The sequence below is a fragment of the Ornithodoros turicata genome, unplaced genomic scaffold (genome assembly GCF_037126465.1).
Source record: "Ornithodoros turicata isolate Travis unplaced genomic scaffold, ASM3712646v1 ctg00001392.1, whole genome shotgun sequence".
NCBI classification, from domain to species: Eukaryota; Metazoa; Arthropoda; class Arachnida; order Ixodida; family Argasidae; genus Ornithodoros; species Ornithodoros turicata.
This window is the reverse complement of record NW_026999585.1, coordinates 1-52999: the sequence shown is the minus strand read 5'-3', so window position 1 is coordinate 52999 and position 52999 is coordinate 1. Positions and strand designations below refer to the sequence as shown.

General features: G+C 44.6%; 1 protein-coding gene across 1 annotated transcript; it reads left to right on the top strand.

The window, feature by feature from the left end:
* Window positions 1-903: 903 nt before the first annotated feature.
* Window positions 904-51699, top strand: LOC135376936 (uncharacterized; the record flags this gene model as incomplete). Its single annotated transcript, XM_064609359.1, has 8 exons — window positions 904-957; window positions 1079-1218; window positions 9983-10054; window positions 10312-10442; window positions 14138-14187; window positions 42019-42130; window positions 42521-42658; window positions 51648-51699. Coding segments are annotated over 8 exons (749 nt in total), but the record flags the coding sequence as incomplete, so codon positions are not given.
* Window positions 51700-52999: the final 1300 nt, after the last annotated feature.

Sequence of the window (52999 nt, the reverse complement as noted above, 5' to 3'; positions counted from 1 at the left end):
GTAAGTTAACGGCGACGTTATCAGTGGTCTACTAACACTCTCTAATATTTCAGGTTGAGGCGCTCCAAGCATCACGCTACGGCACCTGAAAACCGTTTCGGTGGGCCGGGATTTGAAAGAAACGACATGCTTGGTTATCGCGCGAGAGCTCGTGAGTCATGACGAATCACGGAATAACGACAGTATAGAGAATCAAGCCCCTGTGTTGTGAACCGAGTGAAGTTCTTCTCCTTGGACACGTGTCTCACCGTAGCGATGTCCGTGCATAGCGAGCCGCGCGAGGGATTATGGTTTGCCGTCTGCTGGCGAGCGCTGTCATGCGACGTCAAGTACATAGATCATGTTCTACACCGGCGCGAAGCGCCCCCAGCGCTGCCAGAGCAGGCTAGCCCACGCGACGCGTTCCCTTGCGTTCATCTACACACGCCAAGCGAGTGGCGTACGCAGTCAGCGTCGTTGCACGCACTCTCCCGTCGGCTTCACTCGGTAGTATAAATGTGTCATAACACATGATCACCATGTTGTGAAGTTATTAAGGTCTGTTAAATGCAGAAGAATGCTGACGGTATTCAGCCGTGACTATTGGTGGTTGGTGATGCAGCTAGTGAATTTGCCGCTTTACATGGGAGGATGCGATTCGACCAGTAAATGCACTTGTATCACATTCACTTAAACGCGGGTACACAGTGGTAGTCGATGGATCAGACAAGGCCAAAATCCAAACTCAAGGCAAAGACTGACTCGCGTCTGAGCGTAGTTTTAGAAGTGACTTGTGCAACAAAGACGGAGAAACGCATAACCATACTCTACTTATCTTTCAACCACTTTCTGAACATTTTTATGTTTATCATGCGCGTATGATATGTTCCGTCAAATTTACCGACCCTTCTCTTCGCTTTTTAGAGCTGAAACACATCAGTGCACGAAACGAGCGAAAAGTACTCAGCGGGGAAGATGGTGAGTGATCTATAGTACTCTTTTTTTATATATACTGCGCTCGGGTGCTCTTGTTGCTGAGAACAGCAGTATTTCAACGCATTTCGTGATCCCTATATCCTACGTTTTGATTTGATTAAAGGCAGTTCTTCTTTTCCTGATGAAATAAACCCCGAACTTCACGTTGTCGGGGATGCCAAGCACGTTCAAGGATTCCGCGATGTCTACAAGAATCAAACTGAGATGGCATACATCGAATACGTGTGCGTTCTTCTAAATGGAGTAAGTCAGTCAGAAAGTTAGTTTGAACATTGTAGTTTTCATATAACTGCGATGTTTGTCATGGATGTAAGAAACTAAGGAGATGCCCTAAGCGCATCTCCCAATGCAAGCGGCCGTGCTGTGACCCGCGCATGGCATTGTAGTTAGTTGCCTACACACGTGACCCATAAACGTCACGGCAATACGTCATAAAACATGGCATCCTCCATGCCCGCGGCGTATCTTACCTGAATAGAGAGACGAGCTGCGGCCGAATAACTTCTTTCTATTTTCATAACACCTTTGGAGTTAGAAGTTACCATACCCGTTGAAACACAAAATGGACAAGCTCTGTGTGGAAGCAATAGATTTTTCTTTTCTTTTTCTTTTTTTAATGGAATAGCATGCCGACTTTGGTCTGGCAGACCTTTCCTTTTAATAAATGCATACCCCCCAATGGATCACCAAATCGCTAGAAGACTTACGTACTTCATCGTGACATTGCCTGGCTTCTCTTCTGTTTTGCTGTGATTTATCATGAGGCAAATGTTGAAACACCCCATAACCTTCAGAGTATTGTGCAAATAGACTCCTTGAAGGTAAGAGGTTTGCTGAAGATGAGGTTTGTTAAACTTCCAAGCCTCCGCGCAGATCGCCATAACACCGAAACATGTGGGGATCACGTGACCAGGCAACTAGATGGGCGTGGTATTGTCAGGAGCGACCACGAGAGGAGTCCCACGGCCCTCCGTGCTTATATCCCTCTCCTTAGTTTCTTACCTCCATGATGTTTGTGCCGAAAAAGGAGTTGGAAGGGGATCCTGCATTTTAGAAATGCAAAACATTCAAAATAAATACACAGCACGTGCGAAAGATAATAAACAACTGCAGCATATCATATAGAAGGTTACAGTTACTTCGTCGCCACCCATTCGGTACTTGCGTCGTGTAAAGGCGTATTAAGGCAAATGTGCTGGTTGTTGCTCTTTCGAACGTTCCTAGAGACACCAAGAACTTAGTGGCGCAATACAAGTTGTCCGTATCGTTCCGTGAGGCATGTTAAATGCGAAGTATCATTTATTGAGATACTAGCGCACGTTAAAGCATCTTTAGGTCAGTAACACCGACTACCAATCGAGTTTCCCGTGCCCTAAGGTGACATTTGGAGCCGGTCAACTTGAAAATAATCCTACGCTACAGTTTGAGATTGGCTTTTTTTTCCTTTTCTTTTTCTTTCTTCTTCTTTATTTTTAGGTGCTGCAGAAGGGCCCCTGGTTGTTGGTACAAAGTTTGCTAACTGCTTGAAATTTTGACAAGCGGATCACCTGAATGCTAATGTTGTACTTACATTGCTGACGTTCATTCAGACTTGTGTGCCTGCATCAGCTTGCTTTATAGAGACCATCTCAGACATAGTAGTAGGTCTTAAAGGGACTATGAAATTTCCCGAACCCCCATACTTTTTTTCGATGGAAACTGTTCTTCCCGCAGAGAAACTAATATGCCACAAATTTTTCCGGACGAAATCGCTCCACTCTGCGAGGAGCGCGCGCTGGAAACGTCTCTTCCGCGTTCCTCCACTCCCGCGCATATTTCCCTGCCGATGGTGTAACTGTACGGACCGCTCTTCGGTTCCCCGTTACGTCACCGGTGTTGCACAATGGCAAGTAATGCCGCGAGCTCGCGCTCTGGCTGCCGCCACTGCCGAAATCTGCCGATCGCGCGAAAGTTGCTGTCATGGAGATTTCCACTCCCGATGAACGCATACGCGGGATCCTACGGCGCATGCTCCTGGCGGGGTTCCTCGGCTCGGCAACACGTCACGATGACGTGTTGCTGAGCCGGCCGTGGTCGCGTCAAGTTACCCGCTGTGTCTCCGCTCGGCAGCTCGTCACGGCGCGGCGCCAGCTGTCCTCCCTTCGCCGCTCTGTTTAAATTCGCTCCCGAGAAATCCGCTCGCGCGACGAAAGTAAAATTTCGGTTCTAGACTCAGAAAAATGTCTTCTTTCGAACGAAACGAAGAAAAAAATCGTTTCATAGTCCCTTTAAGTGAGTGCGCTTCTGCTGTGCCGGAAATACCCTAGGACACAGGAAAATTTGCTGAAAAATCCTAGGCAACATGCAAAAGAGCAATCTCTGAGGAACAAGCATATGACCACCTAATACTTGAGTGATCAGTTTCTAAGTTACATTAAATCTAACTTGTATTACATTTAAATTACATGAAGTTGTCGCGTCTTGCCCCGTGGATGCCATCGGATGCATTAACTTCTCAGTTAAACACCGGACAACCACAGGTTGGTTCTCACTATTCGTTATTATGTAAGAGAAGCAATAACGCATGTTTGCTCCGTTGCCCTCCCCACAAACATGTTTTTATATATTGAACGAGTGTACTAATGTGATTGGTTTGCTACTGTTGTGTTCTGGCGATGGTGAGTCTAACCCTGGCCCTATGACTAAGGATCAGGAAACGCAGTTTAATAACATGATGGAGTCACTACAGAAACTAGATGCCGGTCAAAGCACCTTACTCAGGGAAAAGTCACTACAACAGGAACAACAAGCGCAAAAATCGTCGGTCTCTCAGCTTGGGACAAGAGTTGTTTCTATAGAAACTGACGTATGTACAGTTCAACAGTCACTCACTGACCTTCGCGACTCTCAGAATACGTTGGCTGAGGTCCCAAGTACCATAACCATCCTCAAATCAAAGATAGATAATCTTGAAGGTCGCACGCGCTGTGACAATCTTGTTTTTTTACGGAATACCTGATTCCGGTAATGAATCGTGGGCTGAATCAGAACAGAAAATAATAGAACTCTATTCTGATAAGCTAAGCATTAGTATCAGTTCAGATGCTGTTGAAAGAGCCCACCGGCTAGGACGTTTCCAGGATGGTAAGACCCGTCTGATTATAGCTAAGTTTGCTTCGTTTAAACTAAAAGAGCGTATACTCCCATCTTCATTCAAGTTAAAGGGAACGAATCTGTCTGTATCGGAAGACTTTGCTCCCCTGTACGAAATGCCCGAAAACATTTGCCGACTTTCGGCCGCGCTCATGCTTCTCCCTTCCGGCTTAGGTTCGATAAGTTATTCATCGGTAACAGGTGCTTCGTGTACGATGAGACACATGGCTGTGTTCACGAGCCCTTCGAAGCTAAACGCACACCCACGACTTCCACATCTACTTTACTACCTAGTGCCGCTCCGTCCGGTCCCATATAGCTAAACGAGACTAACATTTTTCAACATTCTGTTAAAGGTACTGTAAAGCAGCACCGATCAAATGTCATTTAGTGTGGCTATTCGGTAGTCCAAGCCACCAGGACAAAACTGCGCAAGTTCATTCCAATCGACGGTGCAATTAATTAGAAAATTGCAATTAAAGATTACGGGCAACACTGTACTAGGTATTCGAAATGAATCCGTACTCCTGCCACATACGGCGGCAACCTCATTGCATATGTAATACACTGGGCCCGACATAACAATCCACCATAAAATCCGCCCCTGCAATCCACACAACGATCCACATCTGAGGATAAACGGATAAGCGAACTGAAATGAAATGCTGAGCCGTTGAAAAAAAATGTGTCAGACGTTCAAGAAGCCAGACAGCGTCGGGACTTGTTTGTTCACAGAGGTTCACAGAGAGAGTTTGTTCGTTCGAAAGAGGCCGCGAACAGAAGGAGCGCGCAGGCGCAGCAGAGAAATAGGGAGAGCCTCCATCGAACAGCGGCCAGCGCTGGGTTACTTCGCAAAAAACACTGTTAACAGGGGTTTCAGAATGCATAGGTAAACAGGGAAACTAATAATATGGTTATTAAAATAACGAAGTTCCGATGTAATGGTGTGTAATACCAATTTTCAGTTTTGCCCGCTGTACAGGGGGTTGTTTGACACCAGGCGTCGCACCGCTCCACTTCGCCGCATTTTTCATGGCAAATTAAAAATATTTATAGCGCGTTGTCGGTCGTATGGTTCCGCGTATGGTATTTAGAAGCAACAAAGTCTCTAGTCATATCACCGGCATACGAAGGTGGTTCCATAAGTTTCCGGCCCGACCAACTTTTAATAGTCATAGAGACGAAACAAGTGTATCACTGTTCGACATAGTCACCCTTAACTTCGATGCACTTTTGACACCTTTCAACCAGCATTTATCCCTTGAAAAAATAGTCCGAAGTTTTGTCCGCAAAATGCTTGAAAACTGCCTCTTGCACCTCACTATCGTTTTGAAATCTCCGTCCTCTGAGATCCCTCTTCAAGTTTGAGAACAGGAAGTAGTCACTCGGTGCCAGGTCTGGACTGTAGGGTGGGTGGTGGATTTCTTCCAAGCCGCACTCCTTCAGTGCTGCCTTGGCAACAGAAGCCGTGTGGACAGGGGCATTGTCCGGGACACCCGGGCAAACGGACACCTCGACTCAACCTGCCGCGCCTCTTTTCCTTGATAGCGTCTCGCAGTCGGTGCAGGAGTGAAGCATAATAAGTCGCATTCACTGTGGTGTTCCTCTCTTTGAAGTCGATGAGGAGGATCCCGTGACAATCCCAAAATATTGTTGCAATTATCTTCTGTGTGGATTGTGTGACCTTGGCTTTTCTTGGGGGTGCTTCTCCTGGTTTGCGCCATTCCATCGACTCCTCTTTCGAAAAGGGGTCATAGTAGAGCACCATAGTCTCATCCCCTGTGACAATTGACTTCAATGTTTCTTCTTCGGTCTCTTGACAGAGCTCCAAAAACTCTTTGGCACAGACGACGCGCTGTTGCTTTTGAACTGACAAGAGAAGTCGTGGCACCCATCTCGCACTGACCTTTTTCATGTGAAGGCCCGCGCCGATTATGCGAAAAACGGTTGTTTTGGAAAGCCCCAGCCTTTCTGAAACTTACTTAATCTTCAGACGCCTGTCGCTCAGCACTTCCTCCTCCACAAGAGACAAATTTTCTTGTGTCATCACTTCCACTGGACGACCATCGCGTGGATCATCTTCAATGGACTCTCGCCCCAGTCGAAACTGCTTAGCCCAGTCTTTTACCGTCGTATACGACGGAGAGGCTTCCCTGTACACGTTGTCCAGTCGCGCTTTAATTTCTCTAGGCGAAAGTCCCTCTTTTTTCAAGAATTTTATCACAGCGCGGTACTCGATTTTTTCCATTTTAACTGAAGAGTGCACCCTGGCTGTTTGAAATGCCGCACTCCAACCGACAAAAGCATGGATAGGGTTGAGAGTGGTGCTCCAACCCTCCAACAGATGGCGCCACGCGTCCTTAATCGCATTTTCAAATTGGCGCGCATTTTCTACCTCGGGCCGGAAACTTATGGAACCACCCTCGTATCATGCTTGTCTACTGCTTTACAGTACCATTAATGTTGTGCCCGCAGACAAGTGCTCGCCTTCAGTCAGGTCTCCTCCAAGCGGAATTTCGTTATTGTTCTCTAACATTCGCAGTATTATTCCCAAACGTGATGACTTGCTCGGGCTGATAAACACTACATCAGCTTATATTGTGATTCTAACTGAAACTTGGTTACCAGCCAGTGTGAAAGACGGTGAACTGATTCCTGGTTTCAAAATATATCGTCGCGATAGGGTAGACCGCCGTGGAGGCGGTGTCTTTACTTAAATAATTCCCTTCCCTCTACACTGATTGAAGTGCATAGTGATATTGAAAATGTTTGGGTGTCTCTTGATAACTCTCAAGATAAGGTGTTACTTGGTGTTCGTTACCGCCCACCAGACTACCAATGTTTTGTACCACAGTTTCATGATTTATTAAGTTGTCTGGTGCGCCGCTTTCCATCATATTCTTTCCACGTTTTTGGTGATTTTAACTTTCCATGTATAGACTGGAGCGATATGTACAACCCAGTTTGCAATTCGTCTGAAAAAACTGCTTTTGTTGACCTCCTTTTAACATTCAATCTTCGACAGATTATTGTTGAACCTACACGTGTCACTGCCACAACAGCTAGTGTCCTTGATCTGATACTCACCACATCGCCTAGTTGCTTTGGCCAGGGATCGCATATTGACGGCTTGAGTGACCACTGCTCCATTCATACTGAACCGCAACCACTCCGCGAATTAACGCAGGACGAAAGGTGATTAGAAACTATGCAGCAATCAATTATGATGCCATGGTTCAAGAACTCCTCTTTTTACTGTACCTTTGAGTCTGAGTTTTCACTTAGGTCAGTTGAGTGCAACTGGACCTTATTCAAAACGAAGCTTAACAGCCTCACAGAAAACTACGTGCCCACAGTTATCATCAAAGGCAGTAAAAGGACTTCGTGGTTCAACCACAGTCTGCTTCGTCTTGGGAATAAAAAGAAACGCTTCTATCGGAAGGCTAGGTTATCTAACGCTCCTAGAGCTTGGGAAGCCTATCGGACTGCCGCTAAAATATACTCCAGGGCTGTAACCAGGTCCAAGCGTTTCCTTTTTAGAACCACATTACCTGCATTACTCTTGAGCAATCCTCGTCAATTCTGGAAAGTCATCAACCCAAAGGAGGAACCTGACACCCATCTCCGTTCCACTTCTGGTGATTTCCTCCCTGACGAATCATGTGCATCAGCATTCAACTCCTCCTTTCTGTCGGTTTTCACCAGGAATTCCTCGTCACGTCCACCAAGCATACCCGTATGTAACATTCCTCCCATGGGAAATATGGGACTGTTCACTCTCGCGGCACTGAAAAGTTGATTGGTGGCTTGAAAACATCCTCATCTTCAGGATTAGACAATGTGAACTAAAAAATCTTGAAAAATACGAAAACGATAAGTAGTTCTTTTCTGACACTAATCTTTACGCAGTCGCTCACACTGGGAGAAATCCCCCATGACTGGCGCATGAGCAAAGTAATCCCCATCCTTTTTAAAGGTGGAGAAAGGTCATCAGTTGAAAACTATCGACCTGTGTCGGTAACATGTATCCCATGTAAGTTACTAGAACACATAATTTTCTCACACTTAATGGCATACCTAGAGTCTAACCCGTTTTTCTCCTCGTCTCAGCACGGCTTCAGGAAACAGCACTCTTGCGAAACACAACTCGCCATCTTTTCTCATGACCTTTTTTGTAACAATGACTCTGGTTACCAGACAGACGCTATCTTCTTAGACTTTTCAAAAGTCTTCGATAAGGTTTCTCGCTCTCTTTTATTAAAAAGTTATCCGCTATAAACATCTGCCCGCAGGTGCTCGACGGGATTCGGAACTTTCTAAATGATCGTCAGCAGTGCGTTTTCTTCAACAACGTCCTATCTGAACTCTCTACTGTGTTATCTGGCGTTCCCCAAGGCTCTGTCCTTGGTCTTCTTCTGTTTCTGATCTATATTAACGGTCTTTCTTCTACCTTAACCCGTAAGACTATTTGCAGACGACTGCGTAATATATCGTAGAATTTTTCGGGGGACGACCATGTATCATTGCAGAACGACCTTAACAAAATAAGCGCCTGGTGTACTACATGGCAAATGTCATTGAACATAGGCAAATGCAAAGTAGTGAATTTCTCTCGTAACCGTGACATAATCACTTTTGCTTACACGTTACATAACATTCCACTATGACAGGTGCCTAACTACAAGTATCTTGAAATTCATCGTCCGACCTTTTATGGACGTGTCATGCACATCACATCATTTCCACTGCCAATCAAGCTCTTGGATGCTTACGTCGTAATTTTAAACATGCTCCATCCGACCTAAAACGGCTATCATACCTAGCGATTGTTCGTTCAAAGTTAGGGTACGCTTCGTCCATCTGGGATCCGCACCAGCAATATCTCAGTAATTCAATTGAAGCCGTTCAGGACCGTGCATCCAGATTCATACTCTCTAACTATGATTATCACGCATCCACATCAAGCATGAAATCTGAGCTTAGTATCCCTAGCCTTTCAGACGGACGTACGGTAGCGCAATTGTGTTTGTTCTACAAATTATTTTTTCTTTGTCCATCACAGCGAGAATTCCTGACGTCTGCAGTACACATCTCATCATGACTAGACCACTGCTTCAAACTAAATCGCCCTCTCTGTCGAACATTAATATATGATACATCCTTTGCTCCCTGCACTATAACACAGTGGAACTGCCTTCCCCAATCCATTGTCTCACAAACTTCCATGACACACTTCAAGCAGGTATTCCTATCTTTCATCAGCACATCGTCAACAAACTAATTTACAATACAATGCTCGCTAATCTGTGCATCAGCAATTTTTTTTTGTTCTGTGTTTCCTTGTCGGGCTGTTGTCTGTGATTTCACACCACGGTCATTTTGTGTTTCGTTGCCGCTATTTACACATGTATTTTGTAAATACTCACTCCGTTCTGTAATGCCCTCAAGTGTGGGCGTTGAATGTATAATAAACAAACAAACAAACAAACCAAGAGTGCCCATATTTTGCATATATCTAGATGAATGAATAAAGAAACAGGATATGCACTTACATTGACAGAATAAGCCTGCGACACGCTGCTGCACAGCTGACAAGAAAAAATACTACAGAAAATCGCGCCTTTTTTGCGGGTCTTTGCATTCCAGGCAGAACTAACCGATTTTGTTTTCTCTTCAACGCAAATACCAATCCGGACAATTCTGACATGCAATAAAGCGGACATGCAGAGCCACCTATGAGTAAAGTTTCAAGCGCATGGGGCAACGCGTTTCTCAGACAGGCGCCGTCGAGCAAAAAATGCCGCGTCTTGCCCCACGTTACCTTTACATCCCTGTTGAACTGACAATATATACCTGATAAAAGCTCTCTTTGCAGGTAAATTTAATCTTCGAAAATATGACTGCACCTAGGATTCAAATCAACCTAGTCAAGGTGACAATGATAACGGTGCGTATACCCGCACGAAGGAGAACGTATAGGTTGATTAGAACTACAGTTATTGCTACATGCACGAAGCAAGTTGCAGATTCAAATCCCACTTCTGGTGCATTTACATCAAGTGTCATTCCTTAATTGAAGTATGCAACTGGACGTTGGGAGGATTAAGTGTTGTGTATCTCCTTATGGATTCCATTGCATCAGTCAGTAGATTACCTACATACCTAGATCTGAGTTACAGCATCGTTATGTTTTATTTTTTCCAGGATAACAGCACGGACATATTGGTCATGAATGCTACTTACGTCAATGGAAGAGAAACATTGGAAACCAAGTTCAGGGTCTTTGTGTTGAACAAGACGCGAAATATTACTGACATGGTGTATCTACTAACTGGGTAATAATCTCGCCAAAAATTTCAGACGACCACGGAAGGCGTTGCGATTTTCAGCGGCAGTTGATAGTGACTTGTGCTGACGCTGACGAAACGTTTGGCATTGCTGCTAAATGTCGCGACACTTTCCGTGACGGTCTGCAAATTTGTTTGTAAAATCTTTGTTATATGTTTACAGAAACGTTCTTCATTGCTGGAAAGGAACTCCGAGACACAGAAGGGGGGGGGGGACGTACACAGGATAACAACGTCTCTTTGTGCGTCTTTTCCCTCTCTCGGAGTTCATTTCCATCATTTACAACCAGCTAACCTGCATCTCTCCTTCAAGATTATTAACGCTGATCACTTAATGTTGTATTTACCTCTACTGTGCACGAGGAGATGGTTTCAGTCATAGATAATAGATACATTTTATGTCGCTTTAAGCTACGTGCTGTGTCATCTATATCAGAAACAGGCTACCCCAAAGCTGTGGTAAGTGGCCCGCGTAGTCCCTTCGCGGCTCTCTGCGGCCCGCAGACACGGCTGGGTTCGGCACTCCTGGTATTGCCCTTTCGACTGTAGTTTTACAGCGTCAACTGTTAAGTGCAGACAGAGTGGCAGATCGCGCTCGCATGGCTGTCCGCAGACAATGCGGGTCATGTGATCCACGAGATGCATTGTATAACGGAAATTTTCATTGGCCAACTGCCATTTCTCGCTCGCTTGTTGCTGTAGAGAGATGAAACTAGGTACGCAGATTTGAAATTCCCCTGACTCTGGTCTCGTCGACCGCCATTGACGTGCTATGTTTATTGTGAAGCGCACGCTGCTTTATGTACCATCCACAAAATATTGGCCGTCAAGCAGCCCACAAACGCGATCTTGCCGTCGAATGATAGAAAATTTATTCCTCTATCATGTATTACAATTTTACGTGCCCATCTCAATTTGCGCGGGAGCCAGCATTCGAAACCTGGAAGCGGCTGACATTTTACAGTGTCACCTTAAAAAGGTGCGTCACATGACCCCTGCAGAGTATTATCCAACCAGCTATGCAAAGCGGTTGAAGGGGCTGTTATTACTCCAACGGCAGAGAGCGTGGTTCGTGCAGCATCGCCCGGCGGCGCTTTCGGCACGCTGCAATGGCTTTCATGTGTTGAAACTTTTCCTTAGTCGCAGCTCGAGTATAAACACTCCGACGGTAGTAAGCGTCGTTGCGCTCGCTCGCTCGCACGCTCGTCAAGGTTACGCCGGAGTACAACCAGCCCCATGCTCATACTCGCGAGATAAAATATTTGAGAAAAGAATAGGTTCATCCATCACACCCAGTGTGCGAAAACATGAGTTGAAAGACCGGAAAGTGATGTAAGATAGGATTAATGGTGCTTAGAGATAGGTAATAGTGGTGCATGATACGCGTTTCTGCTTTCGATACTGTTACCGGTCCCAACTCCGGTAGTATACCGTTCCCTGCTTTAAAGTGCTTTGCAAAGGACATTGTACATTTGTAGTATAGTACTTTGTACAGTACATTGTACAGTACTTAAACTACAACAGGTGCTAGATACGTCACTACATGTACAATTTTGAAGTAGTTTGCCCATCACTTGTGACAATAGAATGTATGATGCGAGGCGTGACATTATGAGGACACGACCCGATTGGCCGATAGACATCTTATAATGACGAACTATTTCAGCCATTGCATTAACAGAACCATCAAACTTTGATTAACCCACAGCTTATACGCTGAAATCCCGTTGCCGTTGCCTAAATGTCCCTTAATTTATTTTAGTTAATACCTCCGTTATGCCTGCCAACGTTATATGTTTATACTCGGCATGGTGACTGTAATAGCGCTCAGGAATACGTTGGAAATGATGAGAGAGGCTTTGGGCGTCTCTTCGTGGTACCTTTAACATGTTCACGCGAACGTAGCAGGCCACTTCATGAACAGATCGAATCGGTTCGCCCTGTCATGCAAAAGTGTTCCAACTTTCAAGTTCTCGCGAGCGTGGTTTGTGTGTGTTCCCCGCCAGGTTCGTCTTGGCATTAGAAATGCGGAAGATTAGTTAACGCGGAGAGATTTGCTTCATCATTAATTCTATTCCTGAAAAAATTAAAAGAGGCAATCGAGCTGGCGTATTGAACTTGTAGATAACTACAAGATCATCATTCTAATCCACTATTGATTGCCGCACCGTAGTTACAGTAACATTTACACAAATAACAGAAAAATCAACTCGAATAATTATCATCAATATCAATAACCAGGCAGTGATTGGGACGCAAGTCGTGATCCTATCTAACGAAACTGCACTAAACTATCTAAGTTTACTGGACTAGGCTGATGTGGCTTAATGGTCGTGCAAGCAATGTTTACCTCCCTCACATTGCTACCGCCCCGGCCGAGGAAGGGAGCAATGTGCGGGAGATAAACATTGCTTCCAGCACCGTGTGTCGGAGATTTCCGGCGCACGTCAAAAGAACCCCAGGTGGTCGAAATTATACGCAGGCACGTGGAGCATGTAGCCACACAAATATGGGCGGACTCGCAATACCTGTAAATCTACTCCCAATTATTATTATTATTGTTATTACCGTATTTTCACGCGTATTAGCCGCGGCTTATGCGCGATTTTTTTTTCGCGGACGCTCTGCGGCTTATCCGCGGGTGCGGCTTATCTGGCGACTATTTTTCCCTGGTATTTTCCCCATACCCCGGATTAAACGAAAGGCCGACAGTGCCTCATGTTTTTCGGAACAGGACCGCCCTGCCAGTGCACGAACAATACCGAACAGAGGCGGGTCCACATTCGAGTGGACTGACCTTCCGAATACATTCCCCCACGCAGCTTTAACAAAAGGGGTGACAGTGATTCATGTCTCCTGGAACACCACTAACCCGTCAATCCACGAAAACACGCAACAAGGGCACAATCCGATCTTAGTAGAACACTAGAACTGACCTCCTTTGTTATACATCGTTCGGACTCCGGAATGTGGACAGGGTTTACGGCCTTCCCTACGGTCTCCTCTGTCGGCAGACCCACAGGAAGGGTTCAATACACCTGACATCTGGATAAAACGTGGTCAGCTAAGTGTCAGTTCTCATTTGACCAGAGCAGCAGCATTCGTGGACACGGGCACGGCAGTTAGAGGTGAGGCATGGCTCCAACGCGAAGGCACAGCTACGACAGCGGCTTCAAACTAAAAGTCGTCGACTTCGCGGACCAGTACGGGAACAGGACAGCCGGCAGGGAGTACGGCGTCGACGAGCGTTGAGCGTCTCTATTGATTTTGTATGTGCATCACTGGTTTAGCGCACAAAGCAGTCGCGTCGTACTACCCGCGGCTTATCTGCGAGTGCGGCTTATCTGTAAAAACATTTTCAAAATGTATCTAAAAACGAGTCCTGCGGCTTATCTGCGGTGCGGCTAATACGCGTGAAAATACGGCATTATTATTATTATTTGACTTCCATATCGTCTAGAGCGAAAGGAACTGGCATCATAGCCAAATAAGCGGAGACGTCCAGATCAACGCTATTATTTATTTATTAATTGTTTATTTTATTTAAGATACCCTCAGGGCTTATTACTCTTGGTAGAATTCTTAAAGCATGTGAATACGTATGCGTTATGTTCAACTGCCTTGTTGTGCAGGGTGTTACTTAACGAGCGCGTTTTCTTTTTCTCTTCGTTTTATATTTCCAGGCATAACGTCGTCGGAATGCACAGAGGAATGGTTTCAACATTTGCAATGGGTAAGAGGGGTCATTCCACTTTTGTTTTAGTAGTGAGATAACAGTTTGGAGATATCGATAAGATACGGTAGGATAAGATAAGGCTGGGTAATTATTAAAGGGGCTCTAAGGTGGTTGGTGTTTGTGGATTTCATAGGGTACTGGAAGCTGGTGTATTCTGTACTCAATGCTCGTTATTTCGAATAACTCGCAATGCAACGCATAACGAATAACAAGTGGGCGCTATTTCACCATACGCGCTGATTGTGAGGTGTGTGTAAGGAGGAGTTCCACGTCAAAATGACGAATGGATACGTCGTAATGACGACATGTCCCATCTGCCAATGAAGATAATACATGTTTTTTTTGTTTTTTTTTCAAAAATCGTCTCACTAGAAACTATAGTTTTTGTCTGGAATAGCATTGTGGAATGTACAGAACAAGAGATCGTCCCAGCACTGCTCTAGCTTCTGTTGCGCACGCATGCGCTGATCCACACTGCTCCACTCCCAGTGGTAGAGCTTCTCGCAGTGAGTTTAGCTCACCATGGTGACTGTGTAGCCTCTGTTTCGTACAGTTTTGCTTTTCGAGCGTTGACATTTGTGTTTGCTCACCTTGATTCGCTGATTCTGTTCCTGTTAGCTTGTATGGCGGTATTAGCGAAAGCTTCCGCACCTACAAAATATGCGTCCCAGCCAGGTGTATCCATATGCGTCACAGCCAAGTCAGAGCTCCCCTCGTATCGCGTGCAGTGGACGAAGAAATGCGGGAAGGGGCAGTTCCCGCAACATCCGAGGAGATCTTGCTTTCCAATGGATCCAGTCTCATGTAGGCATCATAGGCAACGAACGAGCGGAGCACCTAGCATCCTCAGCACACCGCAGCTGTAGCCCTTCCTTACCAGTTCCGGCCGACACCGACAGGCACATGACCGTTAGACAGCTAGTCGAAGTGCGTCATCCTGGTACACTCTAAGAAAAAAATGTGTAATTTTCGACCTTTTGGGTTAGAAGTGTTTTGTTACAGATTCTCAACCCTTTTTTTTAACCCTTTGAACCCATAACTCGCACGCGTGGCCTACGGTGCACCAGTGTCCACGTGCAAACCGACAGTCTGTCAGTCTCGGCTTTCGTCTCTATACTGACCACTTTTATACATTCAGAGATCATCCGCAAGCCCAGACACTCCGTATTTGGTCGCTCTCGCTAAAATCTTGAACCGTGACGTCGAAGCTGAACCAAACTCCTTTGTGCCCAGGATGAGTAAACCTCAACTAACGTCGTCACTTGGGTGACTCCATTTACACTTCCATTAGTAACCCTGGTATGAAGCGCACAAAATGAGAAAATATTCACTTGAACCCTAGTCGTGATAAAATTCTCACACTGCTTCTACCGTAAGGGGGAAGGAGTTGAGTAAAAGGGGAAGAAACAGCACCACCTCAACCTGCAGTCGGTAGAGGGAAAATAGTTCGAGGAGAACTGTTGCGCTTCTGCCCTTTCTCAACCTTATTTTTTAGAGTGTATACAGGATATTATTCAAAATCATCGACCCTCTCTTGCGATGTAAGGCCTTCCAAGACTCATACAGACAATGCTCCATAGGCTACGCACGGTATCTGCGTTCACCAACACGCAACTGTTCAACATCGGCTCTAGGGAGGGTGCCAGCTGCGGTCACTACAATCACCCGGAAACTATCGAACATATCCCGACAGAATGTCGCGCATATCAAGGTATGCGGGAAACCCACCTTGGACACCCCAGGTCTGGCATAGTGACGGATATCCTATTCCCCGAAGGTTCCCATGCAGAATGAACCACAAAAACTCGCAACCTCATCGGTTTTCTCAAAGACCCCTCTAGTGCACCTCTCATCCACCGTGCACTTCAGTTTCCTGTCTGTACCTCACTTTGATCCCTTCAACTTTCTTCTTCCTTTATTTTTTATTTTTGCTATAGAGGTGACGATGCCCACTCGCGTGCGGCCAAATACAGCAAGCTATTTCGGCATCACCCCCCCCCCCCCCCCGCAATATGTTTGCTTTGACAATTGGGCGCGCTGTGGGTGACGTACCCTTGACGTTTTGCGCCGATTCGAAGGAAGGAAAGAGAAACCACCAAACTGGCACCTTTATTCATGTTTCAAATACAAACGGCGCAACGCGTGAATCTCGTCCCTTTTGCATTACCACGGAATCTTTCATACTGCGAAGGGAAATTGTCGCACCTTAGTGCCCCTTAAAGTCAACTTCTCGGCCTTACACTTGGCACCACATACGTATGACTGACACCTAAGCAGGAGAACCGGGCAGGGCTGTTGGAAAAAAAATATTGCCCGGAAGAATGGTCCCTGAAAGAAAATTCAGGCCTTTTCGCAGCCCACGTGCGAAGAAGTAACAGCGATAGCTCTATCCTGCACGCACAATAATGGCCAGATGAGGTTCACGGTTGTATTGTGCGCGCACATGTAGACAATTTTTTCTTCGAGGGAGGTTTTCCACACATTCTGCCGTGAATACACTGAGCAACAGTTGGCGGTGTTACGCGGGTACGGGCGCGACGTCGATGCGAAATCAAAACCTATCGCAAACGTAACACACATGTCCAAACTCGTCCTTCAAAAAGTTATCTGCAAAATCAGCGTCGGCCAGTGCAAACTCGGACAGAGGCGCACTAGTTTCAGGTGCACACGTGTGGGACAGTTTACGTCTCTTGGCCTCGGCTTCGCGTTCCCCAACTTTCGGGTCTCCTCGCCTTCGTCTCATCGCAGCCGCTTTGCGTTCCCTCGCTGCTGGGTCATATTGTCGTCGTACAGCCAATGCGCGTCTGGTTGTTTGTCCGCGTGTGATACACTGACGGCGCTTGTACTTGTACCCCGCACGGCTGCCGTTTTTTGGCAATGACGCAACTTTTGTCAACGACGCAGCATGGCTCCTAACGGCTTTTCATGTGCTCTCCGATTTGCTGCTGCGCCAACCAATGGCGCGCCCAGTCGGAAGTCAGCACGTACGCCGTCCTTGAGAAAGAAGTTCCCTCACACAGCTATCGCTGTAAAAGTGGTCCCATCTCTTAAGGTGAAAAAAAGGGGTCCCGTGCTCTCAAATGGTGCCTCTAGGCGGGGGGGGGGGGGGGGGAAGAGGGAGGAGAGCACTCGTTTTCAATACAGACACACACTTTTTGAATCTGTCTGCCTTCAGCTTTGGCATCCATCGCAGAATAGCAGTGACCAAAACAGCCGTGGGAAACCACAAAATATCCGTTCATTTGAAAAGAAGGAACTGGAGACGCTGCTCTGTGATGCTGGCACAGCGGATATCTCTCGAGCGGAGGACAGCACACCCGTCTGCTCTCGAGTCTGAACACCACACACACAGTGAAACGTGTTTACATGACACAAAAAAACAAAAAAAAACATGTACGTACAAAACGGTAACAGTTGCGATATCCAGATGTCATATTCCTGACGAATGCACATGTATTGTCCTCCAACCCCACTTTTCCCTCTCTTTTATTACCCCTCGAGGATTCGTACACAAAGTTCTTGCTTTGCAACAGTGCTTCTTGGAATGCCCTCTCCTTCAAGCTGTACCGCTGGAAGAAACACAAGACTATCGGAAGATTCCCACGTCAAATAAAAGAAGCGAGGGCAGGAAAGTCTGTTCAGGTGGTAGAGACAGCAGCTTTCTCACACGCAAATGGCTTGGTTGTCGCCATCGCTTCCGCTCGCATGTGAATCGTTCAACCAGAAGCCGAAGCGACAAAAAATTGCAGCCGTCGCTGACGCTCTCGGAAATCGCGTGGTTGGGAACGCGCCTTACAACAGGAAATATAACGACCTCTTATGTTTTAGCGAAAATCGTTTGTAGCGAATAAAGGGCGACCCGCATACGACGTTTTCTCGACGGAAAAGCGTCGACGGCACGACGCTTTTCCGCTGGGCTCCGAAAACAATAGGCTAGACCTGTTTCACCGACGTCTGTGGTGAGCTGATCTCGACGGGTCAACAGTTGACGCCGGAAGTGGCGCGTCCTTCCTGACCATTTGAGTGTCTTGCCGGAAGCTGCCGCCAACACAGCTAGCTGCTAGCTGTCATGGCGTACGGCTGTGTGCACCGGGTGCCATTTCGTGTGTGCAAAACGAAACAGACAAGGGAGATAGCAAGATAGCGTGTCAACTCCAATTGAGGAAGCAGGAACATTCCTTCTGTGCAAGGAAAAAAGGCAAGTCGTCCCAGTTGCAAGACAGATTGTTGCGATGGTTGTTTCCGCAGCAGACAACAGACGTGAGTGTCACTCGGAGAATACGTATTTAATTAGTCAACAAGCAACTGAAGCTTCCCATCCGTTCTTCGGCTCCCCGAGCTTGGGGTGCAGGAGGGGCCACCCAGTCGGACAGCACATCTGGACGGGAGCCTCAGGTGTTACACTCTCCCTGTGCCCTGAAACAGCCTCATGTTCACTATACCACTGTTCTCGGATCGTTGTTGAGCTGTGAAAAAACTAAAAGCTTAATTTTGAGTAGTTTTACAAGTAGGGTGAGTCAGCCCAGTGTAGTGACATGCTGCACGTGCCGCAGGGTAGGACTGCGAATAATGTCGACCACCTGGTGTTCTTTTGACATGCGCCCGAAATCTCCAACATAAGGTGCTAGCGTACATATGGTCCCAGGACTATTTTTGTTTCGGTTTGATTTCCTTCTTCGGTGAGAATACGCGCGAAAGAAGATGATGTGTCACACTAGAAGCTTCGCTTCGCCCTTGTACGTTGCTGACCATTCCTTTCTTTTTTTCTTAATAAACATATACCCCCCCTCCTTTGGCGGCTGTTATCCGAGACGAACCGTTAAAACGTTTGCATGCACTGATTTTGAATGTATATTGACAGCTACTGCGCAACAACTGACACCACCTTTGGGTACATACTTCATCATTGAAGAATGTTATCAACGTTAGAGGCGGAGAACCAGAACGCAAACATCCCTTATTAACAAACCGGAGTAGTAATTGGCCGAAACTACAGCATCCCTGCCCTGAGCCCTGCGCGTATTTTTCCCTGCGCGGCGCGTGTGCGGAGGGTTGACCGCGCGCTTATCGGCGGGGGAGGGCTGCGCGTGCGCTCACCCTCTCACATTTTTCAGCCTGGGCAGACTTCTTTGGCCGGCTTCACATATTTTTCCGATACAACAGGGGAGCGGTTTACATGCAGAGACATGCAAAGAAGGGTCATACACAAAAAGTACAAGTGAAAATATATTTATTAATGCCAATCAAATTGAGATACATTTATTAAAGCCAATAGTGCTGGGAATTGTGATGCCAATCAGGTGAAGAAGAAAACCTAGCCGAAAAACATTCACCACCTGTAACAGGGCGGTGCTCGGGTGGAGTGCTGCTGTGGTGGGCGGAGCGTGACCGGAGAGCTGCGTGCGCGCTTACCCTTCACCCTGGGCTGACTTCTTTCACCATTTTCCTACTTGGGCCGACTTCCTGCGCTCGGGTGAAGGGCTGCTGTGGTGGGCGGAGCGTGACCGGAGGGCTGCGTGCGCGCTTACCCTTCACCCTGGGCTGACTTCTTTCACCATTTTTCTACTTGGGCCGACTTCCTCCCCGCGTCAGGTGAGTCGACTTGAATCGTAATTTTTCCAGCTACAACAGGTGTCCAGTAGGCTGTTTACATGCAAAGGATAGCCATACACAAAAGTACAAGTGAAAATATATTTATTAAAGTCATTAGGAATTATGTTATGACTCTGCGTGAATGGGAAAAATCTGAAGTACAAGGAACACAATACACGTAACAATACTTATTAAATGTATGATACAGTTATGACTCCGCGTGAATGGGAAAAACTTAGCCAAAAATCTGAAGTAGAAGGAACACAATACACGTAACAATACTTATTAAATGTATGATACAATAGCATTGAATAGGTATCACAAATCAAACACAATATTTTTTTATTAGCAGTAATCACAAGTTTTCAATGAATCAGAAGTGATAACACATTTAAAATATTCTTAATCAATACGATTACAATAAAAATTACAAGTTGTATTATAAAAAGTCTGAGATGTGAGAACCTGATAGATATAAGTGATTTCGAGCACAATAGCTAAGTTTAATATTCCAATATGACACAAATTTAATTAATAAATTTCTATTGAAGTGAATAGCGCAGACATAAGGCAATAACTCGAATCAACACATAGCATTAATATAGAATCAATCATAGGCGAGTAGGGAAATAATAGCTACACCATATCAAAACGAAAAAACGATCACCACATTTAATCAAAGAAGATATTCTTAATCAATATGATTATAAACAAAATTACAAATTGTATTATAAAAAGTCTAATATTCCTATACGTGAGAACCATCAGTGCAATAGTGGGAAGTTCTGATAGTTGTATGTAGTTAAATGTGAACAGCACAGACCCTGGAAGACTATGGGACACGAACACAAGAGGAAATAAAATCTATACCACTACATTGATTAATCAAAACAACATAGTAATCTGTCATTCAGGTAATCAGAAGAAGAAAAAATCAAACTCATCAGAAAATAGACATGTTAAAAATGAACTTCACCACATAGCACACTCCTAGCCAACAACCAGATCTGATGATATCTACCCTGATGTGTTGAAGACAGCTGCCAATAGATGTATGGAAGACCACGGAACACGAACGACAAGAACGACACGAACACAAGAGGAAATAATATCTATACAAATACAAAGAAGATATTCCTAATCAAAACAATAGAGTAATCTATCATTCAGAAAATCAGAAGAAGAAAAAATCAAACTCATCAGAAAATAGACATGTTAAAAATGAACTTCACCACATAGCACGCTCCTAGCCAACAAATAGAACAAAGAACGACACGAACACAAGAGGAAATAAAATCTATACCATTATAAAAAGTCTGAGACGTGAGAACCATCACTGCAATAGCGTGAATATCTGTCATAACATTTCGAGCGCAATAGGGAATCTCAGTTTCATATTCCAACATTACTCAACTTTTAATTTCTTATTAAGTGAACAGCATAGACGTAAGGAAATAACGAGAAACAACACAATCAACAGCTACAATTAATAGAGAGCCAAACCTGCGCACCATCCAACACACAGAGAAATAATAGCTAATCAATCTATGAAAAGGCGAAATAGCACAGACGCTGAAGAACAGAGGAACACGCGGCGACACGTAAACAACAACAGAGGAAAATAATCTATCATTGGACCATCATAAAATCGACCAATATACAATTTTCATTCTAACAAACACTACGAACCTTGATGGAGGTATCCAAGTCATAGGAAATATGCAGGGTTTTCACTCTTTTCCTCAAAGCCAGGAGACTTTATGTCTCTATCTATGTGACCATAGCACCGCGCATGCTTTATCACTCAAAGGGTTAGGGGCTATATTACTTCGTCCAGCAAACGAGGCGCTCTAGAGGTCAGATAAGAGAGTTCAAAGGCGATATATTTTATTGTGCAGCTCAAATAGATGTCGATATCACTCGCGGGGTCATTATCTTTTCGCATCCTTTCCCTGAAACGGAAATCTTTCGTCAAAGTGGTTGACAAGTCGAATAAGTTTGTAGAGATGCGATATTGTGATTGAACATGTAGAGAGAGTCCAAATTATTAAATGGTAGCAACAATACTCAATCAAACAACGAGAAACAAATTTAATTACATCAATTTTTTGTAATATCTTGCAACAGAAAGTTCTAAGGAACCACACAGAATTATCAAATGTGAAATGCAACTCAGAGGTATGAGGCATTCCCATCTTACTTGAAACAAAGTCAAAACAATAATTCTCACGACAGGTGGAGATTATGGCATTCTAAACCAGATAATAAGATTTTAATCAATACAAAAAACATAGATATGTGAAGTGTAGACGTGCACTTGAAAACAGAAGAGACATTTGCTCTACATTGAAAGATGGACAGATTTTGTACTCGCTGTCATAAATCATGGAAAGATGTGATAAAAAACTGCTTCGAAAAGGAAGAACCGCGAAACGCTTCCATTATCGCTGCCTTTCAATACGTCCTAGACATGGTCTTATTCGGAGATATGGTACAAATTACAGAACTGAAGGTGCAAGAATTTATATGCCGAATCTACAATACTTATAAAAATATCTGCACATCAACGTCGGAAGGGCCACTGAGATTGATGGCGGAGTTTTTGAGGTTTGCTAACGAAGAATTGAAATACACTAGACCAGATGTAATTGTAATCATTGCAATGGGCATTGCATTGATCAAGAAAGCACTCAGATCAAATTATTATATACAAGCGGTCTATATCGCACGATTCATTACGGATTTGTTGAAATTACACATATCTGAGACGGAAAGTACATAAAATCTTATCAAGTGATATGTTCCACTAGCACGGCAAACGCAATTATTCTACCAGTCAGTGATGTCGAATGAACAGAAGTTCAATATTGTTGTGCAAGGTCTGATGTACCATCATATATTGAAACTCAACAAACATATCAATTGCGGTGGACCACCGGACGATTTTCATCTAATACTCTGTTGTACGCCATTCAAGAATATTCATACAAAGAAAGGAAACATCAATAAGAGACTGTGCAAGTTCATCGCGACAAAGTGCAAGTTGTTGAAGCAATACAAACACGGCGACAACATATCACCTGCGTTAATCAACGCTGGATTCAAGCGCCCAATAATCAGAATAAACTATTTGATGTCTTCGGAATTCATCAATGAAAACAACAAACGAAAACTTCAGAGTTTGAAAGAGAACTGTAATTTATCGAAATAAACAAGTGTATAACTGAAACAATAAATGTAATCTTTGTCATCATTATAATGAATTATACGCACCACAATGAAAAACACCTTTGCTCTTAGCATGGCTAGACATGTCTTCGGAATTCATCAATGAAGACAACAAAAAATTTCGGAGTTTGAAATAGCACTGTAATTTATCGGAATAGACAAGTGTATAACTGAAACAATAAATGTAATCTTTGTCATCATTATAATGAGTTCTACGCATCACAATGAAAAACACATTGCATTTAGCATGGTTAGACTGAGAACAGTGATCGCTAAGGAAACGAATATTCTACAATTTGTGTAAGAATTCTCATATGGAATGAGACCTGACCACCAAATAGGTTTTATTCGACTACATTCTGTACAAGTTCAACACCCGAAGGATAGAATTGCCCGAGAAGGATCGGTCATTGAAATTTAGAGACATGATACATCAGTCTAAGATTACAAAAAGGATCACTAATCTAATGTGAAAACTTATCATATTTCTCAATCAGTTGCACTAGCCCAGACATAGTAAAAGAAGAAGAAAAGGCGTCTTTGACAAGCAACTCCATTGGAGTACGGAACAAATAAATAAATATTTTTGTCAGCACAGTTGTCCGTTTGTATGACTGGATAGGAAAAATGAGCCATCCAAGACTGGGCAAAACGGGAAATAAGGCAAGATAACTGATTGCGGCGGAAGAAGTCAAACCGTTCGCGACACAGTGTCATCGACTTTTACAATCGCATTCGGGTTCAGTGCCTCGGAGATAACACGAAGCCTTCGCGAAAAGCGAATCTATTATCAGATGCCACAATGCAAACGAAAGATTTTACGAGCATGACGTGCAGGCCAAGTCTACATTTCTAATCACGTAGTCTTCGTAACACACGGCACACAAACATATATGAAATAATTTCCAAGTGGCAATCAGATATTGGGAGAAGCGGATCACACAATCGCCATCAGAAGTGCTTAACCAATATACGATGAAGATGAGCGTTATGCATAAACACAATGGAAGATATGTTATATTAATTATAATAACCAGATCAGCGCAGGTCACACATAAACATAGATCCAATTCATAAAATATACTCGAGATTTCCCGTAGCCATACAGAAAAACTATCACATTATTTTCGTCCCGTACGAAAATCCCGGAATCAAATTGGAATCAGGTCCGGATCCCGGATGGTTGATCCAGTTTGATTCCTAAATTGGCCCGGATTACAAGTCCGGAAAAAACCCGCAACAAATTAAGTACAGATCAGCTTTAAATCAACTTTTGTACCAACTTTGATCAAAAAATGATTCAATCGAATTAGCTTCTGATAAAAACTTGACTGGGCTCCTGATCAGTTTTTGATCAAAACTCGATTAGCACCGGAACACATTTGGATTGCTTCAATGGACAGTTGATTTATAACGGATCCCGTCCGGATGAGGACGTTATCAACACTGGATCAGAACCTGATAAGGTCAAGTTCTCCTTTGCGGTCTCCGTTTTGTACATGCGTTAATCGGAAGCATGACACCAGAACGAGAAAAGTAGACGAAGAAATATTTATTTACATACTATATATACAGATGTTAATTTTCACTTCCGCGAAGTTCACTAAGCCGTGTTCCCATAGACTTGACAAGCTTGGCCTTGGTCGCGTCCCAGCCAAGTTTGTTCACACCTTCCATGGCAGTGAAATCTATAAAAAAAATACAAATAACACACACACGTTATACACTGGATGCTGTGAAAAAAGAAACCGCAGTGACTCGTGCTTTCATACCTAAAATGGCCCGCACCCCTGGTTCATACAACGCCGGTCGTCTGCATTTATTGAAAACCAGCAGTAAATTCATTTACATTTGTCGGAAACAGCTTCATTTATCATTTCTCTCTCTCTCGTTCCATATGAGAATTCTTACACAAATTGTAGAATATTCGTTTCCTTGGCGATCACTGTTCTCAGTCTAACCATGCTAAATGCAATGTGTTTTTCATTGTGATGCGTAGAATTCATTTTAATGATGACAAAGATTACATTTATTGTTTCAGTTATACACTTGTCTATTCCGATAAATTACAGTGCTATTTCAAACTCTGAAGTTTTCGTTTGTTGTTTTCATTGATGAATTCCGAAGACATCAAATAGTTTATTCTGATTATTGGGCGCTTGAATCCAGCGTTGATTAACGCAGGTGATATGTTGTCGCCGTGTTTGTATTGCTTCAACAACTTGCACTTTGTCGCGATGAACTTGCACAGTCTCTTATTGATGTTTCCTTTCTTTGTATGAATATTCTTGAATGGCGTACAACAGAGTATTAGATGAAAATCGTCCGGTGGTCCACCGCAATTGATATGTTTGTTGAGTTTCAATATATGATGGTACATCAGACCTTGCACAACAATATTGAACTTCTGTTCATTCGACATCACTGACTGGTAGAATAATTGCGTTTGCCGTGCTAGTGGAACATATCACTTGATAAGATTTTATGTACTTTCCGTCTCAGATATGTGTAATTTCAACAAATCCGTAATGAATCGTGCGATATAGACCGCTTGTATATGATAATTTGATCTGAGTGCTTTCTTGATCAATGCAATGCCCATTGCAATGATTACAATTACATCTGGTCTAGTGTATTTCAATTCTTCGTTAGCAAACCTCAAAAACTCCGCCATCAATCTCAGTGGCCCTTCCGACGTTGATGTGCAGATATTTTTATAAGTATTGTAGATTCGGCATATAAATTCTTGCACCTTCAGTTCTGTAATTTGTACCATATCTCCGAATAAGACCATGTCTAGGACGTATTGAAAGGCAGCGATAATGGAAGCGTTTCGCGGTTCTTCCTTTTCGAAGCAGTTTTTTATCACATCTTCCCATGATTTATGGCAGCGAGTACAAAATCTGTCCATCTTTCAATGTAGAGCAAATGTCTCTTCTGTTTTCAAGTGCACGTCTACACTTCATTAAAAGCATATCTATGTTTATTGTATTGATTAAAATTTTATTATCTGGTTTAGAATGCCATAATCTCCACCTGTCGTGAGAATTATTGTTTTGACTTTGTTTCAAGTATTCACTCGATTGATATTCTATACGTTGTGAAGTCGCTGCCTGAAATAATTAGTGTCTTGTATTTGTTTCAATTGTTCACTCGATTAACGTAAGTAAGTACCTCTAAGATGGGAATGCCTCATACCTCTGAGTTGCATTTCACATTTGATAATTCTGTGTGGTTCCTTAGAACTTTCTGTTGCAAGATATTACAAAAAATTGATGTAATTAAATTTGTTTCTCGTTTTTTGATTGAGTATTGTTGCTACCATTTAATAATTTGGACTTTCTCTGCATGTTCAATAACAATATCGCATCTCTACAAACTTATTCGACTTGTCAACCACTTTGACGAAAGATTTCCGTTTCAGGGAAAGGATGCGAAAAGATAATGACCCCGCGAGTGATATCGACATCTATTTGAGCTGCACAATAAAATATATCGCCTTTGAACTCTCTTATCTGACCTCTAGAGCGCCTCGTTTGCTGGACGAAGTAATATAGCCCCTAACCCTTCGAGTGATAAAGCATGCGCGGTGCTATGGTCACATAGATAGAGACATAAAGTCTCCTGGCTTTGAGGAAAAGAGTGAAAACCCTGCATATTTCCTATGTCTTGGATACCTCCATCAAGGTTCGTAGTGTTTGTTAGAATGAAAATTGTATATTGGTCGATTTTATGATGGTCCAATGATAGATTATTTTCCTCTGTTGTTGTTTACGTGTCGCCGCGTGTTCCTCTGTTCTTCAGCGTCTGTGCTATTTCGCCTTTTCATAGATTGATTAGCTATTATTTTTCTATGTGTTGGATGGTGCGCAGGTTTGGCTCTCTATTAATTGTAGCTGTTGATTGTGTTGTTTCTCGTTATTTCCTTACGTCTATGCTGTTCACTTAATAAGAAATTAAATGTTGTGTAATGTTGGAATATGAAACTGAGATTCCCTATTGCGCTCGAAATTTTATGACAGATATTCACGCTATTGCAATGATGGTTCTCACGTCTCAGACTTTTTGTAATGGTATAGATTTTATTTCCTCGTGTGTTCGTGTCGTTCTTTGTTCTGTTTGTTGGCTAGGAGCGTGCTATGTGGTGAAGTTCATTTTTAACATGTCTATTTTCTGATGAGTTTGATTTTTCTTCTTATTTTCTGAATGATAGATTACGCTGTTGTTTTGATTAGGAACATCTTCTTGGTAGTGGTATAGATTTTATTTCCTCTTGTGTTCGTGTCGTTCTTTGTTCTATTTGTTGGCTAGGAGCGTGCTATGTGGCGAAGTTCATTTTTAACATGTCTATTTTCTGATGAGTTTGATTTTTTCTTCTTGTGATTTTCTGAATGATAGATTACTCTATTGTTTTGATTAGGAATATCGTCTTTGTATTGGTATAGATTTTATTTCCTCTTGTGTTCGTGTCGTTCTTGTCGTTCGTGTTCCGTGGTCTTCCATACATCTATTGGCAGCTGTCTTCAACAAATCAGGGTAGATATCATCAGATCTGGTTGTTGGCTAGGAGTGTGCTATGTGGTGAAGTTCATTTTTAACATGTCTATTTTCTGATGAGTTTGATTTTTTGTTCTTCTGATTTTCTGAATGATAGATTACTATGTTGTTTTGATTAATCAATGTAGTGGTATAGATTTTATTTCCTCTTGTGTTCATGTCCCATAGTCTTCCAGGGTCTGTGCTGTTCACATTTAACTACATACAACTATCAGAAGTTCCCACTATTGTACTGATGGTTCTCACTTATAGGAAAATTAGACTTTTTATAATACAATTTATAATTTTGTTTATAATCATATTGATTAAAATGTGGTGATCGTATTTTCGTTTTGATATGGTGTAGCTATTATTTCCCTACATGCCTATGATTGATTCTATATTAATGCTATGATTGATTCGAATTATTGCCTTATGTCTGTGCTACTCACTTCAATAGAAATTTATTAATTAAATTTGTGTCATATTGGAATATTAAACTTAGCTATTGTGCTCTAAATTACTTATATCTATCAGGTTCTCACATCTCAGACTTTTTCTAATAAAACTTGTAATTTTGATTGTAATCGTATTGATTAAGGATATTTTAAATGTGTTATCACTTCTGATTCATTGAAAACTTGTGATTACTGTTAATAAAAAATGTTGTGTTTGATTGGTGATACCTATTCAATGCTATTGTATCATACATTTAATAAGTATTGCTACGTGTATTGTGTTCCTTCTACTTCAGATTTTTGGCTAAGTTTTTCCCATTCACGCGGAGTCATAACATAATTCCTAATGACTTTAATAAATATATTTTCACTTGTACTTTTGTGTATGGCTACCCTTTCCATGTAAACAGCCTACTGGACACCTGTTGTAGCTGGAAAAATTACGATTCAAGTCGACTCAGGCTGAAAAATGACGAAAGTCGGCGGCCCAGGCTGAAGGGTAAACGCACACGCAGCCCTCCGGCCACGCGCCGCCCACAACAGCAGCCCTCCACTCGAGCACCGCCCACCTGTCGCGGGGAGGACGTCGGCCCAAGTAGAAAAATGGTGAAAGAATTCAGCCCAGGGTGAAGGGTAAGCGCGCACGCAGCCCTCCGGTCACGCTCCGCCCACCACAGCAGCCCTCCACCCGAGCGCAGGAAGTCGGCCCAAGTAGGAAAATGGTGAAAGAAGTGAGTCCAGGGTGAAGGGTAAGCGCGCACGCAGCCCTCCGGTCACGCTCCGCCCACCACAGCAGCCCTCCACCCGAGCACCGCCCTGTTACAGGTGGTGAATGTTCTTCGGCTGGGTTTTTCTCCTTCACCTGATTGGCATCACAATTCCCAGCACTCTTGGCTTTAATAAATATATCTCAATTTGATTGGCATTAATAAATATATTTTCACTTGTACTTTTTGTATATGACCCTTCTTTGCATGTCTCTGCATGTAAACCGCTCACCTGTTGTATCGGAAAAATATGTGAAGTCGGCCAAAGAAGTCTGCCCAGGCTGAAAAATGTGAGAGGGTGAGCGCACGCGCAGCCCTCCCCCACCGATAAGCGCGCGGACAACCCTCCGCACACGCGCCGCGCAGGGAAAAATACGCGCAGGGCTCAGGGCAGGGATCCTGTAGTTTCGCCACGCCGAAGGCTGGACAAGGCCAATTACTACTAACCGGATTCCGTCATCTGTACCACTACTATTTCGGTGACTGCATAGTGATTGCTTCGGAAAACTGCACGACTGAACTATAATCAGCAATTGAAAGTTCCAACGCTGATAAGCAAATGATTTGTTGTTGAACGCTCGCCTTCGGTGGAACCGTAAAACGTGCATAACCAATCCCAATGCCAGTCACCACTGATAAATGTCAAGACATGATGCTCATACTGTTTAACCGAGAGATGAGTAATTCGTGTATACTTGATGTTCGCACTGAAAAATATTATCCTCCCTTTTGTGCCTTTCACAGCTCACAAAACATTTGCTTCAGATTAGGAACACTTTTGAAAATCCAAAATACCTGCAGATCTTCCCGAATAATACCGAGTGGCTCAGACTGGAAATGACATGCATTGGCGGTTTATACGATCTTCCTTTATAACAAAACCGGAACTTTGAATTTAAACCCGTCATGTTTCGATAAAACGTAACTCGCTGAGCTATGACATCTACTCTAAAACAAGTTTCATTAAACCATAGGGGGGACGCTAAGAAGGAACCAATGAATTTTCTGGGTTTCTGGGTTGGTGTTATACTTTTTCATACGTCCGTGTCGATATACGCGGCATAGAGGTACCATCGGCGGGCACGGGACCGTTTGTTCCTCACATGCCAGCTGGGACCATTACTTGCGGAACCTTTTTTCCGGGCCATTTCTTTCCTGAACTCATTCGCGAGAAATGCACCAGGGTCCCCTCTTGCACTATGAACTTCAGTGACATGTATATGCTTCAGCGTGTTCGTAAGCGCGGACTTGTACACGTTACTCGAAAAAGGTAAGTGATTCCCGTTACTATTACTCTTGTAACAAAATAAATTTTTACCGTTACAAATTACTCGGCCAAAATTGTAATCAAGTAAGAGCTAAAGTAACGCGTTACTTTGACCGTTACGTCGCTTTCGCGCAGGATAGGAGCTTTTGTTTATGTGAACACATTATATGCATTCAAAGAACACATTGTTTCGTCTTTTCTCTCCGTCACCATAAACATTTCCGAAAAGCTGGAGCCACAGGCGATAAATCAGGACAGCCAGTGGGCATGGCAGTGTTAAAGGGCAAGGACAATCGCATCTATGAACTCAGTGTTCTGAGCAGCCGCTGTCTGCATCTCCTCCAGTGTTGACCCTTGAGGTCTTCACAGTAGAAGCCGCGCTAGATTCTAACTTGTCCAGGTGACTCTGTCCAAACCTTGACCTACTGCTGTACATACAGCAGGTTGCGGTAGGAATAGATTAAGTTGTCCCCAGGCACTAAAACTGCATGTATGGAATGCTACTACCATGACCTCCACTTATCATCGGGGAGAGCAAAGCAGATAGGAAAGGCTGTTATGAAACTTGTGAGTTGGCTTCACCTATGAGTTAAGCTTAGTCGAAAAGTAATCGAGTACTCGGTTACACAAACTTGTAATCAGACTATTTCAAAAATTACTTGCTCGCAAAACTGATCGTTGACTCACAAAAATTACTCAAAACGTAATTGATTACTAGTAACGCAATTACTTGTAATGTATAACGTGCAAGTCTGCGTAGGCGTAACGACAGAGGCGAGTGCGTGTTCCGTAACTGGGATTGTACCTCAACAAATGCTCCACGGCTTTCTGAACCCACTATACATAGAATACACCTCCAGCTATGACTGACAACAGTGCAACGTTCCTATGAATTCCGTCAGGACGTTCTTCACGGCACACCGATGTCAAGGCTCTGGCAATATACTGTGGGTTCTGTAACTCAGCAGCCACGTGGAACTGAGTCACGCATTAGCAGTGACGTAGCCAGACCTCCAAGGTAGGGGGGGGGGGGGGGGCTCGATAGAAGTCCGCCCTCCGCAATTCCTGGGTACTCCCACACACTCATCATTGTGCACACAGCGCGATGAGAGATGAAAATGCAGAATATCTGAACATTTAATAACGCGTTTCCTTATGGGGTGGCATGAGCTGTGAGGCCGCCTCACGAGATTTGAAGTAGGTCGAAAAGCTCAGAGTTACAAAAGTATGCTGCTTAGACAGACGGCGGCAACTACAAGAACTTTTGCGATCGTCACGCTGGACCGCGCAGAGGATAACTCTGGGCGCCAGCTCTAGTGCATAGGCAACCACGACGATTAACCGGTAGAAGAGGTGCCACTTCCTTCACACAGCCGTGGTTCGCGCACCCTTGGTGCAGGCCACTGTACTTTACAGGCGCGTTCCTTCGCAGGATTTCCACAACATCATTATATACTCATCGGAGCCTGTTTGCTCGTAGCCTTCGTTGCTGCCTTGGAGTTCCAAGAATGACTGAAACTCCCAATTGAGCTTCTCCGCGAAAGGAATAATTTGAGAGAGACATTATTCAATTTCACCACATTACCGCCAGCAATGGGGTAGATAATCGCCCCACTCATCATCATTCACATAAATGTGTTGTTGTTGTATTTGTTGCAAAACGGTTGTCGTCTAATTCACTTCTACACAGATTCCCGCCCTTCTCTCTGTCAAAATTGCTTGCTCCCTGGCCAAATCCAGTTTACCAATGCTCTGCCTCAATGCTATTTTGACCTTTTAGGACACAATAGGATTTCCATTCTTATTGTAAAGGGGCTCATTATTTTATTCCCCACATCACCACCAGCGATGCGATAGAGTATCGCCTCTGGCAATGAAACTCCCTATTCCTCATCATAAAAATAAAGTTGTTGTTGTTGTTGTCTACACAGACTAAAAGGACCATGAAATGATTTTCACGAATTCCGAGTACTCTGCCGGAAACGGTTCTCACGATTCCTTACTATCATGAACACATCGACTTCTAACCGTGCTCAGTGCACCGGCGGCGCAGTTTCCACGCAAAAATAGGGGGCGTGACCGGCGGATAGATCCCTTCGAAGCAGGTCCCCCAAGGTCGCCATTTTCCCATGTATTTGTTCCTATCCCGATGCGTGCAATGCCGGAGGCCGCCCTTAGATACCCCATTGTTACCAGACGTTGGCTTGCGTTTGATTGTAGTGCGCTAAAGATCCAGTTGAAGCACAGTCCAAGCCAGGCCAAGTCACCGAAGGAGAAATGGACGACTGCGCCTGCGGCGCCAGTGGCGACGCCTGGTACGACAGGTACGCTATGTGATGCACGCAGCCGTGCACTAGATCCTTCCGACCGCTCAACACGTTTAAAAACGGGACCAAAAAGTGAAACACGACACCGAAAGTTGTTATATTTATTATTTATTATATTTATTTGGACATATAAAGGCTAGATTCATTCGCAGAAACAACAAAAACATTTTGCCGCTAAACTTAGCGCGCTGAAGTGATCCGGAACGGCAACAGTGGGGTATCTAGTGGCGGCCTTCTTCGTTGCACGCTTTTCCGAGGTGAGTTTGGGGGACCTGCTTCGAAGCGTGCTGACGTCATCAACATCTAGTCCTCTCAGCCAATTGTGGACGACCGGGAGCACACACCCCGTGGGACAGCGTGGGTGCATGGTTTCCGTTTGGAGAACAAAACGACACGGTCGTATATCTGCCGTCGAAATCAGTAAAAATATCGCAAAACGCGTATTGTCAGCGATGTAGGAAAAGATTATGTGACGCACACAGCGTCTAGGAACCGTTCAGTACGCAGTAGCTCCCAAAAGGCCACCGACAGAGACATTTTCTGACGAAGAAGTAGCTCAGAGGGAAACGTGCCCCGGTAACCATGCCGACAATCAACAGCTACATTACACTTCTAGTAGGCTTCTGTGTCATCGATTAGATACGATCTTAGCGCCATGTCAACACAAAACATATTTCATGACGAAGTTTGCGAGCTTGGTTGCAAATTTTGCAATTCGCTCGCAAAAGGCCGTCCGCCAATCGGCAACATTCTCAACGCTTGACGTCACGGCCAGTTCTCCTCGCAGGCGGGTCGTAGCAGCCGCCGTTCACGACCGTTGTTAATATAGAATATTTTCGCTATATGAACGATTTGCAGCTTCATGTTTCACAGGGTGAATGCTTTAGTACTGAGGAATGATTTGAAAATGGTCGTAAGCTTGTCAAATAGCTCCTTTCAAGTATTAACACGGGTGAGGCTCAGGCTGTGTACTTTTCCTGCCATTTATGTCTACTTTAACCAAAAATGGGGGATAGAGTATCGTGTTGCCTTTTATGTAGCGGCATTGTGTTACATTAAGAAACGTGTGTCGGTATTGTCGATATTGGTTCTTCTCTACTTTCACCTTAACTAACGAGTATCGGTATCACGTAACATTTATGCAGCACTGCTGGTGCTGTATGCTGTAAACGAAGTTGATTTCGCGTGGGACATATTTTCGTGTTTTGGTGGAGTTCTTAGTTGAGAAGGGTAGCTTCATTTATAATCGAATGATGCCCGCCGGTCACATTTTTTATTTCTCTCGAAAAAAATATATGCTATCCCACCCACAAAGAGATGTAAAAGGTGCCTGACCGCAGGTCTGTGCGATATTTTCTTCTCCGTCCACGGCGCTTTGAAGCAACCTGCGCGACTTCGCGGCTTAAATTTTTTCAAACTTTGTGACCTTGTATCTCTTGAACAAGATGTCCCATTTGAACGAAATTTTTTTTTTTTTTGCTGACAGAGTGGATGGTGCACGTTCCACCGTAGACTATTAAATTTATATGGTCAAGAGAAAAGTATAGGGAAAAAAATCCCGAAAACGCAACAGAGAGCCTTTTTAACGCACGTTTGGAAGGTCATGGCCGAGGCCCTGGATCTCCGACTGTGATGTTCTTCGCATGAGCAGAAAGATCATTCTTTGCTCTTTCGTTTGGCCTTAAATACATTGCTTTATCTTCAGCCACTATACCGTAACAATGCCGTGAACACGAAAAGGGTAGGGGAAAATTCTCATTTTCGTGGCAGTTTTTACCCAAAAAGAACATCTTCAAATTTTCTGATATTTTGTATTGACATAGCTGAGCTGTACTATCTTTCAGGATATGCAATAAAGTGTTTGCTTATTTTGGTCCCACAGGGCGCGCAATTTACGTTTTTCGCACCCCTATTGGGCTGCGCTCGCAGGGGTCACACACACGTACAAAGAGTGGACTTCTACCCCACCCCCTGTCTTTTTCTCTCTTTTGCTTTCGGTGGGGGTGCCGTCATGCCGAAGGCCGACTATAGTAATATGCACAGCTGAGTGTGATGTCCGCAGACAAACAAAAGTTCGTTGCTTAGGCTTTCCCACCCAGTAAATCCCTTCAAGGTTACGTTCTTGAAGGAAATCGGACATGGGAACATGGTATTTGTAAATGCTCCTACTTTGCCGAACCGAAGCGCGAGACGTCTATTCTCTTGTAATTTTGTTTTGTTATTTGCTGGTTCCTTCTACCTGTGAACAAAGACGGGATTTCAAACACTCAGGTGATCTGCCACAAATGTCGACAGATCGCCCAAGGACTGGTCGCCTGGCCTTCCTGGGAATGAAAGGACATGTCCGGTCCCTTAGTTCTTCAAGGTGAACTCCTTTTAGAAATATTACTTGAAGGAGTTAGCCTTCCAATGGGTGAGTAAGTCGGGGCGCTGCGGTCTTGAGGCGTCCACGGGGTTCCCGCCGCTGACCACATTTTAAGACAAGGGCCTTGCTTCCTCGATGTTACGTATAGGTTTCGTTTTGTCGTCGGCGCAGCGTGTACTTCTGCGCTCCCCATGGCCAGCCGTAGGCACACCAGAAGTGGACTATACTGCCCGGACTACACTCAACGACACAAGAAAAAAATATCATTGAACAAGAACTTCATGCCGGTATCGTTGATAGGATCTCTTGAATACCATCTTGAGCACCTCGGAGGCAGTCCATGTCCTCAACACCGACGAAATATGTATGAACTGCTACAACACATTTCGACTGCAGGTTGCTGAGGCAGGGCCATCAGGTGAACAAGATCATCCGGCTTCAAGCCATGACGACGCTGACTTCAGTGACCCCACCGAAATTGTGCAGACTGTGAACAGGAGCATATCAGAGCAAGATATTTGTGTAAGCCCACTGAGGCACCCGTAGTAGACGAAGTAGAAGGAACAGAAGTAGAAGAAACCAGCAAATAGCAAAACAAAATTACAAGAGAATAGACGTCTCGTGCTTCGGTTCGGCAAAGCCGAAGTATTTACAAATGCCATATTCCCACGTCCGATTTCCTTCAGCGGGGGGGGGGGGTTCCTCTTCCCAGAACTTCAAGGTCGCTTGTGAAAATAGCGCGCTCTTCAGTCATAGGTCGTAGTGATTATACTCAGATCTCATGCTAGGAACCTCTGAACACCCACACAGTGCGAACCGTCCGCCTCCAGAAAACGATGTAGGATAGGCGTGGGGGTTTGCACTCTTCCCCCTGGAAGTGCTTTTCCCCCCCTTGGAAAATATCCTGGGAACGCCCATGCTCATTGTCACTTTGCAATGACGTTCACTTCTATGCGAACTATAACTTCATAAATAAAGCACGGATAACCATTACTGCGTTTCCACGTTTTCAAGGACAGTTCGCCTCCTCGGTAGATAGGTCGACGTTGGACGAATGCGTGGACATTCCCAGAATTGCGGAACACCTACTGTTCAAGTTGGCTTCATGACGTTGAAATCTGAGTGCTCATCAAACTATGAAGAGGTAAAATAAAGAAAAGGTGGATAGCCATTGAAATTAATATCGCATGAGTTTTTTTTTTATTCCATGTTAGCGTCGCGAAGCAACTGTGGCTACGAGCGCCGAACAGATATGGACAGATGGAGAGAGGACAGCAGGAAGGAGTGGGGGACAGGGGGCGCACGAGTGTGCCACACCAGAAAACGATGAAAGCCAGAAAAATTTAACTTTGCTTCACTGATATGAGTTCCGCCCCAGAATTTTGAGCAGGCTGAAAGGCCGCTCATCCAGTGAGCTGCAACCTGAACTATAGGCGATAACGGGCTTCGGAAACGTCGACGTTTTTCGACGAGCTTTGGAGCTCTCAGCTGTTACAGGAACCCCCGCTATCGACATCCTGTGGCGATACCAGGAATATACTCCTTACAGACATATTCTAATATGTCTTCTATGCAACGAGAACCGTTGGTTATAAAACGAATTGTCATACTACATACTAACGAGAAGCGCACCCTCCGCTGACTGGACAGACCGCTACGCAGAACAAAAGCCTACATAATTATTGGGGTTTATTACCTGAAAAAGTCCGGTACCAATAGTAATCAGTAGACCTCGGATGTTTAAGCACTAAAAAAGGCCGTTTTGGGCGCCTATAATAGCCAGGAAAAGTACCGATTTAGGCAGTAAAAGTCCCATTTTAGGCTAAATAAAATTCAGTCTGTCACCCTTCGGCTCAATGGTCACGCCAAGGCCCGCTCATTGCGCTTCCGGTGCAGACTTTTCAGCTGTGTTCAACTTTATTAAGTATGAACTTTATTTAACTAAAGGTAAGAAGTAGGCTGACTGGGTCAAGTAAGAAATGTTCACAGAACAGTTAAACGATAAAAATCATTCATCAGGCGTAGTTGTAGAAGCAGTACGACAGAAGCACCATTTCCAGATTTGCGGGCGTAAAGCTCCGGCGCTTGTCGCCAAGTGCGCTTATAGGCCGAAAAGGTGCACTCCACAACCACCGACGTTACCGGTGCAAACTTCACGTTAAACTTAAAACTTGGCACCACTCTGCAAAAACTAGCACCAGGACTCCGTCAGTGCTGTAGTAGTTAAGACTTCCAAGCCATGACTTAGCCAGTCTTCGCCTGGTCGCCTTTATTTTTGGCATTGTGCAATGCCCGCGACAGTCCGCGGAGCTCACGTTGCAATGAGTTGTGCTGCGTCCACGCACCAGGACGACCGACGTCAATGGAACGTGTCGTTCTCGCTATAGTTTCGCTTTGCTGCGTACCACTATGGTAGCTAGAATGTATGGTACCCCGACTGTACAATACTCTAGCAACCATAGTGCAACTTTTCCTACTAGCTCTGCATGTTTTGCTGCGTGGCGCGTCGTGGGAGAGGTTTATGAATGCGTATCTGGGTTATTTTCGGCAGCAGTGAAAATAATGCTATTTGAGACGGAATATATATCACGACGTTGTCGGCCGAACGCGTCCCGTCTTGTTCTTTTACGCAGACAGAAAACAAAGTACTAAAATTACGCATTTTACGCATTTACGGGAAGGGGAGGGGGACGTTTTAGGCGCAAACGTCGAAATAGGCATTTAAGAGCACAATAGGATTTCTGATGAGATCCTTATCACTCAATTCGTGCTCTTGTATCAAAAAGGCACTATATGATTTCGTGGGAAAAGAATAAGCATTTACCTAAAGATCCGACGTCTACGTATAACTCAGTATCAAGTTTTCTAAATGGAGAATAGCACGATCAATTGCACACACGTTATAAATGTCCTTCGTTTGCTCAAAGAATAACAATGCAGCTTTTAGTTGCTTTTTACCGGCCTCGGTGGCTCAGTCGGCAGCGTGTTCGCCTTCTGATACCGAGATCGCGGGTTCGAACCCGGCCGAGGGCGCCAACAGCTTGGTGCCAGGGTACAAGTTGCTTAGACACGTCTTCCGCGAGGATCGTTAGCTACGGGGTGCCTTGTGGTGAGCTTTCATCGCATGTTATGAACCCTCTGGTGAGCAAAAGCAATCCACAGACCGACCGCTGTGGAGTCGCTCATGATCTCAGTTGTCTCGCGACGTAAACTCCCAATTACATAATTTTAGTTGCTTTAATGTAACCTTACTATAGCTGCCTTTTTAAGCACTTCAGCGCTTTAGCGATCCGAAAAGCGCTACGGCTATGGGTAATCCCGAGGTTAATAATGTCGGAAGTCATCCCAAACCTTGGCGTCCTACTTTGACACGTGTCACCCTTTACCTGAGGTACTCGGTAGCCGCTCCATGGGGCTACCCTCAGGGTCATATGACGCGGTCATAATGACGAGAAGATAATGCCTGTGTTTGAGCCTACTTGAGACAAAAATCTTGGTCATTGTAGGATAAGCGGATTTTCGTATTAAGGAGCTGGATTTACATGGCGGCGAAACGGTTCCCAGGAAAAACTGTCATAAAGCGAGCATGTCAGAGCCAGTGATGTGTAAAGTACCTGGAAATTGTCTTTAAGTAAAGTACCAAGTACATGACATAATTTTTACTTCAAGTACGCTACAAAGCACTTAAACAGAAACGTACTTAATGTAAAGTACCAAGTACTCGGAAAAGTACTTCAAAGTACTGATCAAGTACATTGTAAAATAATACCCACGATATATACTGTTTTGTGTATCAACAGTTAGTAGGTGACGCACCCACGCGTGTGATATCTCATTTGCGTTTGTCATGTGTGTGTGTACGAGTGTGTATGCCTCATGTTTTTTCATCGTCATCCCGCTCATGTACTAACCCACAGGCACTGAGGTATGGTACCACAATTGTTGCGGTGAATCACCTCATCCCATAATCATTCACGTAGTTGTTGTTGTTGAGGCATCGTTTCATATGCACGAGTCTCAGAACATTACACTAGTTGCCAAAAACAAAAATCCATTTTTTCTAACCGCACTTTTTTCTTGTGTCCCCCATCGCAGTTTCAAACTGACGCTGACTTTACTATGTCCTGCCTCCTGGATGCAGTGTGGTGCAGTTATTGACACCCTAAGATACACGCACGGAGGCTGCACTTTATGCACAATAAATGAAATGATCTATAGGCGAACCTGTTTATTGTACTTCAGTGGTTACACATATTATCATGCTTATCGACGATACTGTCTGTTATCTGCAACTGAGAAGTAATCGGAAGTTTTGAAGCAGTCATGAAAGACATTTCAAAGTAACGCAGCAGTACAATATACGGTGTAAATGAGAAATGCGCGTGAAGTCGATATTTTCTGTTATGAAGGCTCTACATGAGCAATACGAAAAGATTAATTGAAGGGCTTCTTCAGTTCAATTGCAGCTACGACGCTGGGCACACAGTGAAGGAAAAAACATATGAATAAAAAAACGGATAGTAATGTACTGGCTCACTCTAGAACTGACAAAATATTTAAAGCACTCCCAAAGCTCCACCTAATGCCGCAGAGAGCGTAACATCAAAAGTTATCACTGAAACGCTATAACGTTATACAAAGAGAAATGTGCACCACGTTTGCTTCAGCATGCCACACAAGAACCTGGCGTTTGTTTTTTGCAGCAAGAGCATTTCCATAGTCTTGTCCTTGAGGCGATTCCGTCGTGGCGTCTGCACTAACACTGCTTTGGAGAAGAGGCGCTCAACTGGAGCTGTCGAAGGAAGAACGCAGTTGAGGTTCCGAAAAGCCGTTTAGTATCAGGGAAGACAGTCAGCTGCGTGAGATTTCCTGGCCGCTTCTTTCACTGCGCTGATGGATACACCTGTGGCCCATTCCCGCTTTTCGTCAGACAGCCACAAAGACTTATTTTTCGATGCGAAATTGCTGCACACAAGAATACACTGCTGCCGTGGTCAGTGTTAATTAAGCTGGTGGACCTTTTTCTAGCCCTGCGATAACAGCGTTCGCAATGTTCTTGCAGTGTTTCAGCGACGGCACCAATGATTTTGTTGTCTTGTGGACTTGCATCACAGCTGGCATGAGATTGGCTAAGTCGCAATCGTCCTCTCCTTGCAGTACATCAATGGAAGCAGCAAGATGTGATGTGAAAATACTTGGCGAACTCCTCAAGGAATTTCATTTCAAGCATTGTGAAAGTTTGTATTTTCAGACGCCTCATTATCTGAGACAGTTGAGAGCGCACTCTGAGATCCAACAGCCTTGTGATAGCATCGAAAGTAGAGTTCCATCTTGTCTCGGCAGGTGCTTTTGGTGACAGGTTCACGAGTTTCTCGATGTTGTCCGATACAAGGGTGCTGTGGTTATATAGCGACCAAGGCCTGGACGTTTAGCCATCGCAGATCTATAAAGTTTCCTACGTGCACTTTTGTCGGTCTGAAGAAATTTCTTGGTGTCTGTGGTTGCTACCAAGTTCAGTGTGTGCACAGCGCAACGCATATGCTGCGGGAGCAGCACGGCGTCCTCGCCAAGAGACAGAGTCTGTATACGTGAATGCAACGAATTCATCGTAGCCACCTTCGCCTTCGGAAGTTTCATCCTCACAGTCCTCAACATTGCGTTCATCCTCTGTCTTGTATGAGCATTCTCGAAAAGGCTTCACAAAATTAGATGCGTTGTCTGTGACTGTGTAAACGATCTTCTTGTAGTGACAATCGGCGACACACTCGTAGTTTATCTGGGCCAGCATATCGGCTATCCTATCGTAAGTGTGCGAACCCTTTATGCGTCGACATGTAATTGCGCATGACAAATAGCCAGTGTACAGTGACACCGAGGTAGCTTTTGTGGTTTGTAGACCATATATCCGCCGTAGTACAGAGCGTGGACGTCTCCTTCATGCTCAATTTTATGTCCAGTATCATCCTTTCGTGCTGTTTTTATATTCTTGAGGTGAGTGTATTCCGAGTGATGACATTCGCGGAAGGGCAGAGACCGATCACGAGATGTTTGAAGTAGTCCTCCTCTACTGACGACAAACGATGTGATTGGCTGAATTATGTCTCTCTGACGGCACTTCTGGGAGGGCTGCATGCAATCTTGTAACTTGGGTTGTGATCCGTCTATATGATGTCCCTTTTCAGAAGCGTAGCTTATGTGTGCGTCGGAGTGAAGCCTCTGCAAAAATACAGTTACGTGAATGTATGTACCTGCAGCACGACACCGCAATGGGAGCCGAAAAAGACGCATGGCCTATAATATTTTATAAGTGTAGCTCATGTTTCAGGGCATGCCAAACATCACAATGCCCTCCGTCAGATTTCACGCCACGAATGCGGTATACAAGTACCAAAATAATATAACGCGAGACCCGCTGCTTTGGGTGGCAGAGCTGCACTCAGGCTGTTCCTAGGCGCACAGCAACTGCCATGTTTATAGATACCTAACTACACTTATTTCGAGATACGAATAGTCATATATCGCTACTTGAACAAGAGAACACGGATCATTAGCCTTTAGGTGTTTTGTAAGGCTGGAAGGGGCTCCGAAATGACTCCATAGAGGAGATTTGGCTGGCGCAGCTTGCACGGCGCTGCTTGGCTGGCGCAGCCTGCACCTGGCAGTAAACTTCGTCCCACTAGAGTCCTAGCTAACAAGTTCGATAAACCTGCCATCGAGAATTCTGAGCAGCTTAGGCGGCGAATCTGCCATCCTGAAGTTTATGCGAGCAGCGTGCCGCGTCTCTTGCACGCCGCGATTAGCCGTTGGAAACCAAGGCGCCTTCTAACCTGTCTTTCAGCCGCCGGATTGGCGTTGAGCTTTCACTCAGTGTTTCCTGGCGTCCTATGTGTCACCGCTGTGTGACAGCTGCATTCAGTGACATTTGATTTCGGTCTTCACCCCCCGGAAGAAGAAGAAAAGTGATATGATACTGAGATTTCGTGGACCTAAGCAAACGAAACTGTGTAATTTTTCTTCTCGTTCTTCTCTTCTTATGGCGAGAAAAGTACTTAGGTACTTTAGGGTAAAGTACATGCAAAAAGTACTTAAAGTACAGTACAAAGTACACGTTGAAAACTGTACCTGAAGTAGAGTACAAGTACTCATTAGTGAACTTCAAGTAGTACTTAACTACTTGGTACTTTAAGTACTACAGACCATCGGGGTTCCTACTAGCAACCGTACATCTAGATTATAATGTCCTAATAAACCTTGCACGTGTTTCACAAGATAATTTTTGTACGTTTAGGGGAAGCTATTAAAGACGGGCTCTGCAACCACCCAAACAATACTGCCATAGGGGAGGATGGACCTGGTTCCTACAGCGGGTTTGTTACAATGGCACGCGAGTTGGCTGAACTGTGAGTACGAGCCCAATCTAATAGACATGTCTGCCATACAAAGAATAGCAATACCGTTGTTGTGCTTCCTAGTGTCATCCATTCTTTAAAAAAGTACAATACTGAGGGAGAACACAACAACAATAGAAACAGATAGTAAACGAACCATTGCTTCAAAAGTGTTGTTGAAAGTATTCAACGGTGTTCGCTGTTGAGGACTACGCACGTTTGACTGAATATTGACTGCCATCTTTAGCAAGGCTAAACATGTGTTTTGGTGTCCTTAACGAGAAACGTCGATTTGCTTGGAGTTTGGAGAACTTGATCATCTTTATGCCCATGCACACACGCCGCAATTGAACATTATTTAACGGTTTGGTATTTACCATACATTTTGGTATTTTCCTTTAGTATGGGGGCAAACATTACAGCTCGTAAAACATACTCCAATGGAACAGCGTGCAATGACTCCTCTGAATTTATGTTCGACCACAAGACCGAGTACAGGTTCACGGACTGTGCTGAAGCTGGCATGCGGGAAATTTTGAGGTAGGTGTTTGTGGCCGTGTTCGTCCGACCCCAACATAGGCATCCGGGGTAAGCGGGGTACTGACATTCAACAAATGAAACTCTTTTTGCGTCGCCTACAACCTGTGCCATTGTCTTCTCCTCACCTTTTCCCCCGTCAGTTCACGTGCTATCTAACGCGCACATCAAACACTTTCATCATAATGTATATTCTATGGCGTGTCTTCATACTTGCAGATAGAAAGGGAAACACTATCGCCGAACAATTCACTGAAATGGACTTCCATTTCGCTACAGCAACAAATATCGCGGCGACTAGTCATTAAACCGAGACCATACTCCCACCGCGGCAGCTTGATGAACGCGAGCGCAAGTCTGCTTTGCTTTCCAGAAAATTTTGAATATGGTCAATATGGTAATGCTTCTTTAGCTAACACGTTAAGTAGCTCCATTGACTATACCAAAGAGAAATGTGAGCCGTTGTAGGGCGACGTGGAAGTCGAAAGCTGTTCGCTGTTTAGCCGATTCTCTTCATCCATTCGTGGCTCGCTGCAGTCCAAGCGGGACAAGACACCGCTTTGCGGGACCGCAAGTATAAAAGCCCGACCTGTTAGGCTGAAATCGGAACGGCTGGTCAATTCAGATACGTCAAGTGCGATAGGTAATGTAAATATTTAACTACTAAAATCGATTCTGTAGAAGGGCGGAAAATGACATTAAGAAAACAGATATAGGATGCCCATGACCTGCGGTGTTTCACCGCTGGAGTGAAAGATGTGGATCGGTGGTGGTGATCCGATGATGATTCGGTGGTGGACGCGGTCAACGAAGAGTCAGCCGATGATCGATGAAGACAGCAGTTTATTTACGGTATCTACATGGCGTCTCGTATAGAGACCAGACTTCAGATTGAAATCCAGAATAATTTACACAACGAAAACTTCAGCTTTTAAAGGTTTCTCGCCGGACTGGCGTCACGTGCTGCCCACGATGTGACATCATATTTTCTGACCAATCAATACATAATTAACCAGGACAAACTCCCTTTCTCAAGTTTTCGTTCAATTGCAGCGTCAGGAACTGACGTGTAATGAGCCATCCAATCAGGGGTTACAGAGCTTCCGCAAATCAAATACAAACACAGAATTCTGCGTACTGAGAGCGAAAGTGTTATAGTTCCCAGGAAAAGCGAGCAGGATTAACAAATACAAAGGTGGCCGTGCAGCGGCTGCGCCTTTCTTGCGTTGGGAAGTGGGTCACTCGTTTCCTGTTTTGGGATACCAGTCCCTAATCTGCCTCCTCCGTAGGCATTCAGTAAAAGTGACTTGCCCTATTGAAGCTCATACATCAATGGCCTTGCGGTTGTTCTCATTGTCACAGCTCTTCGGGGAATTCGGCCTCGCCTTGAGTCAAGTGGCTTATTACTGTAACAGGTGCTGGGCATTTCGTGGGAACGGCAATTACGCAACACGTTCAAAATTACTTATGAAAACGAAGCAATTATATGCATAACATGACATGTGGATGTTTCGAATATCACATAAAATAAAATACAATACATCACAACATGACAGCTGGGAAGCATTACCCCAGCGTATTACACTATTACACGTGTAATATTATATGAGAGATATGAGGATGAAGTGAAATGAGCCACGTATATGTCGTTCACAGAACAAATGAGGTGTGCTCGGTCAAACCGTAAGGTGTACCGATGGTAATTGGAAAACAGTATGCCACTAGAGCCTCTGGAGCAAACCGGTTGTCACCAATAACTGCATAAACATTTGAAGACCTCGACGGTGTTCTACAAGGATCTGACACGGGCCTATGACGCCTATAATGCGAGGTTGAATGACACCAAGCTGACAGTACTCAAGGCATGGGCCTATCCTGACACTCGCATGGGAGGGGGGGGGGGTTCTTTGTCGAAGCGTGTAATTGGGGAGATGAAAAGGAGAAGAGTAGTGCATAACCTAAGGTTTGGAGGCGATCCCCTTTGGATCTGCCACTGGCTCAAGTGAGCACGGAGTAGCCGCATCTCTTGCAAAATATAGTGGTAAACAAAATCTTCATTATGTACGGACTGAAACCATCAAAGTACATATATTCTCCAGCTTACCCCACGCCATAGTTGTAGACATCGCAAAAGTACGTATTACATGTCTCGAAGAAGATGGCAGCTCATGGGGTCATCGCTAGCGTCGCTATTCTTAGTCCCCATCGCGCGACTATAGCTCGTTCATTCTTTCACTTGCTGTATAATACGTCGTATAATAAACGTCGTGTTCCCGTCCTTGATTGCTGCCCTGTCTTCCACAAACTGGTGCCGCGACCAGAATACCTACACGTCGAACAAAGACGGAAGGCTAAAGTACGGCGACAGGGTGAACTACGAACGGATGTCACACGAGGATGGACAAAGCTCAACTCATCAAGAAGCGAAAGGTTCTGCGCTCTCAGGTGGTCAGGTCTCCTGAGGTCAGTCTCCCCTCAGGTCAGCGAGTATATATACTGAGTGACATTGCACGCATGAGTGAGCGCCTCTGACTTGGAAGAACGCATGGAACGTCTGAACAACCATGCCGATACGCCCACGGGCGTTGACAGCTCTCTTGAGCACCTTTTTACCGAAAAGGAATTCGAGCAGAAATATACCAGGCATCTCGAATATACTAACCGCATCGGCAGTGTTACTTTCAACGCGAAGGTGTTCTTACCTGCAAAGCGCAACGACGCTGCTGCTCCCACGGCTCAGCCACTGGACACTCTTTCGCCGACAATAGCTCCTAACGCTCGAGGACAAGGAGGGATTCGACTCCCTAAGCAGGACGTGTTGAGGTTTCGCGGGAAGCGACATCTTTGGTCAACCTTTTGGAGTCAGTTTCAGTCTACGGTTCATAATTTTCCGTCATACGGTTGGCGTTTGCCTTGTTTCGCTTCTACAGTGCGCAGCTTACATAAGGTGTATCACTAGCCTATCTTCTGTCAAGTGTGTTAATTTAATAGAACAAATGCTAATGTGTTCCGGTGATGTTGAGTCGAATCCCGGCCCTCCTAAGAGGGTCGACAGTGATAACGAGATATTACTGGCGCTTCGCAGTCTTCAGGAAGGACTGACTATGTTGCTCAGTGAACTGAAAAAACTACAAAGTTCTCAGAAAGTAACTGACACCGCCATTAAAACACCGTCGAAAAAAGGTCACCACTGTAGAATTATAATTAACCTCCCTGTAGCCAATTTTTAACGAGGTTCACAGCCTCCAAAGAACAACGTCTAGTATAAATTCAAGAATTGAAACACTAGTATCCCGCGTAAACGATCTCGAGGAGAGATCTCGTCGCGATAATCTGATGTTCTAGGGATTCGAAGACAACGCGGGTGAATCCTGGCGTGATTCTGAACAACTGGTTATAGATGCCTGCTGCGTCCACCTGTAAATACAGCTGGAGCCGAACAACATCGTGCGTGCGCATCGCATTGGAAAATTTAACGTATCAAAAAAGCGCCCTATTATCGTGAAGTTCCCCTCGTACAAAACGAAGTAAGAAATCCTCAAACACTGCTCCGGCTTCAGAGAAACAAACACGTCTGTTTCTGAAGATTTCTCAGCAGCCGCTCGCTCCTCGAAGAAACACCTACTTGCCTTCACTAGGTCCCAAAACGCCCCCTTTAAACTACGGTATGATAAATTGATTATTAATGAAAAATGCTACAAGTACAACCCGACATTAACCAAAGTAAAGGAAATGCAAAGATGGCACTACTCGACTAGCTCCAGGGAACACACGAAGTTATCATTTCTTGTCTCTAACGTCAGGAGTCTTATCCCAAAGCGAGACAGCTTGTGTGATGAAATCATGTCATCTCAATGCAATATCATTGCTTTGTGCGAAACGTGGTTAACCCCTGATGTAACGGACAATGAACTCCCAGCTTTGTATTCTACAGAAACGATCGCATTTCCCGGCGAGGAGGGGGTGTCCTTGTCACAGTTAGAGACTGTGTACAGTCTCGTATTGTGAACATTTCACTTGATCTTGAACTGCTGTGGGTGGGCGTTCAGGGTCGCTTTTAACGTTTATTAATTGGTGTTTGCTATCGGCCACCAAACTTTGTAAATTTTTGTTCTTTCTTGCACATTGCTCTAGATATGGTCACCCAGCGATACCCCAACGACAAGATTGTGCTGGTTGTCGACTTTAACTACCCGGGTACCGACTAGTCCTCTCTGAACTCTTCTTGTCGCGAAGAGCGTGACTTTCTTGATTTATGTTCCACTTTCTGTTTAAGCCAGGTTGTGCAATCTCCAACGAGAATAACCACAACAACTTCTAATACGCTGTATCTCATTCTGACGACTGACCCAGAACTTTTCGATGCCGTATTTACATCACCGTGTCCTCGTAGTGACCATCTTACTGTTTGTGCAGATATGCAGTTTCAACATCCACCACAAAGGAAAAAATGTAATGTCATCAAGTTGTACAACAAATCAAACTTTGACGTCATTAACGCTACATTGGCCTCGTGTTTAACGGAATTCACTGAACAGTCTATGCACCGAACAGCGGAGGAAAGCTGGTCAGTCTTCAAGGAGCTATTGAACGGCCTGGTGACTGCTCATGTACCATCGATCACTATATCACAGAATCCATCAGCATCGTGGTTCAACCTTTCCATTAGGCGGTTACAACAAAAAGATGGCTGTTACAACAAGAAGCGTCTTTTCCGCAGAATTCGTGATGACCCGAACCCTGATCGCCTTACCGCATAGAGCGCATGTGCAAAGCCATGCTCCTTCGCTATTAAGAAAACGAAAATGGACTTTTACACGGACACCCTACCCAGAATGATGACACAAAATCAACGGAAGTTTTGGAGCGTATTAAATCCGGCTACCACTCAAACAATTCAGTTAAGTGATGACGAAGGCAACAGCATTCCCGAGAATGCCGTCTGTGAAAAACTTTAACGCAAGTTTCGCAACTGTGTTTATCTCGAGTAATACCGTGAAAATCGGCCCGTTCAAGAAATTATCCTACCGCCTATGAACGGGATCTCCATCTCAGCAAACGGGATCGCTAAGGTAATTGACGGTCTCAAAATATCTTCGGCTTGTGGATTTGACTGTATAAACGCCAAAATACTCAAAAGTACAAAATGGATATCTAGCGAGTTTCTGGCAGTTATCTTTTCGCAGTCTCTTTTATCCGGCATCGTCCCTCTCGACTGGCGCTTGGGGAGAGTTGTCTCAATTTTTTAAAGGAGGGGACCGTAGTGAACCATTGAATTACAGACCCATTTCTTTGACAAGTGTTCCTACCAAAATTCTTGAACACATAATCTATTCTAATCTTTCTTCATACTTGGATACCATTCTTTCTTTTATCAGCACTAACACGGATTCCAGAAGAAATACTCTTGTGAAAATTAACTTGCCAGCTTCGCTCATGACCTACAAACTGGCCTGGACAAGGGGGTGGCGACAGACGCTATCTTTCTCGACCTCAAAAAGGCGTTCGATAAGGTATCTCACAAGGGGTCTTCTTCATAAATTATCTCGTTTAAACCTTACCCCATCTCTCTTAACGTGGATCGAACAGTTCCTATCCCAGCGTAAACAAGCAACGATAGTTAACGGTACCTTATCATCCTTCTGTTCTGTCACGTCGGGCGTCCCTTAGGGCACCGTTCTCGGCCCGTTATTATTTCTCGACCTCACCGCCAACATCACTTCAAAGGTTCGGCTTTTCGCAGATGACTGTGTGGTGTATCAGAAATATCCAGTATGGGCACCGTGCGCTAGAGTTTTCTATCGACGGCAGCGGCCCCTCGAGGGGAGACGCGGCGTATTGCCCTGGTACCAGCCAGCAGCGTCTAGCAGTGCTGTGCTAGTTTCGCCGTTCGAAAAGAGCGATTTGAAGCTGCCTGCATAAAAAGTCAAAGGAGAAGACAAAATGGAAACTAATTCTATGTGGTAATCTGCCACGACAACCAAGTTACTGTGAAACAGAGGCAACTTGCCGTAAAGTTTTCGTCCTTCTCGCTGTATCGTCCCGCCGATCATGTATTTGAGAGAGCGCTTTCACGGCAATCCACCCAATGTGCCGCTCAAATCCGTTGTTTCAAACTTAGAACTCATTCCTTGCATTTAGTATATTTTTCAATGACCATGTTGAGCATCACGATGCGGACTTTTAGCACAGCAACTGACGTGAAAAAATTGCGAAATACATCAATGAATGACCAATGGATGAACATCGTGGAGCTTGACTAAAATTAGTGTCTGCCATACGTCGTACAGTATTTATCTCTTTTACTCGGACCCTAATTTTGCGGCATGTCGGCGAAGACTGGATTTGGACCTCGTCTTCCTTCAATATAAAGCTTGCATGCGAACACAGGGAGTTATTTGTCCTCCCCGAGCTGCGTTTCGCAAGCCGTCATCATTTTATGTAGGTGCATTCTGTCCCTATGATCTTATTATCGTTGCCAAATCTTGTGATCTCGGTTTACAAGTGGTTCTTTGCTCCTTCCTATTCGTCCGCGCGCGCACACGCAAACACACACAAAAGTAATCATGCGTTTGTCGAACAGCAACCTCACTGTTTCTTCTTAATTATTGTCATTTTTATTTTATTTTTTAGCATAGTTTATGTTTTGTGTTTCTTTTGCGTGATATTTCTGGCTGCTTCTATGTTGCAATTTGCGACAATGTGTCTGATGCGCTATGTCCACCTATACTAAGGCCGCTGTGGTCGTTGTTTAGCACTAATAAAACATTATTATCATTACATATCCAGTTTCAAACAAAAACACGCCTTATTTATATCCTGAAACAATCTTGATTGACTGATTGATTTTTATTACTATGACTTTGCATCAAATGCAGGCACAAAGGGCTAAAAGGGAATCCCCCGACTTGAGCGATGCAAGATTGGGAATAATTTGACTAAGGAACTTATCCTGACAGTGCATCATCACGTTAACGGATTATGCATAAGAAAGAAACGAGAACGTTTTTTCCGCTATCTTCGTAATGTATATTCCAATTTGTTGTTGACTGTATTATTGTGAATTCTTCAGTGCGAGATTTCCGTCCTCATAGCGCAGGTACTGGACGCAGCTAGTCTCTGATGTGTAGTCTATAATTGGTAGTCCCCTGCGGATAAATGTGCACTTAACTCCACGTAAATACGGGCCGCGAATACTACACGCTTGTCTGCGCTACACACTGTGTCACACGCTGTGAATAGACACATAATGTTCCACGTGCAAAAGGCTTTCCCATCGCATACATTTTACGTGACAAACCACTTCCGCACAAGTAGTCTCACGGGTTAATGAGTCCAAAGCTCCAAAGCCGATATATAAAATTCGGGAAAACACCCGTACGCACCAAAGCTACATACGCAAAGGCGCCGATACGGCGTCAGTACCAGACCGTTACGCGCGAAATCGCCACGGGTGGCGCTGTCGATCAAGCGACCGCAGCGTCCTCTCGCTAGTGCACGGTGCCCATATCAGACCAGATCATATTACAACGCGATCTTAACCCCTCAACCCTCAACTTAATTGGTGAATGGTGCAGAGTTTGGCAAATGGAACTCAGCTTCCCGAAGTGCGTATTTGTTCGTTTCACCCGTTCCTCACAACCTGTAACTGTTACCTACTCTATCTCATATCATTTTTTCTTCCTTTCCGCATCATGCACGTACCTGGGTCTTACCTTTTCAACTAACCTTTCATGGAAGGACCATATCTTAGCCATCTGTAAGAGGGCCAATTACTCGCTTGCTTTCCTTCAACGTAACATAAAACAAGCGCCCACAAATGTTAAAATAATTGCATATAACGCTCTGGTCCGACCTCAGTTGGAGTACGCAGCCTGATATCGGATCCCCATCAGTCATATTTGGAAACACTTGTTGAGTCAGTCCAGAACCAGTGTGTCAGTTTCATCTTATCGGACTATTCCATTCAATCAGGTGTGTCCTTAATGAAACTTAATCTAGGTCTTCCCACTTTGACCTTAAGGAGGCAGTACCTTCGGATCTGCCTATTTCATAAGGTCCTCTGCACTACATCCCTGATTATGCTATACATCATTCGGGCCCGGTATATTTCTCATCGCACCGACCACAGTCAGAAAGTATCACGTACTATTTCTCGCACCGAGTCCTTCAGACAATCTTTCATACCGCTCGCCGAAACCGAGTGGAACTCACTCCCACAGAACATTGTTGACATCGCAGATCCCGTAACCTTCCACAGGCATTTACTTTTCGATTTGTTTCATTAATAACTTTGTTGTCACATTGTTTTCCTTGCTAGTCTACTGTGGCCAGTGTATTATCGTTATTATTATTATTAATATTATTATTAGGCAGGCCCGTTTGGTATATGTATGTTATGTTGATTTCTAAATAAAAATGAAATGAAATGAAATTATAATAATTATTATTTGTTCTCCTTCTAAACTAATAGTGTGCAAAGGCTGTTGTTAGGTTTTGCTGTATCGTTTACCAATGTAATGACCCCTAGTGGTCCCTTTGGGTTTTGGAAAATAAATAAATAAAAATAGTAACAATCAGATGTCTTCCGCTGACAAGGTGAGCTACCTGATGACTGCGCTAAGAGATGAAGCAGCTAAAGTGGTACAAGGCCTTCAGCGAACTGCCGACACATATGAAACGGTAATTTCGATCCTCAGTGATCGTTTCGGGAATGAAAACCTCTGAATTCAGGAACACTTGAAGAGCCTCGCAGACATTTAGACTGTACATTCCAGTCGACAAGTCCCTCAACTGCGATGACTCTACGACCCCGTGCAAGCTCACATCCGGGGTCTAGAATACTTGGACACATCTACGGAGTCATACTGTTCCATGTTACATTGGCTTCTGCTTCGGGACATTCCGGCAGATATGGCGCTGCAGCTCAATTGCGTGCTTGCAGATAAGGCGTCGAGAACTGCGTTCACCAGACTGCCATTTCATCGTGAAGGGTTACACTCACTGCTGAATTCTTGGGCAACGGGATCAAGTACCGTGAGGAGGTAAGTACTCGCTTCGAGCAGAGCGCCTCCAATGGTGGTTCAAGGTCAGAGCCTGGCAATGACTGCAAGCGGCCGTTCGGTCACAACATTGCAGGGTACTGCAGGGCCTCCCAAGGGAAATAAGTGCATATTCTGCAACGCTCAGGAACGCAAAACATCAGACTGTATAAGTCCGAGGCTGCAGGATCAGAAGAAGAGATTACGGGCAGCGCAACGCCTGTGTTTTCGGTGCACTAAACCCAATCACTCGGCGAAACAATGCCGAGGTTTCCTCAAATGTCGTTCTTGCTCTGGACGGTATCCATCCAGTATGCGAGACCTCAGGGGCAACAGTCGTCAGCATGGATCAATCCAACTGCATCGTAGTGCTTCAGACTGCCACTGTTTTGGCTTGAGGAACGAAACAACGGGCATTTACTCGCTTGGTCTTCGATGTTGACAGTCAGCACACCTTCAACAGTAGAGCTTTGTCTGACTCGCCTGTTCGCGGCTACAATCCGAAATCGTGTCCATTGGTTGTTTTGAGCACTCCACCCATCCGCCATTTCTCTATACTGTGGAAGTACACATGAGGAGGCAGTCTACCGACGAATGTCACACCATTTTAGTCCTCGTCGTTGAGAAAATCTGTGCTCGGGCTCTCGAGGTCCCTTCAGAAGATCAGATGCAATGCTGCGGACTAGCCATGGCTGACACGTCACTCAGTTCAGTACAGCAGATCGAAAACCCAATCGGAGCTGACTACTACTGGCAGTTTGGCACTGGGAACTCACGCAAGCTTACACAGGGCGTGCAAGCAACAGAAAGAACGCTGGGATGAAGGTTGCAGGGGCCATACTCCGCTGTCAACAGTGTATGAACAGCTAGTTTGAAGAAACAATGCCATCGCTGCGTGTAGATCAGGTGCGCCAGCAGAAGGTAAAGAGCATGATGGACGGCATGTGGAGTCTTGATAGCATCGGTATCCGCAACGGTGCGACAGATGATCGAGCTCAGCACCCTGTCATGAAAGCTTTCGAAAGTCCATTCCGGTTCGACAACAACAGATACGTAGTTGCATTGCCGTGGAAGCCACATACGTCAATGGACACCAGCAAATGCAGTGCGGAGCGTCGCTTATCACAAGTGACAAGAAGGTGATGCGAACTCCGGAAGCACTGCACCGATATGATAGCGCCATTCGAGAATATCTAGCCTCAGGTGTGGCAGAAAAGGTCGCAGCTGAAATGGACAAAAATGCACGTGAGGGACATGTGCATTACATCATGTGGTGACAAGGAAAATAAGGATAGTCTTCGAC